At 44.0% G+C, this 54,910-nt stretch overlaps 1 protein-coding gene across 1 annotated transcript; it reads right to left on the minus strand.

Annotated features, from left to right (window-relative positions):
• Positions 1-203: 203 nt before the first annotated feature.
• SORD (sorbitol dehydrogenase) lies at positions 204-35,700 on the minus strand. The gene is made up of 9 exons (XM_036844740.1): positions 35,477-35,700; positions 25,246-25,279; positions 21,059-21,223; positions 13,478-13,637; positions 9,307-9,425; positions 6,297-6,362; positions 5,146-5,321; positions 1,413-1,534; positions 204-492 (listed from the first exon to the last, which is right to left on the minus strand). Exons 1-9 carry the CDS (start codon positions 35,537-35,539, stop codon positions 327-329), a joined length of 1,071 nt encoding a protein of 356 aa, XP_036700635.1. The 5' UTR covers positions 35,540-35,700; the 3' UTR covers positions 204-326.
• Positions 35,701-54,910: the final 19,210 nt, after the last annotated feature.

The raw sequence follows: 54,910 nt of genomic DNA on the forward strand, positions 1-54,910 counted from the left end.
AGTAGTTGTGGCTTGTGGGCTCTAGAGCGCAGGCTCAGTAGTTGTGGCACACAGGCTTTGTTGCTCTGCAGCATGTGGGATCTTCCCGGACCAGGGCTTGAACCCGTGTCCCCTGCATTGGCAGGCAGATTCTTAACTAGTGCGCCACCAGGGAAGTCCCCCTACTTGTGTTTTTAAGGCACACCAACTCCTCTGTGTAAGGCTCTCTTTTAATAATGAATTATTTTAATTATTCTTACTACTCAAAAGAAATTTCCACCACTGCCCAGCCAACCACTCAACCCCAAGATGCTGAGAGTGGGGACAAGGACAGAGCCCAATTCATATCATGGATTCTGGTCCTTGGGGTCGCACTTGATCATGACTTTCAACCCCAGTCCCTTTTTGGATGTTTCAAAGGCTTCCAGAGCTTTCTCCAGAGGAAACCGATGGGTGACCAAGGGCTTTACATTCACAGACTTTGATGCAAGCATTGAAATCGCCATCGGCCATCTGGAAAAGATCACAAGCATCACACTCAACCTTCAGGAGGAAAGAGGGAGGTCCCCAAAACTACCCAGCACAAGATAAGTTTGGCTACATTTGTTTGTAGCTCTGTGGTTCTACAAGGTCACTTCTACAGGCCAACAATGGTGGAAAGGATCTTATGACTTATAATTCAGGAGTACAGAGTCTGTTCCCAAATGTCCCCTGCCCGTCTGCAATGTCTGCCATGAAGCCTAGAATTCCTTTGGCATGAAGGCATAAGGGATATGGAAGCCACTGTGAAAAGGCAGATAAGCCTTCAGTGGGGAAGCCCAGGATGATCCAATCATACCCTTTAGCAGCTTGGCTTGGCAGAGTTTACTGGAAAACTAGCACTCTGCTGAGGGAATGGTTACAGACTCTAAAGATGGGAGAAAGGGCCACTGGTGGGGAAGGTGGTCCTGGACAGAGTGCCCCAGCAGGGGAGAGGATGGACCCACAGAACATGAGGTGGGATTTATTAAGACCCTCTCACTTCCCAGGGTGGAACCTGGGGATCTGGAGTGAGAACCAAGGAACTTGAGTTCTTGCGGTTGTCCTGTTTCTCTCCTTCTTCCCTTTAAAGGGGGAAAATGGAGATCTGGCCACTTAAAGAAATGGAAAAGAGAGGGCCTAGGCAATGAGTGGCAGATATCCAAGAAGAGCATGTTTCAAAAATCCCCCTCCCTCCCTCTTTCCCTACAGCCCTGTCAGCTCTGCCCTCCCATTCTTTAACCACAAGTGAATGCTCTATCTTTGGATCCTTATTGTAACGCACGGCCGTCAGTGTGGCCCGGGAGTGCCCCTCATGAATAAACAGGCAGAGACTCTTGGTCCCAGAGGCCACGTAGGGCCTTCCCTGGACTTGCTGGCCACTCGCCACCCTGGCTCACCCAAAACATACTCACGTGTTGCAGTATCGAAACACACCCTTGATGTCCACCTCCCTGGTAGCTGCGTGCACTAGGGGCACACTGGTCATCTCAGAGCCCAGCCCCACAAGCACCAGTGTCCCACCAGATTGAGTGGCCTGAAGAAGAGGTAAGAACAAGAAAACCAAGAAGATGAGAAAATGCAGACCCCACTCACAGTAGCACTGTTGCCATACAAACAGGTACGTAACCAAAAATTTCAGAGAGTATGACTCTTTCTATACTGCTGGACTCTTCAGCATGTTAACCGAACTCAACAGAGCAGCAGAGTAAACAATGTCTCCTTTAAAGATCCTGAAATAATACACTTACCAGCAGAGGCACAGTGGGAGCATCTTCTGCTGTCCACAACATCCCAGGAAACAGCAAAGGTTCTCCAGAGAGCAATGAGAATCTCCCCTACAACCAACGCTGACCCTTCAGCAGCCACTGAGCATCTTTCAAAGGTTTACTAATTCAGGGGGCATCTCTGGTGGTGCAGTGGTTAAGAATCCGCCTGCCAATGCAGGGGACACGGGTTGGAGCCCTGGTCCGGGAAGATCCCACATGCCGCGGAGCAACTAAGCCCGTGTGCCACAACTACTGAGCCTGTGCTCTAGAGCCTGTGAGCCACAACTACTGAGCCCAAGTGCCACAGCAACTGAAGCCCACGTGCCTAGAGCCCGTGCTCCGCAACAAGAGAAGCCACCACAATGAGAAGCCCGCGCACCGCAACGAAGAGTAGCCCCCGCTCGCCGCAACCAGAGAGAAGCGTGCATGAGGCAACAAAGATGCAACACAGCAAAAATAAAATAAATGAAATTTTAAAAAAATAATAATTAAGAAAAAAAAAAAAGCTTTACTAATTCAGTACCAGATGTTGGTGTCAGCCACTTCCTCCTCCAGAGTGCTCCCCACAAGACAGAGTGTCAAACCTCTAAGGGACCACCTTCTTGGTAAAAAAAAAAAAACTACCAAGTACTATACCAATGGGGAGGGCTATAGGACTTCTGTGGTTTAAAAACTGCCTTATATGTGCAGGCTAGCAATTAGAAATTTTTGTTCCAGAGACATTTACCCAATGGCATCAGTCATAATGGATTCATCAGTTTCCTCTTTGAGTGGGCAGAGAGCAAAATTTTCCCTGACAATCTCCACATAACTTCACATGAGTGCTAGGCCTGCTTCAGAGATTTTGGGGGGTCATTGTGCTCAACGCTGTGAGGGACAGAAAAATGGACAATTCATTCATGCTAAGTTTTCATTACAGTTAATAGCAGAAAGCACTTACTGGGACCATTCTAAGTGCTAAACAATGGAGCAGTAAGACAGCAAACATCACAGCTTCTACCTCCGAGGGGAAGGATACACCCTGGAGAGAGGCCTGTAGTGTGGAGGTGACTCCCAGCATTTGTACTTTTGAGCTCTGGGACCCTAGACGGTGCTCTCTCAGCCATGGGTTCCTCATGTGTGAGAATAGGACGATGCCTCCCCCTCAGCAGGGCTCTTAGGGGTGACAGTCACAGTGGCTGGCACTAGGATGGGCTCAACGTTTGGCACGTTTTCTGTTTTTATTGGCGCGCAGTCACTTACAAATCACCTGTGACATATAAACACTGTCAGTAAGGGGGAGGGTATCTCACAACTGAAAAACATTGCTGTCCTCATTGGAAAAGTGTTGGGGGAGGGGTTCAGAATCGTGAGGGAGCCACAGAATACACTGAGAAAATTTCCAGGAAAACTGTTGCCCATTCAGCACTTCCTCTCCACCTGGTAAGGAGGAAGAGGAACCTCTTCCGAACTGGTCATCCCAGGCTGCCAGGAGGCCAGTAGCTTACTGACCACAGGCAAAGGAAATCTCAGACCACTGTTTTGTTGTTGTGACTTCCACACCAAGGAGATGACATCAATTCTACCCTAAGCATTTGCTATGTCTCCTCACGAACATTATCTAGACATCACATGGCAGAAAGGTGACTCTCAGGTATGTCCATAAGGTGCCTCTGCCTAACCTGCCCCTTGGCAGAGTGACCTGCAGCATTCTACAGCACCTGTCATGCATGATGCTCCACTCCCCACTCTGGACAGGCACCAGCTTCAGGCTTCATAAGGCCCTTGGGTCACATTTATCTCCACGCCCACCTCAGGTAGCCTGGCAACTGGGCCCCCACCATCAACAGTTGGAGATATCAACTTGTTCTCAGATGCCCTCCAGGCAGGGCACAAGAGGAAGGAAGGACTTGCACTAGGAAGCCACGTCTTTTACTGCCTCTCTCTTGAGTGGGGGTCACTGACCTGCCGAAAACTTGAAGACAGTAGACGCACCTTACTGGTCAAGCCCTCAAGGTGTCTGGCACAAAGCCAGGCACGAGGCAGGAACCCAAGACCTGCCATGGGTCGAACATAGCTCCACTGATGACACACAGACCCATCGCCCTCTGGGTTTTGGTTTCTCTTTGCCCCTTCCCACATGGTGACCACTGACTGTCTCGGACAGTGGAGCAGAGAGCTGGCTGATTCCAGCTGGAACAAGGTTAGGGCAAAAGTGGCACCTGCTCCTGGCTTCTCCCGCTGCTTCCTTGGCCCCCAGTGCCATATGCATCTTGGTAGGAGGAGGGGAAGGCAGCTCTGCCTGGGTGTGCCAGGCTTGAGGGCCGTGCCACACAGCTCGAGGGATCAGGTTTTCCCAGAATGTCTTGTATGGTGGACAACGCCCTTGTGTGTGACTGGCTGTGACTCAGAAGGAAGGAAGGAAGAAGCATGTGCTGCTGTGGGAAAGCAGTTTGGGAGACAGGGCAGGAGTGCCCAGCAGTAGCAGCTACCGATGCTCTCCCCAGCCCAGCCCCTCCCACCCTAGCACTGGTTCCTTGTCCCCTCTGTCCCTTCCTCTCCGGAGGAGCCAGATGGAGTAAGGAAAGCCCAGGCACTGGAGCAGTGCGCTCAAGGCGAGTCACTGGGCCGCTCTCCTTGTAAAATGTGGAAAACGAGAACTCATTTTCAGGGCTATTATGCAGATTAGGCATCATGTTTATAAAGCACACAGCAGAGGACACGGCCCACAGTAGAGCTCGGAATCTAGCTCTTATTCTTTTCTTCCTTCTTTTCCTCATACTTTGATTTGTCAATTCTATTCCTCCCTGCCCCTCCCCCTCCAACATGCCATAAATTACTGGTTGGTTGCTGAGGGGTAAATCAGGTATTGGCAGCTTATCTGTTCCTAGTTCTGGGAAAGGACAGTAGTACACAGCTGTGACCCTGAAATATCATGTCACCTTTGTGACTAACCGAATTAACAACTGTTAGTTTGGATCAAAGACTACAGTTTTCCTCAATAAAACAAGATAGGGATTTCCCAAACTCAACTAAGGCATGGTTCCTTGTTCCTCCTGTTGATTTTTTTTTTACCAAGAGCACTATTTTCATGATCACAGATGTGATCATAGCAGCAATCCCATCCTAAAGGTATGGGTCACTTAACATCTTTCAAGGCCCATGTATATCTGTTACCTAGTTTGAACTTCACAGTAACCCAATGAAGATGTTAGGGAAATGTCACTACCTCCACAAGAGAGATAAGAAAGCAGTTAACAAGGAATTACCTGGTGGGGGCAGGGGTGGTCAACACAGCAAATCAGTGGAGAAGCTTGATCCTAGGAATCCTACTTGGTTCACTGCCCTGCACTGATTCCCTGAAGCTGCCTACCAGCTTAGCTACCCTTATTCCACTCACGTATATGCCCGCCTGGATGGAGGTCTCCACCCCTGTGCACTCGATGGTAACTTCTGGCTTGCACCCCAGCAGGCCTTCCACTTTATTGGCAATTTCCTGAGGGCTCTCGTTGGAGATCTGGAGGAGGAAATCAGCTCCAACTTCCTTGGCTTTAGACAACCGAGAGGCTGACAGATCTAAAGTTGAACAAAAGTTTCTTTCAAACTGAGAAACTGGATGGTGGATTAGGGAGAACAAAAGAAGGTGCAGATTCCAATGGCAAGGAAGCTCTGGTGTAGTGATGGTGTCACTGAGCCCAACACACATACTCTCTAAACACACCCTCACACACAATCTCTTAGATAACTTCTCAAACATCCACATCCTTCTACATTCCCATACACCCCCATACATACCACACAGCTCTACACAGCTACACACATACCCTCTCACCTTCTCACACAAAACACGCAATGACACCCTTCTGCATCCCCACTCCCCTCAAATATCCACAACACCCCATACAGCACACAACTCTACACGCTCACCCACACACTATCACATATAACCGTTCCTCACACATACTCTCTCAGATACATTATACACACACACATTCTCTCTCACAGATGCCTTCTCCACACACACACACCCTTCTATACCCCACACGCTTCCATACATACCACGCTGCTCCATACACACACACCCACATGTCCTGTCAGAGAACCCCTCCTCACACACACATGAGTACATGTCTCTCACTCATACCACACACCTCACACATAAACATCCTCTTATACATCACATACCCCACTAACTCCACATCACACACACACACGCACACACACCCTCTGAGCTTGGTCAAACAAACCAAGGGCTGAAACTCTTCTTAGGACCAAGTGGGCAGTATAAGCATCTGAGGTCCACATATAAAGAGCCAGGTCCTCTTCTCTGCAGCAGCCACCCTCTCCCAGGAGCTTCAAAAGAGTCTCCTCCTCAGCCCTGACCTGGTCATCTCCTGGTGGGCTTTTCAACCCTGGAACCCAGAAGAAAAGAGCAGGAGCCTCTTTAGAAACCCACTACTCCAGGAAGGGAACAGGTCTCATGCCCCTGCTCCAAAACTGTAGGCCCAGCTGCATCCATGCCAAGGAGATTTAAAAAGAAGAAAACCTTACCAGTCACCACCACTTGAGATGCACCCATTGCTTTGGCCACGAGCAAACTGACCAGTCCAATTGGCCCTAAATAAAGCAGGAAATAGGAGACATTTGTGAAATATTAAACACCAGCTCTCCCCCTTGTCTAGGCCATGGACAGGAACTGTATCTTTTGAGTACCTCTAGCATCTATCCCAGTGCCTAACATATAGTGAGACCTTAACACCTGTTTGTTGAATGCATGAGTAAATGAGTGCATGAGGGATTGTCCTCTACCTGGAATCTGCTCCCAGTGCTGGGCTCCTGTTCTCTCTTTGACCCCCTACCTTCTTAGAACCCATCATGCCTCCCCAAGGTGAGACGTATCCTTTCAGGTGCGCTCTGAGGACCACCTTGGAGGGTGTCCTAGGTTGACCCAGCTGCTCAGGCAGCTCCAGGATGTTCAGGTGCCTGAGAATCAGCTCAAAGACCACCTGCTTCCCCACTTTATAGGCACACTAGATGGTTTTAACACAAAAACCAGACCACAAATAAGGCTATGCAGAATATCTTTGAGGATTTGCTTTTCGGACACTCCCCTTGAGAATAATTTAGTGAGTTCTCCCAGAAAGCAAAACACTGAGAAATACCTGATATAACCAACAAAGGGGTGATTAGTAAAGTAAACTACAGAAGGATACTACACAGCTATTAAAAATTATGTCATCTAACTCTTTTATCTAATGACATAGAAAAATGTTCACAATATATTAATTTTTTAAAAGAGTAGGTAAAATGAAGCATATTCAGGATGATCTCATGAATTAAACAAACAAAACCAAAAACCAAACTGAAATATTCTACACCAAAATGTTAACAGTGGTTCTCTCAGGCTGATGGGTGATGGGGCTATCAGTGAATTTTTGTGTGTGTGCACGTGCGTGCAGGTGTGGTATGTATGTGGTATGTATGACTTAACTTCATTTTTTATGGCAAAAAAGTATTACTTATGCAGAGTTTTTTAAAAAAAAATCTGTCACGTGAATCCTACAGTCTGCTGGCTCATTGAGGCAAGCCTGTTCTACACCCATCACCCTGCTTAGGAAGCCCTGTAGTCACTTATTTGGTCCTGACAAAGAAAATCAGTCACAAAGTGTATGAGGATTAACTCAAAATGGATTAATGACTTGAATATAAGACCTGAAACCATAAAACTCCTAGAAGAAAACATAGGCAGTAAGCTCCTTGACATCAGTCTTGAGTGTTGGGATTTGACACCAAAAGCAAAGGCAATAAAAGCAAAAATAAACAAGTGGGACTGTATCAAACTAAAAAGCTTCTGCACAGCAAAGGAAACATCAACAAAATGAAAAAGGCAACATGTTGAGTAGGAGAAAAATATTTGTAAATCATATATTTGATATGGGTTAATATCCAAAAATATATATAAGAACTTGCACAACTCAATAGCAAAAAAGCAATCTGATTGAAAAATGAGCAGAGGATATGACTAGACAGTTCTCCAAAGAATACATACAGATGGCCAAAATAAACATGAAAGGATGCTCAACATCACTAATCAAGAGAAATGTAAATCAATACCACAAAGAGATATCACTGTACACCTGTTAGCATGGCTATTATCAAAAAGACAACAAGTAACAAGTATTGGTGAGGATGCAGAGAAAAGGAAACCCCTATGCCCTGTTGGTGGGAATGTAAATTGGTGCAGACACTGCGGAAAACAGTGTGGAGATTCCTCAAAAATGATCCAGCAATTCTACTTCTACTCAGAAATGGAATTTTATCCAAAGAAAACAAAAACTTACTCAAAATGTTATCTCCACCCCCATATTCACTGCAGCATTATTTACAATAGCCCAGACATGGAAGCCACCTAAGTGTTCATCAATGGATGAATAGGCAAAGAAAATGTGGTGTGTGTGTGTGTGTGTGTGTGTGTGTGTGTGTGTGTGTTATATCTGTGTGTGTGTATTATATCTGTGTGTGTGTATGTATGTATGTGTGTGTGTGTGTGTGTATATATATATATAATATTCCATAGATATCAAGAATAGATATGGAGCTGAGCTCATAGATATGGAGAATAGATTGATTGCCAGAGGTGGTGGTGGCAGCAGTGAAATGGATGAAGAGGGTCAAAAGGTACAAACTTCCATTTATAAAATAAATAAGTCCTGGTTATCTAATGTACAGCATGGTGACTGTTATGTTAATGTTACGTTAATACTGTATTGCATATATGAAAGTTGCTAAGAGAATAGATCTTAAAAGTTCTTATCATAAGAAAAAAAATTTTATAACTGTGTGGTGACAGATGTTAACTAGACTTATTGTGGTGATCATTTCGCAATATATACAAACATCAAATCATTATGTTGTACACCTGAAACTAATATAATGTTATACATCAGTTATACCTCAATAAAAAAATAAAAGTGTATGAGGAATACCAGATCACACCCACAAAGAGTGGAGTGTGCTGTTTGGGTCACCAGAAGCAGTTAGAAGCCTAGATGATTCAGTCTGAGGCTACTAGGCTTGTTCAAGCAACTGGAGGCAGGGGAGGAAGAAGGCAGCTAGCTGCAAGCCAATGTGGGCAGAGTGCTGACTCACGGTGGGCTGGACCCCACTCCTTCTGCTGGTCATAAGCATGGGCCGCCTCATTCTGGAAGGACCAGGAGACCAGTTCTCTAGGATGATTTGAAAGTTCCAAAAGTTGCTCTTCCCTTTACTACCAAAAATATTTCCCTTGTTTCCTGTCAAGGGTTGAAAAATAATCCCAAATTGCATTCTTTAAGTGAACAAAAGGGTTATGTTGCCTAGGAAGTAACATTGGTTACTACCATGCCTGCATATATTTATTTAGCAAAGTGCGTGTCATTGAAGGAATGGGACACTGTGATCCTCCCTAACCCGGAAAGATTCTAGGACCAATTTCAGCCCTTGGAGGGGGAATGAAATGGGCAGAGGGATCCCCACATTCCCCTTTAATGAACTCATAACCAGGGTGTCATCTGTTTCTTACCAGCTCCGCACACAAAGACCCTGTGCCCCAGGGTGACTCCAGCTCGCCGGCAGGCATGGATCCCCACAGACAGTGGCTCGATCAGGGCCCCTTCCTCAAAGGTGACATTGTCAGGAAGTCTGAGGAGTCATTCAACACACTTAAGTTAGTCCCTCTGGGTTAACAACAATAACAATAGCTAATATTTATTGAGCTTTAATTTATGTGCTGGGCAAGGTGCTAAGTAATTTACATACACTCACTCATGTAAATCCTCAGAATAGTTCTGTGGTAGATATTATTATTCCCATTTTACAGACGAGGAAACCAAGCCTTGGAGGATTAAATGACTTGCTCCAAAAATTCAAAACCAGTGAGTATTGAGAGGCTTAAAGGGTTTGAACTGGAAGCCAGATATGTCTGATTCCAGAGCCCATATCATACTGCTCCCCTCTGAAAATGCTATCCAAGATAAAGCGTGGTCTGGCTGTCATTCATAACTGAAAAGTTCATTTCACAAGGGTTTAACTTAACACCATTCCAGCATTTCATCTGCTTCTCAGACTTATAACCTTTCTGGTTTCGTTTTAGCAAACAATCCAGACTATCAGCAGCTTTGCAAAACAGTGATTAGAAGCTGACTTCACTCTGTACGTTGTCTCCCATATTACACGCTCCAGAAGAACCACATCTGATAGCAGCAGCTGCCTGGCTGTCCCTGGATTGGTTAAGCAGATTAAATGCTGTGTCACCTTTGCCACTGGGTTCTTGGTTTTCACTTCCCTGTCCACTGGCACCTTGACCCCCTTAACAATCCCACTGATGAAGACAGCAAATATTTGCATAATGCTTTACAGATTTAGAGAGCTTTCTCCTCCATATCTCATTTAATCCTCACCATGACCTTGTCAGGCAGGAAGGGCAGGCTTTGTTGTTGTTGGTTTTTTTTTTTTTGGCCACAAGGCTTGCAGAATCATAGTTCCCAGACCAGGGGTTGAACCCTGGCCCTTGGCAGTGAAAGCCCAGAGTCCTAACCACTGGACCACCAGGGAATTCCCGGGCAGGCTTTGTTTTTACCTTTATTCTACAGAAGCAGAACCGAAGCTGTAGACATTAAGAGACTTGCCCAAGGTTACAAGGCTAGTGAGCAGAAGAGCAAGACTTAAACCCAGATCTCCTGATTCCATACCCTCTGCCTGTCCCGCATCGGCTGCCTCTCGGTACAAGCAGCTCCGTAGTTAATATCTAACTTCTGCTAGCTCCTCACTGCCCAGTATTTATTCAGCGCACCCACAACCTCCACACGCAAGAATGTGAAAACCCTCAAGTTCCAAAAAGAGAAAAAAGCGGCAGCCAAACCATGTGCCCATCCCCATGATCCTTCTGTCCCTGATCCTCCACAGAATAAATAACAAGGCCTGCATTCGGCCTGACTGGTGCCCACCACCCCTTTTTTCTCCCCTCCCCTCTGCTTCTCTCACATCATTTCCCACACGCCAATCCACTCTCTTGCTCTGACTGTTTTCATCATCCCTTCTACCCACCAAACCTATCCCATCAATTCCAAATAAGGGGGAAAAGTTTGAAGTGAAATAATGAAGATTCCCAAACTCTCTCCAGGACCCCCAGTCACACACACTCTCTCCGACAGTCCTGCCTCTTCACATTTGGGCCTCCCCCAAAGCTGGTTCTGGGGCTAAACTGAGGGTGGCCTGTGGTCAGGAACTGTGTACTCCTCTCATCTTCTGCTCTGACTTCCTTTTGGAATAAGAATACCAAGGAGAAATGGGATTGGGGATGGTGATGAGAGAGGATTGTTACGTGGGAGATTATTCCACTGATTAGGCAGATGCTGCTTTATCACACATGCAGCCGTAGCCAGAGTCCTGGGGTCCAGCCCTTTTGCCACTGACCTGGGGAGAGTTCCTGGGTCCTCCTTCCCCAACCTTGTTCAGTGGAGGTTGAGGGAAAGGGGATGAGTTTCTTCCCGGCCCTAACTGTTCATGATTTTATAAACACCAGAAAATGACAAACCAACTTGGTGGTTTTCACAATGGGATTCAGGAAATAGGAAAAAGGGTTAAAGAATGATCGAGAAGCCAAGGGGGAAGCAGGAAGACAGAAAGAAAATAAGGTGGGTCGGAAAATAAAGAAGGTGTGGCAGTGTACAAATCCGCACAAAGAGAAACCAGAGAGAAGGGTGTAGATCCAGGGCTGGGCTGGGGACATAGATACAAAGTACCCCGGGAAGAAGAGGAAAGGTAGGGGTCGCATGTCCCCTAGAGGCCTTCCACAGCCCTCCCCTTGACATTGCCAACCAGAACACTTCCTCCCGCACCATTCCTTGCAGACCACTTGCGCCCCCGCCCCCCCCCACCCCGATTCCCAGTGCAAGGCTCCTTTTCAGGCCTATCCCTGTAACATCCCCCAGATACAAGGTCATAGCTACAACACATCATGGCACTGTTTACTGAGCTCCTCTTATGTGCCAGGCCTCGTGTTGAGTACTTGATATGCTTTTCCCACTGAATCCCATCACTAATTCTATGCATTTCATCATGGCGATGCTATTATTTCCATTGCACAGGAGATTGAGGTTACAAAGTTTAAGTGCCTTGCTCAAGGTCACACAGTTGGCAAATGGGAGAGACCAGTGGTTAGTCTCAAGCTTTACCACCATGCTCTTCAGCCTTCCACGAAACACTTGTTTGGCACTTTGACTTGGAAAGGACCCAGAAGAAGTGGGCAGATTCAGGAACCACTTGCTCAAAGGTGGACTTTGCGCAGGTAACCTGCTCTCTCCTAGAGTGCTGACTTAAACTCATCACGAGGTCCCTGGCCTGTGACTCCTCTCAAGGCTTCCAGTAGGCACTAGAAAACTCAGATCTGTCAGACTGCCCCTGTGACTGGCACCTGGACTTCAAAAGACAAGCCCCATCCTGGCCAAAAGAGTCACTGCCGGGGCCAGGCTGGGGTAGGAGGAAAATGTGCCTGGTCAGTTCAGAAGGAAAGCAGCATCCCAGAGCTCCATGGGCTGGGGCCCTTGCAGAAGTTATAGCACTCTGCTTCTGCCAGACACAACTTCCCCAAATCACTTTGAGAGTTGAGGTAGGGTAATGAGCACAGGGCAGGAGCTTGAGAATCACAGCCACCCCAGCTTGACTCCTGGCTCTGTTCTGTGTTCAAGCCAATTAGCCAGTTAGCCTTCTCCTGCCTCTGCTGACTCTCACACAACACTGCAATACTGGTGCCCACCTCGCCATTACAGTTACGAAAGTTAAATAAGGCATGCAAAGCACTTATTAGCACAAGGCCAGGCACGTAATAACAATAATTGTGGGGACATCCCTGGTGGCACAGTGGTTAGGAATCCATCTGCCAATGCAGGGGACATGGGTTCGAGCCCTGGTCTGGGAAGATCCCACATGCCACAGAACAACTAAGTCCATGAGCCACAACTACTGAGCCTGTGTGCCACAACTACTGAAGCCCACACACCTAGAGCCAGTGCTCCGCAACAAGAGAAGCCACCGCAATGAGAAGCCCATGCACTGCAACGAAGAGTGGCTCCCGCTCGCCGCAACTAGAGAAAGCCCACGCACAGCAACGAAGACCCAACGCAACCAAAAATAAATAAAAAAACAAACAATAATTGTGACTTTATGTGCATTGCCTTATTTAATCTCCAAGTGATTAAAAGAGACTGAAGCAGAAGAAGGTTAAGTCATTTCCTCAAAGTCACTCACTAGGAGGGAGTGGATCCAGGGTCCCAAAGCTCATGTCTTGGCTCCACGCCACAGTAAACCCTAGTTGTTGCCAAGGTCTCTACTGTTACAAGATCTCTTGCTCGTGGCTGCAGTGGAAACCAATAATGGAGGACAACCACAATAAATTATCTCCAAGATGGCTGGAGAGGAGTGAGTGATTTCAGCCATGATTTTCTATTATTGCTCTAGGTGAGGGAAAGTTAGACTGAAAGACTAAAACCAAGCACTGTGAGTCGGTCTTAGCCCTAGTCAGGCTACCCTCCCTCAGTGCCTCCAAGAAGGGCAGGCCTGCCAAGGGATGCCTCATGTCTAGAATTATGAGCTAAAAAGAATGAAGAAACCACTATAGGAAACTAGAAGAAAGAGCACCAAACAAACATTGGAGAAGAGGTCCCAGGTGGCACAGCTGGGCCATGGGCACTAACTTGTAGCAGAAGTTAGCATTGTGCTTGTAGAACCGGCAGAGGTTCCCGTCATCAGGGGGCGTGGCACAGAAGAAGATGGTTGGTGACAGATTGTATCGGCCAATCTTGCAGAATTCATCAGCTTCTCGGGGAGCACCAGGCTCGATGGCAACACGATCACCTGGGGGGGAAAAAAAAAACACAGGCAGGGGCAGAGATGCTGTGAAGAGACACGTGCTCATGGACAGATGCCAGCAGGGGAATCTGGCTGAATGAGCCTCCCTCCCCGCTGGGGACCCAGGGTACTCCAGGCAAGCCCAGCCCATTAGTGCTTCCAAAGGAAATACCAAATGCAGCACATACACTCTGGAAGAAAATGACCAGTCCAACTCTCCACAGGCTGGTTTGGCCTGTCTGCTCTTTTATTGGCTCATGGAACAAGCCAACTTGCCCCTCCAGCTCCACAGAGCCACCTCCCAGCTTGGGAAACACACAACCAGTCCCATCAAGCCAGGTTTAGTTCCCATTTCAAATTGCTGCGAAAGAGGTGGCTAGTGTGTGGAATTTGCAGGCATGTTTTTCTTCACCTGTTTTGATAATATGCTGAAGGGAGTCATAATGATGGCATGTTTTATGTTCAGTCTCCTAGACAATAACTGATTCCTGGTTAGCAGAACCACTAAGGCAAATGACCCACAGAGGCCTCGGACTCTGGTACAGCAGAGTAACATTCAGGCTTGTGAATGGCCAGCTCTATTGTACTTCTATTCTGTGTCTCCCTACGCCCACTTGGAAACCCAGCTTTAGAATGGCTCTTCCATCTTCTTAGTACGAAAATTTTCAAACGTGCAGCAAAGTTGAAAGAACTGTATGGTGAACACCCAGATGTTCTCAACTTGGTTTCTTCAATTAACATTTAGCTACAAATTAATCTGAAACTTAACCTTCAAGGTAGCTGGGACAATATGCTTGTACAAGTGATTGCTCCCCTTTGCTTTTATCATCAGTGAACCTCCTTAATCCCCTTCCAGCCTGATTCACTTATCTTGTTATGAGAATAATGTGCAACTTTGTGGCTGAAGACTTGCAAAGAATGAAGATAACGGGAACTTTTATTCTCAAAATAGTGACATATTACCTGCAGCCACAGATTCAATATCACCCCTGAGAATAAAGATCCTTGGTACGTAAAAAAAAAAAAAAAATTTAGCTACATTCACTTTGTCACATATCCATCCCATCTATCCATCTCTCTTCCATCCGTCAATTCATCTTCTTTTCTAATGCATTTCAAAGTAGGTTGCACACATGGGTACACATCACTCAGCTTCCTATCATTATACTTCAGCTTGCATATCACTAACTAGAGTTCAATACTTGTTTATGGTTCCTTATTAAGGTAAAATTTAGATGCTGACAAAATGCACAAATATTAAGTAGATCATTAGATGAAGCTGATAAAGGCATTCACCTGTGTAATGTAAACTCCCATCAAGACAAAGAACATTAACACTACCTCAGAAATTTCATTCCTTCAAGTCCCTTCCCAGCCAATCCCCACCCCCGCCCCCAGAGGGTGTACTAACAGAGTTAGGGCCCACTTGTGCCTGAGGACTGTGTTAGGAGCCTGAGAAGAACCTGTGAGAGGTCTGCCCTTCACCAAGCAGAGACATGTTAAGCTATTTTTGTAAGTCTTTTGTGTTAAAACGACTTACCGGATAGTGTAGTCCTGGTATGTAGTAAGTACACATTAAAAGTACCAGTAGTGATGGTGATTGTAGTAGTAGTAATATATAGTAGCATTAATAACAATTTTTATTGAATTTATCATTATTATAATTATCTGAGCTGGTACTATCACAGAGGAAATTCAAACAATAAGATAAAAAGGCAGGAGGATGTGACCAAGATGGTAGAGTAAGAAGAACCTGAGCTCACCTTCTCCCATAGGCACACCAAAATTACATTTACAGAGCAACTATCAATGAGAACTAGCAGAACAGATTTTCTACAACTAAAGATATGAAGAAGGAACTACAACAGATGGGTAGGAGTGGCAGAGATACAGTATAGTCAAGACCCACACCTCTGGGTAGGCAACCCACAAACAGGAGAATAATTACAAATGCAGAGGTTCTCCTCCAAGAGAATCGAAGGTCAGAGCCCCACATCGGGCTCCCCAGCCCAGGGGTCCTACACTGGGAAGATGAATCCCCAAAACATCTGCTTTGAAGGCCAACAAGACTTTTGTACAAGAGAGCCAGAGGGGGCTGTAGGAAACAGAGACTTCACTATTAAAGGGTACTCACAAAATCTCACACACTGAGACCCAGCACAGAGTCAGTAATTTGAAAGGCAGCTGGGTCAGAACCACTTGCTAATCTTGGAGAGCTTCCCAGAGAGGCAGGAGGTAACTGGGACTCCTTCTGGGAGCATAGATGGTGGCGGCAGCAATTTGCGGCAGCCTGTTCTACCACAAGAACACTGGTGCTAACAAGTGCCATTTTGGAGTTCTCCGTCTTGCTTATTAGTGCAAAGGGCTTACGTGCCCACCAGTCAGTCAGAACCAGTCCCAGGACCCCACAGGCTGCACAGCCAGCCATGCCAGGACTCAGCCTCAGCTACCAGTGGCCGGCAGCCTCGACACAAAGCAGGGCATGGCCGCCAACTAGGCCAGGGACCAGACCCACCAACCCACAGTAGTCAGCATGCCACAACAGAAGGCCCCATGCAGCCCACATAGGTGACACCCCTCTGGTGACCAGAGGGAGTGTGCTGCTGGCCCCATAGTACATCTCTTTCATCAGTCTAATTCTCTAAGATTGGGAAATGAAACTGATCTAACTGATGTATAGGAATAAAAACAGAATCAGGCAAAATGAGGCGGTAGAAGAGTATGTTCTAAACAAAGGAACAAGATAAAACCTCAGAAGAACTAAGTGAAGTGGAGATAAGCGTCTACCCAATAAAGAGTTAGTTCAAGGTAATGATCATAAAGTTGCTCAGTGAACTTGGGAGATGAATGGATGAACACAGTGAGAAGTTTAACAAAGAGTTAGAAAATATAAAGAAGAACCAAACAGAGCTGAAGAATACAATAACTGAAATTAAAAAAAAATACACTAGAGGGGCTTCCCTGGTGGCGCAGGAATTTATAAATAAATAAATTAAAAAAAAAAAAAAAGGATAGAGCCAAAAAAAAACTTAAAAAAAAAATACACTAGAGACTCTGGTGGGGCTAATGGCGGACTCTGGGAGGGCTCACATCAAGGAGTACTTTCCAGAACTTCTGCTGCCAGTGTCCTTGTCCCCGTGGTGAGCCATAGCCACCCCCTGCCTCTGCAGGAGACTCTCAAACACTAGCAGGGTAATATGGAAAATCAAAAACTGTGCTGTACCCCTACAATCGTCCCTTGAACTCCCTCCCAAATTTCCTTATAATAGTTTTAGAAGATTTGCCTTTCTGAATAAAGTTATTTACTACTCCATCTGACTTTTATTTTCATGTAGGATATGAGGTGGAAGTATACATCATTGAGTTGAGACTTTTCTTATTTTTCATATAAGAATCAAATGCTAGAAACTTCCCCCAGACACTACTTTAGTCACATCCCACAACTGTCATTGTTTTTTTTGTTTTTTTGTTTTTTTAATTAATTTATTTATTTTTGGCTGTGTTGGGTCTTCGTTTCTGTGCGAGGGCTCTCTCCAGTTGCGGCAAGCGGGGGCCACTCTTCATCGCGGTGCGCGGGCCTCTCACTATTGCAGTGTCTCTTGTTGCGGAGCACAGGCTCCAGACGCGCAGGCTCAGTAGTTGTGGCTCACGGGCCTAGTTGCTCCGTGGCATGTGGGATCTTCCCAGACCAGGGCTCGAACCCGTGTACCCTGCATTGGCAGGCAGATTCTCAACCACTGCGCCACCAGGGAAGCCCCATTGTTTTTTTATTACCTTTAATTTCAAAAAAATTTCTTTTAGTTTCCTTAGTGACTTCTTCTTAGACATGTGGTTTACCTAGATGAGTGTCATTTAATTTCCACATATTTGGGAGTTTTCCAGATATCCTTCTGTTATTGATTTCTAGTTTAATTCCATTATGATCAGAAAATGTATTTTGTATGACTTAAATTCTTCTAAATTTGTTGAGGTTTTATTTCCCAAAACGTGTTCTATCATGGTGAATGTTCTATGTGTACTTGAAAAAAAATGTGTATTCTGCTGCTTTTAGGTGGTATGTTCTAAAAATGGCAATTAGGTCAAGTTGACTTTAGTGTTATTCAGGTGTTCCGTATCCTTTCTGATTTTTCCATCTTCCTGTTTTATCAGTTTTTTAGAGAGGAATACTGAAGTATCCAACTATAAATTTAGACGTGTCTACTTCTCCTTTCATTCTGTAAGTCTTTCCTTGGTATATTTTGAAGTTTTACTGTTAGGTACATCAATATAGAATTATCATGTCTTTCTGGTGAATTTTTGTAACACTTCTCTTTATCCCTTGTAATATTCTTTGTTCTGAATTGTATGTTTTATGATATTAATATAGTCACTCTGGCTTTCTCTAGAGTAGTGTGTGCATGCTAACATTTTGTATATTTTTATTTGTAATCTATTTAAATATTTATGTTTTAAAATGGGTTCCTTATAGACAGCATTTTTTAATATGATCTGACAATGTTGAAACAGAGCAGGACCCTACTATGGTCCTTCCCCCCATGTCCTCAGCCTGCCTTTTGTCTGTGGAAAAACTTTAGCCAAAGAATAAGTTTGATCAGAGAAGTGAGAAAATACAGAAACAAAGGAAAACAGTCAAAGGAGAACAAATAATAATAATTTAGTCATTAAGCATACTCAAGGACCTTTAGTTCCTTCTCAAGGGCTATAGATAATATTCTGAGCCATATCCTGTGAGCTGTCTTATAGATCCTGAAACCCCCTTCCAGGTGGAAAAAATTAACTACGTGATGACCAGACTGAAGCCATGACATAAGCTGCCACAACTCCAAGAACTGGCTTCAAGGAAATGGGAACAAACCAACCCTGGAACTGAAGACTAAATGTACTTAAATCAAGATGACCCTGATCAGACCACCTCATGATTAGTTTCAAGAAGACTGTCAGAGCTGACTGTGCTGCTTTTGCATGTAGCCCCCTCCCTCTGTCTATAAAAGCTGTAGCCAACTGATCGTCAGAGGGAGGAGTCGGCCTCCTCCCTCTGACGATCAGGACAGGCGCCTGCCCCTCCCTCCCGCTCCTGTTGCTGGCATCCAAAATAAAGCAAGCTTTCCTTTCCACCAAAAACAAAACAAAACAAAACAAAAAAACACTAGACGTAATCAACAGATTAGATGATACAGAAGAATGGATCAGTGAGCTGGAAGACAGAGTAGTAGAAGAAAAAAAAATTCTTTAAAACAAGGATAGTCTGGGACTTTCCAGGTGGCGCAGTGGTTAAGAATCTGCCTGCCAATGCAGGGGACACAGGTTTGAGCCCTGGTCCGGGAAGATCCCACGTGCCGTGGAGCAACTAAGCCCGTGCGCCACAGCTACTGAGCCTGTGCTCTAGAGTGCACGGGCCACAACTACTGAGCCCACGTGCCTAGAGTCCATGCTCTGCAACAAGAGAAGCCACCGCGATGAGAAGCCCGCGCACTGCAACGAAGAGTAGCCCCCACTCGCCGCAACTAGAGAAAGCCCTTGTGCATCAACGAAGACCCAACTCAGCCAAAAATAAATAAATAAATAAATAAATTTATTTAAAAAAAAAAAACAAGGATAGTTTAAGAGATCTCTGGAACATCAAGCATACTAACATTCACATTATAAAGGTTCTAGAAAAAGGAGAGAGAAAAAGGCAGAGAACTTATTTGAATAAATGATAGCTGAAAACTTCCCTAACCTGGGAAAGGAAACAGATATGCAGGCCCAGAAAGTACAGACTCTCAAACAAGATCAACCCAAAGCAAAAATTAAAGAGAAAAGGAACTAGTGACACACAAGGGAACTCCTATGAAACTATCAGCTAGCTGACTTTTCAGCAGAAACTCTGCAGACCAGAGAGGAGTGGCATGATATATTGAAAGTAATGAAAGGGAAAAATCTACAACCAGGAATAAGAATATTCTACCTGGCAAGACTATCATTCAGATTTGAAGCAGAGATCAAGAGTCTTCCAAACAAGCAAAAGCTAGAAGAGTTCAGCACTACTAAAATGGCTTTACAAGAAATGTTAAAGGGACTTCATTAAGTGGAAAATAAAACCACAACTAGAAATTTGAAAATTATTAAAGGAAAAATGTCATTGTTAAAGGCAAATATACAGTAAAGATAGTAGATCAATCACTCATAAAGATAGGAGGAAGGTTAAAAGACAAAAGTAGTAAAATCATCTATATCCATAATGAGAAGTTAAGGGATACACAAAACAAAAATATGTAAAATATGATGTTGAAAACATTGAACATTGGATTGGAGGAGTAAAAATGCAGGATTATTAAAATGCATTTAAACTTAAGAGATCAGCAACTTAAAATAATCACGTGTATATATATATATAGGTTTTTATGTATATAAGTATCTATGTATATCCTGATATCTGGTCTCCTCAACTAAACTGAAGCATCCAGGGATCATATCTTCTCAATTTTCTATATCCCCCAAAGCACTGGGCACAAGGCTGGACCCATTGTAGATGCTGATTAAGCACTTGTTATAACTTAAATTTAGAGAAGCCCACTTCCTATTATGACTTATATTTAGAGACCTTGTCCCACAGGTAAGAACCAATCAGTGGCTGTTGGAAGCTATGAACCTTCCACTTTGGGATAACCCTGCAAAACTTCAGGGGCTTTCTCGACTTCACTGATGATAAATGGAGGGCCTGACCTGACATTCCCAAATGAGACACATGTCTAGCTTCTTCAGAGCTAGTGGATCCGTCACCATGCAGCCAGGCTCAGAGAGCCTTATAACACAGGATGGAACCTCCTGAGAACTCCCTCCTTCCCCCAAATAATCCATCATCTCCAGGCTATTCAGTGGCCTCATCAGGAAAGGAAGGTTAAAGCCAACAGCTGGCTATTCTAAGACAGCTTGGATTTAATCCATTTAGTTGGGGAACATCACAATCTGCCACAGCTGAGAATTCCTCCCTGAATTAAGCAAATCTAGAAAAATATTGGTGGTTTCCCAGTCATCCAATAAGGTCAATGCTGCACAGAAGGCCCTGGTTCTTAGCGTGTAGAGGCATTCTGTGGTTCCTGTGGCTGGAACGTTTTTCCCCTCCCCTTTACTTGGCTTATTTCTTACTTGCCTTCAGGTGTTGAACTAACTGTCCTTCCTCAGACAAGCCAGGGGTCTGGAGGGTAGTATACACTGATCGCACCCTGTATTCTCCTCTGCTGCCCTCAACACAATTTTGATTAATTTACTGTCTGTCCCAGCTGCCTTCTCCTGCAGAACATAAGATCCATGTGTGTAGGAACTGAGACTGTCTTGTTCATTGCTGTATCCCCAGTGTTTAACAGAGGGCCTGACCCTGAGAAATCATGCACAAATATTTGTGTTGAATGAATAAACAAATCCATTGGCTGAAGAGCTTTGCTGACCTGGTTTTAGGTGTTTGACCAATGATCCCACTTTTACGACTGTTCCTGAGGCTTCATGCCCCAGCACCATTGGCTTTTTCACAACAAAATCTCCAATTCGACCATGCTGCCAGTAGTGGACATCTGAGCCGCAGATTCCAACAGAATGCATCTTCAGCAGCACCTCTGATAAGATAAAGGAGAAGGAAAAAAACAAGTGAGGGAGGGAAGGACCTCTCTGCCCCTCTGAGGCACCCTGGCGTTTTTCCTCTGGATGAAGGAGAGGGCTTGGTTTCAAAGGCCAGGTGCAAAATTTAGATCACAGAGAAAAACAAGCTAAACAGCAACCTTGATTAAGTCTTGTAAGGCAAGAAAGCTTCCACAGAGCAAAATAATTGCATGTGAGGGTTAATTCTATGCATCAACTTGGCTTGGATATGGTGCCCAGTTGTTTGGTCAAATGCTAGATGTTGCTGTGAAGGTATTTTTTAGATGTGATTAACATTTAAGCACATCCATGTTCATTGCAGCTTTACAATAGTCAAGATATGGAAACAATGTAAGTGTCCATTGATGGATGAATGGACAAAGAAAATGTGGCATATATACACAATGGAATATTAGTCATAAGAAAAGGAAATCTTGGGACTTCCCCAGTGGTGCAGTGGTTAAGAATCCACCTGCCAATGCAGGGGACACGGGTTCGAGCGCTGGTCTGAGAAGATCCCACATGCTGTGGAGCAACTAAGCCCATGCGCCACAACTACTGAGCCTGCACTCTACAGCCCGCAAGCCACAACTACTGAGCCCACGTGCCACAACTACTGAAGCCCACGCACGTAGAGCCCGTGCTCCTCAACAAGAGGAGCCACGGCAATGAGAAGCCCGCGCACCACAACGAAGAGTAGCCCCCGCTCGCTGCAACTAGAGAAACCCCGCGCACAGCAACGAAGACCCAATGCAGCTAAAAATAAATAAATAAATTAATTAATTAATTATTTTTAAAAAAGGAAATCTTGCCGTTTGCAACAACATGGATGGAACTTGAGAGCATTATGCTAAGTGAATAAGTCAGAGAAAGACAAATACCTTATGATCTCACTTATATGCGGAATCTAAAACCAAAACCCAAACCAAAACAAAACAAAAATCTACCAAGCTCCATAGATACAGAAAACGGTGGTTGCCAGAGGCAGGGAGCGGAGGGTGGGTTAAATGGGTGAAGGAGGTCAAAGGGAACAAACTTCCAGTTATAAATCAGTCATAGGGAGGTAATATACAGCATAGTGACTATAGTTAATAATACTGTGTTGCGTATTTGAAAGTTGCTAAGAGAATAGATCTTAAAAGTTCTCGTCAGGGGCTTCCCTGGTAGCGCAGTGGTTGAGAGTCTGCCTGCCAGTGCAGGGGACACGGGTTCGAGCCCTGGTCTGGGAAGATCCCACATGCCGCGGAGCAACTGGGCCCGTGAGCCACAACTACTGAGCCTGCGCGTCTGGAGCCTGTGCTCCGCAACAAGAGAGGCCGCGATAGTGAGAGGCCCGCGCACCGCGATGAAGAGTGGCCCCCGCTCGCCGCAACTGGAGAAAGCCCTCGCACAGAAACGAAGACCCAACACAGCCAAAAATAAATAAATAAAATTAAAAAAAAAAAAAAAAAAAAGTTCTCGTCAGGACTTCCCTGGCGGTCCAGTGGTTAAAACTCTGCACTCCCAGTGCAGGGGGCATGGGTTCAACCCTGGTCGGGGAGCTAAGATCCCACATGCTGCACCATGCAGCCAAAAAAAAAAAAAAAGTCCTCATCACAGGAAAAGAAATTTGTAACTATTTGTGATGACAAATGTTAACTAGACATTGTGGTGATCACTTCACAATATATACAGATATCAAATCATTATGTTGTGCACCTGAAGCTAATATAACGTTATATATCAATTATACCTCAATAAAACAAACATTTAAACCAGTAGATTTTGAGTAAAGCAGATTACCCTCCATACTGTGGATAAGCCTCCTCCGATCAGTTGAAGGGCTTAAAAGAAGTCTGAGGTTTCCTGAAGGAGATGGAATTCTCCTCAAGACTTACCTGAAGTTTCAGCCTGCTGGTTATCTCTACAAATTTCAGACTAGGCAGCTTCCCCCACCCTGTCTCTCTCTATATCTAAGTAAATCTATATATAAATAAATATAAATAATAACTTTTCTCTCAGTTCTGTTTCTCTGGAGAACTCTGATTAGTATACCAAATGAAAGACATTAGTAGGAAGAAGTGTGTCAACTACCTAAGAGAAAAAAACTGTTTTCTAGGAGATAACTGTTTCCAGACAATTAATATGCTATGCTTGATTTTTACCTATTCATGAGAGAGGTTGGCACAATCTAGGCTTGCCAATACTTTGTGTACTGTCAGGCTGAGTTCTTCATGCCTGTTATTTTGTTCAAAAGTGCACCTTTAATTTAAACCATCCAAAGATTTCAACTGGCATTTCTCCTTCACAGGTTTGAATATAGTGAGATTTGGTAACATTGTTGTTGTCAGTTTTCCAAGTTTAAAATAATGATGCTACTGAGCCCCTTTGCTGAATTAAATCCCAAAGGATCACTGGCCTAGTCTGACTGAGTTTACCACATTACAAAATATCTCCCTGAGAAAAAGTTCTGCCTTAGAAAGACAAAGAGACCCAAAGCTCTGCTCTGCACTCAGATGTCTTACACACTGCCCTTGCCACAAACCATGGGAGATCCAACAGGTGTGGCTCTGTAGAACTTCCTTCATCCTTGGCTTTGGTGAACAGGGTAAGAAGTGGCAGGGTGGATCCTGAGATCAAAGGTAGGGAAAAGTCATCCGAGTTAGGAGAATTATCTCAGTTTCCTCTTGTGAAGTTACCAATTTATAATAAGAGATTAAATTTGAGTTGCTAGAACTCTAGCTGAAATTTACCATCATTTCCCCTTCCAATTCAAGGGCGGCAAGAAAGAGAGCAGAATGCTGCTCCAGAGAGAGAAACAGTAAAGGATCCTTTGGATCCAAAACAGCCCCCCCCCCTTTTTTTTGCCACCTCTGGAATCCACACCAACTTTTCAGAACACAATGAAGTGTCTCTTTCACTTCTCTGAACATAATATCTCAGTAAAAACACTGAGCCTTAAATATACATTACTTGGTAAACACTGATAGAAACAGCTATTGTCTGTATTCTTATTGCTATAAATCAGTAACCCAACTGGCCTTTGAGTAGCAAAGCTCTAGAGGCTCCAAGAAAGCTGCCTTCAATCTGATGTTCACACAGAAGCCACAGTTCTGGGGTAAGGTGGGGCAAGGTGGGGAAGCACACCCCCAACTCATCAAGGACAGAAAGAGACCCGAGTGGCTGGGTGTGGGATGAGCTATCTATAGACACTTTGCCCCTTGCCACCAGCCTCACTTCCTGCTGTGGGACTCCAGAGATGGAAGGAATTAGAAAACTGTCATCATCAGCTGTGATCTGCCATAGCTAAGAGGGTGGCATGACCTCCAAAGGTACAGACACCACCCCGGGAAACGTGCATGTCAGCTCAGCTCAGCTCAGCAGGTTCGGCCAGAAGGACTGGAGGAAAGGTGAAAGGAACCCTGCCCCAGTGTGCTCACGTGCTTTCTGCTCCTGGTTGATTAGGGTGGTAGGGTAGGGCTGCATGAAGCCCCTCCCATCCCCACTGGACAGAAGGTCCTGGTCTTCCTGGACCTTCCTGGGTGTTCCCTTTTGTAATTAAAAGATTAAGATCTATAGACTCACTCCTTTTCAAAGTTTGGATTAGGGTTAGGACATGATTCAGCCACCCAAATATAAGCCACACAAATATAAGCCACCCTCCAGCTTAAAGAGGACAGAGTAACTCTGTCATTAGTTCAAAACAGGAACAATTCTGCCTTTGGTCCATAAATTGAAGAATTTTATGTCAAAAACTCTTTGGGACAAGTCAGCAGTTTGATGTGGTAGCTCTCTTGGTTCTACCACTGTTTCTTTTATTTAATGTAGCAGCCAGATTGAATCTATCCAGTCACGCTGGGGACAGTGGACTACGTTGAAAGCCTAACAAAAGCATAGTTTTTAATGGAAGCTTTTAAGTAATAAACAGTAGGAAAAGAGGGCTAAATGAGCAATGCACATGTGTCTCCAGGGTAAACAATAAGAAACAATAAAATATGAGGCAAGTATTCCAATGACCTACCATTTGGGCCTGGTTCAGGGATAGGATAGTTCTCCTAAAGGAAACAAAATAGAAAAACCATTTAGTATGCATGATAACTTCACCTTACGAACATTTTCAATCTTTTTTTAAATTAAAGTTTAATTCAAATACTTCTTCTTATAATTAACACTGACTCAGACCATACTGCTGCTGGGTGGATGCCTGAGGGGCTACCCTGAATACTGCTGACTCTCACTTCTGACCTCATCCCACCCACTGGTGCAATTTGCCGTAGACCAAGAAAAAGGAGATACAGATTTGTTTGGTCTGGCAAACTCATACAGGGCAAGGATGAGGTGTTTCTGGCAGTTGCATAGGAGGGTTTTTGTCTCTAGACAGGTTGGAGAAAGTGTGTGTGCTCCGCTCATTCACATCAGTGCACAGACCAATACTTGTTACTTACTCTCTTCCAAAACCTCCCATGTGGTGTTTCAGAGGCCCCTTGGGAACACACAGGACCTGTATTTTGCCCACTCTCACCGAGTTAAAAAGCAATCTGGTGTTCACAGCTATTTATGATGAGGATGATGATAATTTACCAAGCTTTTTTCCCACTGCCAACTGGCTAGGAAATTCCTGGTGACAAGGAGGAAGGGCAGTGAGTGGCCAAATCCAAGTGTTCATTAATTCTTTGAAGGCAGCCAAGCAAGAAGAGGGAGAAGGGATGTAAAAAAAGTGTTCACTGTACTTACTGTGCCAGACAGACTACTGGGCTTTACATACATCATGGCACATGGCCACCATTTGCAGATGAGAAACCTGAGGCTAGGAAGTTAAATAACTTGGTCAAGGTCATGTGGCCAGAGTGGATAAACCAGGTCTAATCCCAGGTGTGTCTGACTCCCAAGCCTGCCTCACTGCATCCCACTGCACCCCCAAGGTGGAATCTGCCTTTTCTCCTTCAGTGGTAATGTAAGGAAAGTCAATCAGGGGATGAGAATTTTGGAACTGGGCCCAATGCACAGTGCTCTGGGAGGAAGCACTGCTCAAACCTTGCCTCCTTCAGAAGGCCTCCCCCAGATACTTTTATGGGTAGCAATAAATAATCCTAGGGCTGGGAAGGGATAGTTAGGGAGTTTGAGATCGACACGTACACTAAAATGGATAACCAACAAGGACCTACTGTATAGCACAGGGAACTCTGCTCAGTGTTATGTGGCAGGCTGGATGGGACGAGAGTTTGGGGGAGAATAGATACATGTATAGGTATGGCTGAGTCGCTCTGCTGTGCACCTGAAACTATCACAACATGTCAATCGGCTATACTCCAATATAAAAAAATAATAATAATCCTAGGGCTATTTTGCTAGCAAGATAAGTACCTAGTTGCCAAAGACTATGCCTTCCATCTCTGGCACCAGATACAGTGCCCTGCTCCAAACCTGGGGGGCTTGTACTTGTTAAATAATCACTCTCCATGACAGTATTTCCACAGGAAGTCTGAGGTTCTTGCTCACTGGAGATTACCAGCCCTTTCTGTTGTAACAGCTCATGCTTATTTGAACTCCCTGTCTCCAGTGAAACAAAGGTCAAAGGGATAACGCTAATGCTGATTAGCTAACACTGACCAACTTCCTTTTGTCAGGTCCTGTGCTAAGCGCTGTGTATGCATCACCTCAGCTCATCCCCAGGACAATCCTATGTAGTACCTTTATTATTGTCCCATTTTTTGTATGATGAGGCTGAGGAATGGGGAGATTTAGCAATCTGTCTACAGTAACACTAAGGTAGTAAATGATGGAGCTGCATCCAAAGCAGCATGATGTGGGGGCAAGAGGCAGCTTTTTCATCTCTTAATAGATTTGGAAGGCAGAGAGGAAAGAAGGAAGGAAGGAAAGGAGGGAGGGAAGGAGGGAATCCATCTAGGACAGGCAACTCCGGATAGCTGGCTGTCACCAAAACCTTTCTCAAAATTGCTGGTTCCACATCTGGCATTACACAGTATCAGGGACTGCTGTGTAAAGTTCTGCTTCTGTTACACAGAGTAAAATTTTAAATTGCAGGTTAAATTGAAACTAAAGAGTAAGTAAGGCCTTTTGTTTCAAACATGGAACTGTACTCTCCCCCACCCTCATAGCCCCCTAAAGGCACTAGTAGGCAGCTTCCCAGGCACTGGGAATTCCACAGCATACTCTTCATATCCTTGGCTCCAACCAGGCCAGGCCCAAACACCCCATTTGGGGTGGAAAGGTGGTAAGAGCCAAACTCAAAGCAACAGCTGGGGACACCAAGTTGCCCTTGGGTCACTAGAGATTACTACTGTAAATGTCTGCTGGAATTAACAGAGCTGACCAACTTTGCCCTTACCACCTGGGCAAAGCTGCAGCGTCTCTCCTGGACACCAGAGGGTGCTGTGCCGCTGACCTGGTTTTTCCTTACTAGCAGAACACACATTATGGAGAACTTAAATACCTCTCCCTGAAAACCAGCTTTCTTTTTTTCTCTTTCTTGTTGATTCTAATCACCCTTACAGCTCAGCTTGGCTCCTGTCTCCCTTCTCTGCAGGAGACATGCCACCTAAGCACAAGACCATGTTAAGATCAGTCTTTAAGTTTGTAAATATTATCCTAAGCGTGGCTGCAGGGCTCACAATGTCTTCAAAAGTTATTACAGCATGGTTACTAAAAAAACCTTGCTTTTCATTTATGGTTCCTTGGTATGATGTTGGCTAAATCCTGTTTACTTAATCTCCTTTTCTGTCTCAGATTACCGTGGTGATATTCTTTCATTTATCCTATTTCTCATGTATCAAAATTTCTTAGCTCCTCTGAGATCTCGAACTTTCACTTTTAACCCCCTGTCCCCTTTCTTCATTCCCAAAGGTTTTGTAATCAGGCATATTCATAGTTTCCTAAACAGGATTTCTTATCTTTCTGTGAGTGATAGTGACAAGGGGATAAAGAGGAGTTGAGTAACCGTTCTTTACTGAGTTATGTAAGTTTTACAGCATTTTTCACTGAAATACTTAACTTACATATTCTCCTTTCTATGACCTTCAGGTCTCCCCACCACCGGCACCACCACTACAAATAAATCACGGAAATACTTCAGGAAGAACTTTCTGTGGGAACACAGAATCATCTCAAGTGCCTCTCACATCCTAAACGTTATCTTGCCTTTCCTAAATATATTTTCTCAAATTAGCTTAAATATATATTTCCTGAATATACACTATTGGCCCCCTTTCCTCAACTTCCAGGTGCACACCTGAGTTCACACCCTCAGTACATCTTGCCTGGATTGCAGGAATGGCCTCAACATGAGGAGAAATTAGAAGATGCCCTTTCCCTCCTCCAGCCAACATAGCTGGTACAGTGGTGAAGAACTCAGACTCTGGAATTGCTGTCTGTGCTGAAACCCAGGCTCCCCTCCAGGAGCTGTGTGACCTCGGGGCAGTTACATAACCTCTTTGTGCCTTCAATTTCCTCCCCTGTATAATGAAGATAATCATAAAATAGAGTGCCCTTGGGAATTCCCCACCAGTCCACTGGTTAGGATTCCTTGCTCTCACTGCCAAGGGCCAGGGTTCAATACCTGGTCGGGGAACTAAGATTCCACAAGCCATGCAGCACAGCCAAAACAAAACAAAAACAGTGCCCGACTCACAGTAAATAAATTAGCTCTTATTATAAAGAAATAAAATCAAAATCCTTTCTGTATAATCAGCTCACAATACAGTTGAACCAGCTCTGGACAACCTTGTCCTTTTCCTTTTGAAAAGGGTAGTTTTTAAAAATTGTTTTGGGGAAAAGCTGTATTTCTCTTGTTTTCACGTCAATATTAAGAGAACTTGACTGCTCCTTAAAAGGCTGGAATTCAGAAGAAAGTCAAGTAGGATTCCAGCAGTGTTTTTAGGCTTGATTCTATCAGTTGAGTGTAAAAGCCGTGCTCCCTGCCTTAGAGTAAGGGACAACAGGCAGGGCTAGGAGAAAGCGGCCAGTTTTGCCCTAGGTCCTTGCAGCCCACCTTTGCCACCTGCTCTGCCTGCCAGGTCTCCTGTCAACCTGTTGGCTGGCTGCCCTACACCCTTAAGGAGAGCAGAGCAGACAATCTTACTTTTGCTTCCCTCCCTCCTCAACTTTCCCCCTCCCTTCAGGGCTTGAAGGGTGTTTTGAGGGTGGGAGGAAAATCCAAAGGTTTCCCATTTGGCCACTTTATCCTAAAAGGCTTTGTTCTAGCTGCATTGGTCCTGTCCTGGCAAACTCGGGGTCAAAGTAGAAGGGTCAGACACTCTCCCAAAGTTCACTGAGCCAGTCTCCAGCCTCCAGCCCAGGCTCTCTGGGCTCCAACCAGCCTCCTGCTGATAATAATCTTTCTAAAATGCAAATTCGTTTAAAGTGCCCAGTGGCCCCGCAAAATCCTAAACCCCTCATTTTGCGGGCTACCTGCCTCCTTGCAAACCTCCTGCAATTCCCAAACCACCACACACTCACTCCCTCACCTCAAGGGGGCCATTTTTCCACTGGTCAATTCCCCTCCTTCTTCACTGAGATCCCACAGGAGGTGGGAAGTGAGGGGAAGGGAGACATCTAGAATGACTTTCTAATTCCTGTGGGAACTCAGGGAGATTTTAGGTTTGGGTGTGTTGGGATTGTGGTGTCGGGGGACATCCAGGTGGGGTTGTCCAATAGGTGGTTGTACTCCTGGGACTGGGGATCAGGCATGGGTCAGGGACAGAGACTCATGAACATGAATCATGAACATGGAGAGAAACAATGACTTCCTGCAAAAAGCCTTCCCTATCCTCACCATCCTTTCTCTCCTGAGCTTCCCCAGCACCTACAATTGAATCCATATGGGATGGTTAAAGGATTATTTCTCAGCTGTGATAAATAAACTATAAAAAAATTCCTCCTAATTCAAAATGTATGAACGTAACTATACATGAACCTATTAGATGCTTCTTTATTTAAAGCGAAAATATGAAGACTCTGAGCTTGGTTAGATGCTCTAGCCTACTAGTATCACTGATTAAGTGCTCATTGTGTTCAGGTCTATGTAACTGAACATTTACATTTCTAAAACATTATTGAGCTGAATATCACTTCACAAAATCCAACCATATTTTCTCCAATAATTAAAGTTCTTCTTGTAAGTCTGGTTTGGGGAAAACTGCCAGCTTTAACAGCCACACTAAAAGACTTAACAAGTGGACGCCAATACTGTATATATGAGTACGTATTTTTCCTCCGTAATTTCTCTATCATGCAATTTTAAAAGAAATTTTCCCCACATCCATCCATAATTCTAGTTTTCCCCACAGAACAGGGTTACTTTTACCAGGTCTCCTAGTAGTGCTAGGACTTATTACATAAAATGTTAAAATCCTATTTGTGGTATTGTTTACTGTTCCTCCTGCTTTTAGGGGAAAACGTTAGCTTTCTACTTCTTGGCCTTTTGCAGACAAAGGCACTGCCCTTCCATAGGAGTTGGCAGAGATGACAGTATTTGCTGGATTTAACTGCCTATTGTTTATCTGGTTGAGTTTTGTTTTATTGTTGAAACATAATTAAGATGAAAGTGAAAGGAGGCATTTCTTTAGGCTATTTGCTACTACCTAGTTTTCTCTTTTTCTGAAGGAGTTTTAGATTCTGTTTTCAGCCTCAACTGCCTCTGACTGATAAGTCTAGCTCAGGTATTAAAGGGCTAAGTGGCCTGCATTTCCTCACTCACAGTAATCTCCCACTTTAACCCAGCTTTTCCTTGAAGCCTTTCAGGGCCCTTTAATTTGATTCTATACAAGCAAGCAGCTCTGTCTACCGGTAGCAAAACCAGGGAGAGACCTGACATTTAGGACCATTCCAGCTGCTGTATGTTCACGCCCCCCTCTTTCTACAACCCCCTCCTCCTCACCCAAAATCTTAACAGCAATGTGTATACGCAAGGAGGGGATGCCTTGAATGTGCTGTATTACAGATACAGAATTATCTTTTTAAAATGTTACAGATTCAAAGCAATTCTTTTGACATCTGGCATAATACATTTCCTCACAGAGCAAAAGCTCTAAGAAATATCTTCATGGTACTCTGATTAATGTTTAAACTTGATGCTGACACACTATTTTCTCTGCCCTTTGTAATTAAAGAACATTAACCCATCACTCTGAAATGATTCTTTTCCCTTTAACTTGTTCTCTTCTCATGCAGCTAATCGTAAAACAAAAATGTGACTAAATCCCCTGCATGGTGTCCACCTCGCTGCTCCTGTTCTCCCTGTGCAGATGCCTGGAATCTGATAGAGCTGGCTACCAAGAATAAGGGAGATAATGTGTACCCAGTATGCTCCATGGACTGGCCCTGATAGGTGATGCAATATGCATAGAAATTGATTGGAGCATTTAGAAATGTTTACAGCACTCTGACATTGCTGCAACATCCAAATGTTGGTACAATCATATTGGTCCATGGCCAATTGGAAATAAAAATAAAATAGGTCCTTCATCTCTGATACTTTGTGAAGCACAAACTATCCCATCAAACAGCTTCTTCAAAGAAAAACTAATTTGACTATTTGATATCCCAACTCCATGAACTAGTAATTCAGAGAGAGAATTCTGTAGGGGAGCAGAATTTGCCATCCCAAAATATGTCTCTAGGACATATTAATTATTTTAAGCTGGTTAATTTTTTTAAGAAACAGCAGATTTGGGAAAAGCTCTGAAAACCCAAGTGACACATTTGTAAGGGAAATCTCCACTGATAAGGGTGTCTCTCTCAAAGTACCAAAAAGAGGAGGATGACCAAATCTGTAGAAACTCATCAGTGGAGAAGGCAATGACTTAAAACTGTATAACAACCTTACCCTTGTTTTCTGTGCTTTTCCTGGCAACCTCCCATAAGTGACTCTCCCCGCCCTCAACATCCTCTTTTCTCTTTAGTTGAGGATGGTATTTAGGGTGAGGGCTTTGGCCATTTTGGCAACTTTCTCAGTTTTCCTGGGCCTCTCCCATGTATACATGTTAATAAAATTTTGTTTTTCCCGTCTCATGTCAATTTAATTCTTAGACCTGCCAGAAGAACCTAGAAGGGTAGAGGAAAATTTCTTACTCCCCAATATTATCTAATCCTCACACAACCCAGAGGTGAGTACTACTATCATCCCCATTATACAGACAGAAAATTGAAGCAGAAAGTAATTTGCCAAGTCATACAACCAGAAGCAGTAGAGCTGGGGCTAAACTCCACTCTGGCCCCAACCTGGCTTGTGACCTCGTTACTGTTTCCATTTGAAGAGATCTCAGCCAGCTGACACTGTTTGCTGATAGGCTGTTCGCCTCTATGCATCAGCTTGGTCACCTCTTCCATTGCTCCTTAAAAGTCCACACGTTCTCTATTTAAAATGGTGTGTGTGGGGGGAGGAGGGGATATAGGAGTCCTAAGTCCTCATCATAAGGAATGATATAAAGAAACAGTCTCTCAGTATATACATGTGTATACACACTCCCACCCTCTCTGATTTACCACCCAACTTATAAATGCCCCAAAGCCCAAACCACTGTGCAGGCCCAAGTCCCCAGGCCAAGGAGCACTGCCTCCGCCCTTGCTGGGACTGTGGTGATCACTAGCTACCTAGTAGTGAAGGAGTTTAGTTTTTCCTTCCCTGCAGCCACAGCTTGGAGAAAGAAAAGGGAATCCTGCCTTTTCCACAGGCAGGTAGGAGGAAGGCTGGAGGTCAGGTTTCCTTCCTGGTAGGTAGGGGACAAGTTTCAAGTGGCCCAGGTCTAACCCCATTTCAACCCCAAACCACTTAGCCTATTTGCTTTAAGGAAGGGGGTGCAAGGGCAGAGATACCCTACCAGGGGGTTCCCTATGGAGGCGCTGGGGGACGACCATGCTCAGGAAGGAGTGGTGAGGGCCAGAAGGGTCTGTGTTGGGTTGCAAGTGTCTCCAGATCCCTAGAACCAAGGTAATTTCTCAGAGGCCCCAAAATGTCTTGTCCCAGAGACATCTTAAATTCAAGCCTGATCTCATTTTAATCTACTCTCCATTGTCTAGTAAATGAACCCCATCACCTCCAACAGAGCTGGGGTCCTCCTGAATCCACCCTGAATGAACCCTTTCACCCAGTTAGTGTACAAATCCCACAACCATAAGCTACATTCTCCAGCCTATCATATTCTCATCTCTTTAGGATACACTCACCCCAACCCAGCCCCTAATTCGGTCAGGGAGTGGATTCTAAGCACAGCTGATAAGACCAATTTTAGGTGAGCCTCCCCAGCCTCCCTCTTCTTTATTCAAGGCTTTGTTCTACAGAGCCACATAAACAGTCTGGCTTAGCAGTGGGAGAGCCTGAGTTTAGGAATTAAGGTAAAGCAGATCCTGGGGTTGTAATTACAGTTCTGCTTATTATTAGGTACATGACTTTAAGGCAGGCCCTGAGCAGATGGAGAGGCAGGGCCTGTCTACCTCTCCAGCTTCACCACCGGTGCACTCAGTGCATCACACTATTTACAGGACCGGTAAACAAGACCTGCAATTTTGTACTTCACTTAGTTTGCACTTGCTCTTCCACTTACGTGAATGACCCCCAGTTTCCGTCCAAGAAACAGCTAAGTAGCATCCATCTCTTCTAGGGCCTCTACCCTGGGCCAAGGGTACCCTGTGAGGCCTTTACTCTCTATGCTCCATCAAAGCCCTCACACAGTTTTATTGTTTACAGCATCTGTCTGACTCCCTAGAGCAGCTTGGGGGTAGGGGCTGTGTCCTCCTCTTCCTCTCTGGACCCCCAGCCCAGTGCTTGGCACATGGCAGGCACCCTCTTATCTAGTAAATGTTTGTAGAATGCAGGACTGAGTTTGAAATCACTCTGTAAGCTGTGTAGAGCTGTACCACTTTCCCTTCTTCATAATACCATCTGGCATTCACAGCAATAAAAATAGTGTCACTTTAATTCAGGACCTTGGGTGGAGGCTCCAAGGGGAGTAGAAAGAGCACTGGAATGGGAGTCTGAACCTCTGGGTTCTTTTCTGGGCTCTGTTAACTAATGAAGCCTGTCACCTTGGGGATGGCACTTTCCTCAGCTGAGGAAATGATGAGTTGGCTCTGGGCAGGAGTTCTTAGTCTGGGATCCACAGACCTCTAGAGGGTCTATGAAGGAGAGGCTTAAAGGAAGTCCATGAACTCTCTGAAATTGCTGCCAAACTCTATCTGTTTGCATTCTGTGGGGAGAGAGACCACAGATTCTCAAACAGTCAAGAACTGCTAATCTGGATACTTTTCTGAGTCTCTCCAATCTAGACCCTGGCACATGTTCTCTGTGAGGGGGAAGGAAGTGCTAGGGAAACAGCAGAGATGGCCGGCACTGGTCCCACATACCCACTGCCCAGGCCCCCCTGTGAACGGCTCTGTCAAGGGAGCCCTGGCACAACCACAGGGCTGACTCTGCAGCTCCCAGAACTTTGGCCCCATGAGCCACTCACTGAGCAGAGGCAGGATCTCGAGTGGAGGAGACACACAAATAATGCTCTTAAAGCGACAGGGGAGCAGCATCAGGAAGGAAAATGGCTGGAACATGAACCAGATGTGGACTTCGTGAGGTAAGGAGGAAAGGAGCTTTAGAGACATGAAGACTATCAAGATCCAGAAATCTGGCACAGGCATGGCGAACACCAAGAGTCTTGGAGATGGAGGCCTGTGCTGGCAGGAAAGTGGAAGGAGCTCGCACTTTCTGAGTGTCTATTAAGTGCTAGGTACTCCGCTGATCATAATAATCCTGCAAAGGAGGTTTTATCAGCCCCAAGCATGAAAGATTAAATACGAGTTCCACAGCTTTTAAATGTCCCTATGGCCCCCCTTTCTGCCCTGCACTGTCTACCCAGAGAAGAAGTTCAGCACGTGTCGTAAATCAGGCAGCCTCTCTGGTATCTCTTCTGCAAAGTGCAATGACAAGAGGCTGGACTATGAATCTGCAGCTGGCAAAGGAGGGAGAAGGCTTCAATCATTTTGCAACCTTCCTGGGTTCTGGCCACGTGCCGGCCACGGGGCTTGGTTCCGGGAGGCACGCGACAAGAACCCTGCTCTTAGCGACTTAGAACTAACCGCCTACCATGCCCCTCCCCCCAACATGGTAACCAGCTCCTATCTGGAAGGCCTGGGCGCGCCATGTGGGGCCCGCACCGCGCTGGAATTGGCGAGCTGAGACCGCGGCTGCGCTTGGAGGTGAATAGAGCAGGAACGGGCTAGACTTCCCACTCCCATTCCAGTTTTACCAAGCGCAGGTCTCCGGGTCCGTGTACCACCAGGGAGAGGTTCTCGGGCTTGGCCGCCGCCATGTCGCGCTCTACCTCTCGGGTCCGCCGAGGCTGCAATCCGCAGCTCTTGAGGTGGTTCGGTTGGCGGTCCCGTGCAGAGCTGGGGATAAGGGGCGGTAGGCTGGGCTTTGCCTGGGAGCGCGCGCCCGGCCCGGGCGGGGCTTGCTAATCCCTGAAAGCCGGGGCGGGGCTAGCGTGGAGGGGCGGGGTGGGGCGGGGCGGGGAGGGGCGGGGCGGGGCGGGGCAGGGCTGCCCTGCTCCCTCCCCAGGGCAAGCCGGAGGAGGGGGTGGGGTGGGGGATTGGGGGAGGGGGGCCGGGGGCTGGGGAGGAGGGGGTAAGGAGGGGTAGAGAGTGTAGGGAGGGAGTAGGGAGGGGGTGGGGAGGGGTAGGGAGGGGTGGCGAAGCCCAACCCAGATCCACCTGCACTGTTTGTCTGTCTCACATTTAAGGGGACCAATCTGTCCTGAAAGTAGTCTGCAGAGGCAACCTCCCGCCCCCCAGACCAGAGTTCTGAAACTTTAGCTGCAGAATAATGGGGATGGGCAATGTGGGGCAGTTTCTCAGGACCAGCACTGAGATTTTGATACAGTAAAGTCTAGTCCTAGCTGAGGCCTGAGGGTCTGTATTATTAGCATTGATAACGCTGAGGCTGCAGGTGGGGCACAGTCTACAAGTGGGGAACAGGCCCTGCACTGATGCAGTGTCCATGTTGGCCCCATGTCCCCAGCATCCACAAAGTGCCTGGCACCAGAAGTGAATGAACGAATTGGTGCAACATCCCACGGGCCTGACACACCAGTGTAAAGGAGCTGTGAAATGAAATCTGTGAGCCCCTTTCTCTTAACCAGCTCTGCTTCTTATATTAGAAGCAGGATTTCTGCCCAAATTCTTTCTTGAAGCCTCTCTCCCCTTCAAGAAATAGTGAAGTTTTACTCTAAGGGGAGTGAGCTGCCCTCTGGAAAGGCCTAAGTCTGTAAAGACCCCACCCTCCTTTTCAGACTTTGAAGACAGTGTAGGGATTTCATTCCCTACAGCCTTTCCTCCTCCTCCAGACACTCTACCAGATCCTCTGACCTCCTCCTGGACACTTTCTCCAGCACCTCATTCCTTGAAGATGTCTCAGTGTGGCACCTACTGCAGGCCTCACATATGGGACACAGCCTGTATTTTCACGGGTAATCATCCCTTCCCCAGATGCACTGGAAGACCACTGAGGCTAAGGCCTCATTTCCTTCTTTCTTTCTTTTTTTTTAAATATTTTATTTATTTATTTATTTATTTATTTGGCTGCCCCGGGTCTTAGTTTCGGCATGTGGGATCTTTAGTCGCGGTACGTGAACTCTTAGTTGCAGCATGTGGGATCTAGTTTCCTGACCACGTATGGAAACAAGGACCCCTGCACTGGGAGCACAGAGTCTTAGCCACTGGATCACCAGGGAAGTCCCAGGCCTCATTTCTTAAACAGAACCTGGTAAAGTGTTCTGTACAGTGTAGGATCTCAAAAACAAAAAGTTTTTTTTGGATGATGAACATGGATCAAGCTCTGGAATGCCAATAACGACAAAAAGGGAAGTGTGTGGGGGGAGGGCGGGGAGCGGGGGGTGTATTACAAGGTATAACAGGCAATGGGGTGGATTTTGCAGGGGACTTGCAGAGTCAGTCCTGTTTTTGCTTTGAGACACCTCCCACAAGGTTTGGCTGTGCTTGGCTTGTTCCCCAGGTTGCTCCTGCACTCAGCTCCTGAGCAGGCCTTGGAGAGATGACTGACTAGGAGTTGCCTGCCTTCACTCATGCACCTGAATTTAAAATTCAGCCTCCCCTCCTTGTCTTGAGGAGTTTCATCACAGTCTCCCAGAATGTGTTTCCAATGAAAGCTGAAGATGGAGAAAGCCCCAGGAATGGCTTAAGAGCTGAGGGCTACTTGAAGTAGACACTTCTTGAGTTTTAAATTAAGAAAACAGAACACCAGAACCAAAGCAAAAGTCACTAAAATAATGACACAACTGCCACACTTGGACTGGTATTTGTTTTCTCCTGAGCAATAGGGCTTTGAAACTCTCTTGAAGGTTGTTGGCTGAGGACCAAGAGATTTGGAAGGGCAGGAGATACCTTTAAAAATATATTCTATGACTAGGGCCCTTTATAGAAAAGTTAACATGGTGAGTTGATAAGGATTCTTAAGAAAGGGACATTTTTAAAACAAAAAAGCAAGTTATTATAGTATTTAAACTTGTGATATTTCTACATAATTTCCTAACAGAGGCCAGCATCCACAGTGGTGAGGAACAGGTTTTTTAGGCATTTTACTGAATAAGGGATAAAATGCTGGCTTTGCCTTTGCTGGTGGCCTGCTTAGCACAGCTTCTCTGGGCCTCTGTCTAACTTTCCCAAACAGTACGGCACTTTTAGGCACTCTCTCCACTGAATATAACTTCAACAACTTGTCAGTAAAATTCTGCTGTGAAAACTTATTTGGAATTTAAAAATTAAATCACAGGATGCATATCTTATGGGGGCACATATCCAGAAAAAGGGACACATTAGCCCAGGGAACATCCTATCACTGGTACAGGGTTACTTCAGATCTGGAATTTTACACAGTATACTAACAAGAAAAATCAGTGTGCTGAGGCGCCTTAGTGTTCCAAAGATCAGAAAAGTTATAAAATTCTGATTTCCAGATTTCTCCATTTGGTCATCAACTATTCAATTACTCAAACCTGGCTACTTATAACAAAAGAAAGAAAGAAACAACAACAAAAACAAAAAACCAAAAAGAAACCATGAGGTTTCCTGCAGACCTTGGAAATAAGGTTACCAATGAGAGTTAAATTAGTAAAATCCATATGTAATGGATGAGATTAATGGGCTTCCCCAAGGAACTAGTAATATACCTGCCATTAGCAGATCTCAAGAAAGGATTAAGAAGGGTCAGAAAAAGGAACTAAGAGGGCAGGAGTTTTAATCTAGAACTATCCAGGGGAGAGAGGCGCTTGGTGGTAGTCGTGGCCGTGCTGCTGGCACAGAAGAGTGGAAGCAAGCAGACATGGAGTTAAAGGTTACTCCCACATGTCAGCTGAGGATGATAACTTGGACTTAGACAAATGGTAGAAGTAGAGATGGAGTGAAGAGGATAGATTTATTTTTGAGGTAGGTTCCATGGGACTTGGTAGGGGATTCGCTCATAGAAGTTGAGGAGAATGTAGTGGAAAGGTCTACTCTCAGATTTCTGACATGATTAACTGGAGGGATGAGATATAATTATCTGATACAGACAGCACTGAGGGAGGAGAAGATTTGGGAGAAAGATCAGGCAGGTAATTTTGGACAGGCCAAGTCTGAGATGCCTATGAGACATCCAGGTGAAATGACCACATGATGTAAGGGCATGTTTAATATAAGGGTCTGGGAAAGTCTAGGCTTGAAAAGTCTAGACTAAATTTGGAATCACTGATATATAGACTATATTTAAAGCAATAAGAGAAACGAGGTAACCTAGGGCGAGGGTGTAGGATGAAAAAAGAGACAGCTCAGGTCTAAGCTCTGAGCATCCAACACTGAGGGATGAGGAAAAGAAAGAGGGACCAGCAAAGTATCCTGAGAATTAGTGAAGCCCTAATAGGAAAAGGCAGTGTTTTAAGAAGGAAGTGGCCAACTGTTGAATACTTACGAGAAGTCAAGGTAGAAACCAAAAAGTATCTCGTGGATTTAGCAACAAGGAAGTTATTGGTGATCATGGAAAATGGTTTTAGTGCAAAGATGGGAATAGGAGCCATAATAGGTTGGGATCATTCATCCATTCATTCAGCAAATATGTAATAAATATCTACGACATGCCAGGTACAAAGTGTTCGGAAGACAATGAACAAGACAAACACAATCCCCACTTGAGGGAGGCGAAGCTATTAAATAGATAAACACAAAAGTAATGACTCATCCATAATAATGGTAAAGGCTATGAAGAAAAAGGTAAGGATACCACAAAAGTGTGTAACAGAGAAACTCAGTCTAGCTTGAAAGCAAGGAAAGTTTGCCCCAAGACAGTGATGTATAAGCTGTACTTGAAAGAATTAGGTAGTCACAGCAGTGAGACAAAGGAGAGAGTGTATATTCAATGCTGAAGGAACCACACACATGGAATCCTCAAGGGGGAGGAGACCGTCATTAAAAGTCAGCAGTCGGGGAGGGCCACATTGAGCAAGGGGACCCAACCCAGGGGTATATATAGGTCTTCCAGTGTTTCACATTGTTAAAAATGCAGGAGTGCAAGAAGAAATGTGAGAATGTCTGTGGCTGAAGACCTCAGGGAAAAAGCTGGAAAATTATACTTCTCTAAGGTGAGTTCACTCTAAGGTACAAAGTCCATTTTGCAGCAAGAACAGGGAGCATAGCTTAGTGGTGGAAGCTCCAGAACTGGTTTGGTTCTGAGAATCAGAGAAGATGGGTTGAATAAGGAATCCTGTTGACAAGGAGGCAATGGGAAAGAACTGGTAGGTTCTGTTATAAACATCTCAACAGTTGCCTATCTTTGTGGCTGGGAGAAGTAGGAGCTAAAAGAGCTCTTATAGACAATCTGGGTCATAGGGGAAATTCCTGTTAGCCTAGAACTTAACCTTGTCCTCTTCCTTCATGTCATGTCTACAAATAGCTGGTCAGGAATAACTTACTTCATTCAGAAATTAGTTATCCATAAAGCATTATAATAGGAACTATACAAACATCATACAGGAAAAAAGGAAAGGGAAGAAATGAAAAGAACATTCACCAGAAAAATATTGTTGGGGGGGGCAAATGAAACTTGTGATAGAAGAGTTTGTCATAAAACTGAAGAGGGCATCTAATGTGGACATACTACACACTGGAGGTAAGGAGGGGGGTCAATGAGGGGGTGGCAGCTTGAGTGGGATGAGAAGGGCATCCTCACAGGGGAGTGGTAGTAACATGGAGTGTCAAAGCCCTAGAAAGGTGAGGAGGATTCCATCTGAGGGGAGCACAGCTCAGTGTGAGGTGAGGGAGACTGAGTATGATGAAGATGACGACCATGAGGAGGAGCCAGTGTGGGGTGTGGGAGCCTGGGTAAGTTGGGGACAGCATTTGCTTTGGTGAGGGGGCAAATAAGTAAATATATCAAGGATGATGGGAGCAAGGTTTCACTGTTAGAGAAGGAAGTTACAAATATGGAAAGAGAGGGAATTCCCTGGAGGTCCAGTGGTTAGGACTCTGGGCTTTCACTGCCGAGGGCACAGGTTCAGTCCCTGGTTGGGGAGCTAAGATCCCGCAAGCCGCGTGGCGTGGCCAAAAAAACAACAACAAAAACAAATACAGAAAGAGAGAAAAACAGAATGAACCCTGTGTGGTATTGGATAAAATTGAAGAGATCAGTGTGAACTTATGGTTTTCAATATAGACAGACAAATAAATATAAATATCTGTATGTGTACACACACACTCCATAGTTCTGTCTACTGAAAGAGCTTGGGAACAGTGATACTCAACAGCAAAAAGCACATGTAACACCAAATCTTAGCTTCTAAATACCATTCTCCACTAACAGAAACTAGGTCTCCTTGAAGAAATGACTTAATCTAGGGCTGAGAAAGGAAAAGTATGCTGAGAAAGGAACATACAGGATGAACCTGTGAACTTGTTGTGGCAGAAAGTAAGGCAGTATTCCAAGAATGATGGTATATATTAAAGGTCACAGAAGCCAGCTTGAAGACACTGCTACTGGTCAAATTAGAGAAAAATTGAGCATAAAAATAAATAATAATAGTAACAGATCATAACCCATTGAATAAAATAGGAAACCACAATTCCATAATGATAAAAATTAATTAACACTTTGAAAGTTTGACAAAGAATGGGTAGTTACATAATCCAAAGCACTTACCCACAAAGTGTTAATTAATTATACAGGGAAAACAGTAACTTTATCATGGAGAAGACTGGCATATATCACCTTAATCAAGTGATCAAAGCTGGTACCATAAGGAATGGGGCAAATTGCAATTCTGTACCACTTGATAGGATACAATGAGAAGAAAACATTAGTAGTAGCATTACTACTGAGATATTCATGCCCAAAATGCATAAAATGAATCTAATAATGAGAAAGCATTAGATAAGACCAAACTGAGCAACATCCTACAATAACTGGTGTTTAATCTTTAAACATGTCAATGTCATGGAAGTCAAAGAAAGCCTGAGGAAATGTTTCAGACTGAAGGAAACTAAAAAGATATGACACTTAAATGCAACACAGGATTCTGAATTGGATCCTTTTGCTATAAAGGACATTATTGGGACAGTTGGTAAAATCTGAATGAGGTCTGAGGGTTAGCTGATAGTAATACTATATATCAATGTTAATATCCTAATTTTGAGGGGGCATCATGTTGGCAATTTATACTCCATGGGTTAGGAAATAAAGTACTTTGTATTGTACTTGTAACTTTTCTAGAAATAAAAATTTAAAAATAAAGATGCAGGGAAATTCAATAATGCACTTGCCTTTATAAGAAAACAGCATAAAGCAGAGATGAAAAGCTCAGGGAAGCAATCCTGAAATATTAGAAAGACATGAAATGTGAGCTGGAGGACCTCAGGAAGGAAAGTAGAATAAACAAAAAAAAAAAAAAAAAAAAAAAGAAAGAAAGCAAAACTGGAAGTATCACAAAGGAGAAAGACCCTGCCAAAAACACAGCAAAGGACATAGAGGACAGGATTGAGGACAGTAAGCAAAATGAAATGGAAATGAGAAGTTTAAAGGGATTAAAGCTTAAATGATAGATATGAAAGATAGGCAAAAGAGATCCAATAGTTGCATAATGGATTCCCTGATAAAGAAAACCAAAATAACAGAATAGAAAATCATTTCAATGTATAATTCAAGAATATGTTCCAAAAATAAAAGAACATTTGAATCTACAAAGATCACACCATATCCAAGTTAAAGTTAACATGGAAAGGTCAACACTGAGAAGCAGTTACTTGGTCTCACAGATAAATAAAGAATCCTTTTGCACCTAGGCAAATAATCAAGTCATTTAAAAGGGGGGAAAAATTCAGGCTTAGCTTAGACATTTCCATAGCAATATTCATTGCTAGAAGCAATGCCTAGGAAGTCCTCAAGGAAAGTAAGTGTCGCCCATACATTTTATACCCAGCCAACTGTGGTTTACCCAAAAGGGCACAGTGAGACACTTTTGAACATGCAAGAACTCAAGAAATATTGTTTCCATGAGTCTTTCTTGAAGTAACTACTAGAAGATGAACTTAAGCCAACCAAGTGATGAATGAGAAAACTATGGCAAAAAGAAAAGGGCTACAGAGGGCAGGAGAAGGAGAAGAAAAGAAAATATACTAATTTCAGGGACTTCCCTCGTGGTCCAGTGGTTAAGAATCCGCCTTCCAATGCAGGGGACATGGGTTCGATCCCTGGTCAGGGAACTGAGATCGCACATGCCACGGGGCAACTAAGCCCACACTCCACAAATAGAGAGTCTGCGTGCCACAACTACTGAGCCTGTGCTCTCTGGACCCCACATGCCACAACAAGAGAGAAGCCCACGTGCCACAACAAAGAGGCCACACGCCACAACAAAAAAAGATCCTGCATGCTGCATTGAAGATCCCATGTGCTACAACTAAGACCTGATGCAGCCAAATAAATAATAAAAATAATTAATTAAAAAAAAAGAAAATATACTAATTTTATTATTTGTTCAAATTAGGGGATTGATAAAATAATGACTAAGAAATGAAGATTAGGTGTATAAGTTATAAAGACACCCACTAAAACAAAAATACAAGCCTTCCAAATTTTCAGAAAAAATAAAAACACATACCACATTTTCAAAGAGTTTTTAAAGAATCTATGAATAGAAGGCGTCATATCAAATAGTATGACAGAACTAAGACTATATGTCAATTTGATAAATATAAACGGACCAAAATAATTTATTAAAATAAAAGAAATTTACTGAATCAAAGCAAAATCCAATTTTATTCTGTATACAAGGGATCCAAAACAAAATAATTCAGAAATCTTTGCAACTGCAAACAAGAAGAAAGCAGAGGTTGTAATTTTAACATCAGGCAAGGTTAACATCCGGACAAACAGGTGTTAAAGGTGACAAATAATAGTCATTTATAATGATAAAGAATGCAATTCACATTAAGTTTACAAAGTTATGAATATATGTACCAAACAATATAGCATCAACATGAATATTAATTAAATCATAAAACCACAGGATATACAAGGAAAAATAGAAACACAGTAGTAGGAGCCTTAAAGACTTTGGTCTAAAGTGCATAATTAATAACATAGATAAAATTTTCTAAAAAAAAAATACACTTTCCTTTAAGTATCTATGAATAATTCACAAAAACTGACCATATATTAGACCAAAAAGAAAATCTCTGTAAAGTACAAATGGTACAAATAGTATAGATAACATTTTCTAAACACAGACAATAAAAAAAGAGGGAACCCTTTCTAACTTGTTTTATGAGGCCAGCATAACCTTAATACCCAAATCAGACAAGGACATTACAAGAAAGGAAAATTACAGGCCAATCTCTCTCATAAATATAGATGCAAAAATACTGAACAAAATATTAGCAAATTTAATTGCAATAATATATTAAAAGCATGTGTGGTTCTTAAAAGCTCAACATGAGTTGATACGCAGTCAGATTTGAACCACTGTTTACATGGTATAAGATGTTGTCACTAGGCAACATAATAGTAAATTCCCAATTGAAATGTCAGTTTGGAAGCTTGACTTTTCACAGTCATTTTTCATAGTCACTTCAGTATTATGTAGGAAGAGGCTGAACTTTGAAATCAGACTTATCTGGAATGGAGTCACAATTCTATAATTTACCAGTTATGTTATTTTGGACAAGTTTGGACAAGTCTTAGAGTCAGTTTTTTCAGCTTTAAAATGAGAATAACACTAACTACTCCATAATGATCATTTGTGGAATCAATGAGACAGTATTTATATGGACAATATGTTGGGTTGACACCCCAATGTATCCTCGAACTTAGGATAAAATCAGTAAGATCCAGATAAAAGGGATGAGATCAGACACCAGGAGAAACGACACAGCCAAAGGGATTATTTGTGAATGTGTAATAGATGAGTCTCACCCAGATCAAATTAAAGTGACATGGGTATATTGTCATTTCAGGAAAATAGGATGGGACTGGATTAGGTTAAATTTAAACCTAAATCAGTTGCGTAGTAATGTGAGAAGAAAAAAAAATGTGCTAGCAGAAGGGGTACTTTGTTTCCAAAAACACCCTAGAAAGATAGTTTCCTGACCTGAGAGTATGAGGAGCCAGTCTCTATAGATGGAACATCCCCATGACAGATGTAGAGGCATCAGGCCACAAAGCAGGCTGGCATCAGCCATTGGAACCATCCCCTCCCCCACTCCCTGGTTTCATGCTTCTGAAACAATCTTCTGGTGACGTTTTGACTTCCACACAGATTTGCCCACAGGAAGGGGAGATACTGGTGAGCCAACAGTGTATCCAATCAATTCCCTTAGAGCTGTATGGGTGGAAATCTAAACATCCTAGACCAGGACCTTGTCCACCTCACTTCCCCTAGTGCCTTGGAGTTGCTGGTGAGGATACTTGGTTACTGTTTGTAGTTTCCATCTTTTCCTCCCACCCCAATCTACTCAAGTTACGTGAAAATAAGGAGGGAAGAGGAGGCTTTGGTGATTCAGGTTTCTGGGGTGGCTGCTACATGATTCATCAAAGACAAGGTTGTGATGATGATTTTTCAGAGTTACCAAATACTAACTAGCCCTTTCCCCTTCTGAAGGAAAACAGGATTATTAATTTTTATATGGTCACTTCTGGTTCCTTCTCTCATGTTTTAGAAAAAAATCTTGTATTAACCAAGCTCTTTCTCCTTCTCATTGCCTAGCTCTAAGCCTCTCTTTTCTTCTCTTTCTTCATGTTTCATTATCTCCCGGGAACGCAGTTCCAACATCACATACTTCCATTACCTTTCTTCTCCTTCACACAGTGCTTTTCCCCACCGTCACTCAGAATACTTATCATGTTGACCTTGTGGATACCTCTTTCTTCATAGTTCATTCCCTGGTTTGACCATCTTCTGTTGAATGACGTCCATCTCCTACCCATCCCCATGCTATACTGAGTTTAACCACAGTCCCAACATGCCAGAGAGACCAGAACATGCTGCATTAACAAAACACTATGTAGGACTTCCCTGGTGGTGCAGTGGTTAAGAATTCGCCTGCCAATGAAGGGGACATGGGTTTGGGCCCTGGTCCGGGAAGATCGCACATGCCACGGAACAACTAAGCCCATGCGCCACAACTCCTGAAGCCCACGCGCCTAGAGCCCATGCTCTGCAACGAGAAGCCACTGCAATGAGAAGCCCGCACACCACAATGAAGAGTAGCCCCTGCTCGCCGCAAGTACAGAAAGCCTGCCGTAACAATGAAGACCCAACGCAGCCAAAAATAAATAAATAAATTTACTTTTTAAACAACCACTATGTATTCTTCATAGAACAAAATGAGAAGATGTTTTCCTGAAGAGTGGTTGTTCTAATTTCTACATGTCCCAGACACCAATATACCTGCTGACCTTTAGAAGATGAAACTAAACTTCTCAATTTCAACCCCCCCCCCCACTATGTCAGCTTCTAAGGGTGGCACAATAAGGATGTAGATTTTGTTCTGTTTGATCAGTATTGTTTGCACTTGTCCTGAAAAAGATGACAGTCCATGGGGAAGGAAGGATCTCCCTTCCCCAAGAAAATATGCATCAACTCAAATGACTCAAATAGAAAAGTAGGCTGGAGCTTCACTGTTATTGCAAGGGGAGTAATAGATATGCTCCTCAAAGCCAGCCTGTGATAGAAGCCAAGAGCATGGGCTCTGGAGTTAGTCTCTTACATTGGAATTCCACTTACCATTTGATTTTAGGAACTATATAAGCTCTCAAACCTCTTCTCTGTAAGATAGGGATAAATATAGTCTCTACCTCATAGGGTTGTACTGAGGATTAAATGAGATAATACATTATGACGTGCTTAGCACAGTAATAATAATAGCTAATGTTTCGTAAGCATTTACTTTATGCCGATGTGGCAGGCTGAATAATGGCCCCCGAATATATCCAGGTGCTAATCCCTGGAACCTGTGGATGTTACTTCATATGGCAAACAGACTTTGCAGATGTGATTAAACTGAGGATTTTGAGATGGGGGAAATTATCCTGGATTAAATTGGTAGACAGTAAATGTAATTGTAGGTGTCCTTAAGAGAGGGAAGTCGAGGGAGATTTTACCATCAGTGTGAGGACTGAAGCAATATGCTACACTGCTGGCTTTCAGAATGGAGGAAGGTGCCACCAAAGATACAGCTCTAGATCCTGGAAAAGATGAGGACATAGATTCTTCCATAGAGCCTCGGGAGGAAGTGTGGCATTGCAGACACCTTGATTTTGGCCCAGAGAAACTGATTTCAGACTACTGACCTTCAGAACTGTAAGAGAATAAATGTGTGTTGGTGTTGGTGTTTTTTTTCCAGATTTATTGAGATGTAATTGACATATAACACTGTGTAAGTTTAAGGTGTACAATGTGATGATTTGATACATGTTTATATTATGAGATGTTTACCACAATAGGGCTAATTTAGCTTTAGCTCATCCTTTAGCTCATATAATTACCATTTTGTTGTTGTTATAGTGAGAACATTAAAGCTCTACTCTCATAGCAACTTTCAAGTATACTTCAAGTTACTTGCTGTAGTCACCAACCTGTATATTAAGATCTTCAAAACTTATTCATTTTGATTTGCATTATGTTTAATACACTGTTGAATTTGGTTTGCTAGTATCTTGTTGAGAATTTTTGCATCTATATTCATCTGGTCTGTAGGGATATTGGTCTATAGGTTTCATATCCTGTAATGTCTTTTCTTTTAATTTTTAATTTGTCCGTGCCGCTTGCGGGATCTTAGTTCCCCAACCAGGGATCGAACCTGGGCCCCGGGAGTGAAAGCCCAGAGTCCTAACCACTGGACCGCCAGGGAACTCCCTCCTGTAATGTCTTTATCTGGCTTTGACATCATAGTACTGTAAGCCTTGTAAAATGAGTTTGGAAGTGTTCCCCCTTCTTCAAGTTTTTGGAAGATTTTGAGAAGATTATTAATTCTTTTTTGAATGTTTGGAAGAATTCACCTGTGAAGCCATCGGGTCCTAGGCTTTTCTTTGTTGTGAGGTTTCGACTACTGATTCAGTTTCCTTACTTGTTATTGGTCTATTCAGATTTTCTATTTCTTCATGATTCAGACTCGGTAGATTGCATGTTTCTAGGAATTTATCCATTTCTTCTAAGTTATCCAATTTGTTGGTGTATAATTTTTCATAGTAGTCTCTTATGATCCTTTGTATTTCTGTGGTATCAGTTGTAGTGTCTCATTTTTTTTTTTATAATTCAATTTATTTGAGTCCTCTCTCTTTTTTTTCTTGGTAAATCTAGCTAAAGGTTTGTCAGTTTTGTTTATCCTTTTTTTTTTTTTTTTTTTTTTTGCTGCACTGCACAGCTTGTGGGATCTTAATTCCCCGACCAGGGGTTAAACCTGTGCCCTCAGCAGTGAAAGTGCATAGTCCTAACCAGTTGACCACCAGAGAATTCCCAGTTATGTTTATCTTTTTTTAAAAAAACAACGCATTTTTGTTGATCTTTTCTATTGTTTTTCTATTCTCTATTTCACTTATTTCTGCTCTGATCTTTGTTATCTCCTTCCTTTTGCTAACTGTGGGTTTAGTTTGTTTTTCTTTTTCTAGTTCCTTGAGGTATAAAGTTAGATTGTTTATTTGAGATCTTTCTTTTTTCTTAATGTAGGCATTTATGCCTATAAACTTTCCTCTTTGCACTGCTTTTGCTGTATCTCATAAGTTTTGGCATGCTGTGTTTGTTTCAATTTATTTTTTGATTTCCCTTTTGATTTTATCTTTGACCCACTGGTTGTTCAGGACTATGTTATTTAATTTCCATGTATTTGTGAATTTTCCAGTTTCCTCCTATTATTTCTAGTTTCATACCATTGCGGTCGGAAAAGATAGTTGGTATAGTTTTAGTCTTTTTTAGTTTGATGAGACTTGTTCTGTGACCTAATGTATGATCTTGGAGAATGTTCCAAGTGTGCTTCAAATGAATGTGCATTCTGTTGCTATTGGATGTTCTATACATGTCCTCTATGTTCACTTGGTCTAAAATATAGTTCAAGTCCAATGTTTCCTTATTGATTTTCTGTCTGAATGATCTATTTAAAAAAAATTTTTTTAATGTATTTTTGGCTGTGTTGGGTCTTCGTTGCTGTGCGCGGGCTTTCTCTAGTTGCGGCAAGTGGCGTCTACTCTTTGTTGCGGTGCACAGGCTTCTCATTGCGGTGGCTTCTCTTGTTGTGGGGCACAGGCTCTAGGTGCATGGGCTTCAGTAGTTGCAGCACACAGGCTCAGGAGTTGCGGCACGCAGGCCCCAGCATGCACGGGCTTCGGTAGTTGCGGCACGTGGGCTCAGTATTTGTGGCTCACGGGCTCTAGACCGCAGGCTCAGTAGTTGTGGCGTACAGGCTTAGTTGCTCTGCGGCATGTGGGATCTTCCTGGATCAGGGATCAAACCCGTGTCCCCTGCATTGGCAGGCGGATTCTTAACCACTGTGCCACCAGGGAAGCCCATGAATGATCTATTCATTGTTGAAAGTGAGGTATTTAAGTCCTTTACTATTACTGTATTGTTGTCCATTCTTCCCTTCAGATGTGTTAGTATTTGCTTAATATATTTAGGTGCTCCAATATTGGGCATGTGTATATTTACAACTGTTATATCCTCTTGATGAACTGACTTCTTTATCATTATATAATGACCTTCTTTGTCACTTGTTATAGTTTTTGACTTAAATTCTCTTTTGTCTGATATAAGTATAGCTACCCCTGTTCTCCTCATTTCCACTTGCATGGAATATCTTTTTCCATCCCTTCACTTTGAGCCTATGTGTGTCCTTGAAGCTGAAGCGAGTCTCTTATAGGCAGCATATAGGTGGATCTTGTTTTTTCATCCATTCACTCTATGCCTTTTTATTGCAGCACTTAATCCATTTAAAGTAATTATTGATAAGAAAGGACTTACTATTGCCATCTTATTCATTGTTTTCTGGCTGTTATGAAGTTCCTTTCTTCCTCTCTTGCTGTCTTCCTTCGTGAATTGATGATTTTCCATAGTGGTATACTTGGTTCCCTTCTCCTTATCTTGTGTGTATCTATTATAGGTTTTTGTTTTGTGGTTACCCTGAGGCTTACTTGAAACATAGATATTACAGTCCATTTTAAGCTGATGATAACTAAACTTCAATCATATGCAAAAACTATACCCTTTTATTCCCATTTTATGTTTTACGGTTTTTGATGTCACACTATACATCTTTTATATCATGTATCCACTAACAAATTATTGTACTTATAGCTATTTTTAATACTTTTGTCCTTCAACCTTTATATTAGAGTTAAGTGGTCAACATACCACCATATTATAGTATTAGAGTATTCTGAATCTGACTATATGCTTGCCTTTACCAGTATGATGTTTATTTTCATACATTTTCCTGATACTAGTTAGCATCCTTTCATTTCAGCTTGAAGAACTTCTTCCAGCATTTCTTATAAGGCAGGTCTAGTGGCACCAGGTCTGGGGGTCATGGTGACTCATTGGCTCAGGCCATTGGGGTCCACATCATCTACAACTGCATGGCCCTTGACAAGGGCTGTTGGGAGTCCACAGAGACTGCAAGGGCTGTTGGGGTCCTCAGCAGTGCCTCCAGATCCAGCAGCTATGGACCAGGGCAAGCAGCAGTGATGGCTGGAGCTGATAGTATGCACACAGTCAGCTGTGGGGGCCAGCTGTTGGTGCCTGTAGTGGCAGGGGGTAATTGAACACACATGTAGTGGTTGGGATCAGGGCAGGCAGCAAGGGCCAGGGCCAACTGTGTACACACTGGCACCTGCAGGGGCTCTGGCTGTCTGTGTGCACTACCATGGCTGCTGGGTCTCACCATGGGCACATGGCACTGGAGCCCACCTGGGATTGGACCAAGGGTACACAGGTACGCAGCTGGAGGGGCTAGCTGCAGGTGAGTGTTGTGGTGAAGGTCAGTGACAGAAGACAGGGCCTGATCCAGGCCCACAAGCAGCTGCATGGTCCCAAGTCATTGGTGTGCTGTCCGTTGGCTGCATAGTCTCCTCATGGACATCCATACAATAGTGGAGTCTGGTGACAGGCGTCAGGCCAGTGGCATGCAAATACACAGATGGAGGGGCTATCCCCAAGTGCATGCACAGTGACAGGGGTCAGCTGCAGAGGTCTAGCTTGGCATCTTGCATTCATGTGCTGCAGAGGCCTGGGCTGGCTGCCAGGGCACTTCCCGAGCTCCACTGGGCAAGGGAAGGGACTCAGGAAGCTGGCATTAGCAAATGCAACTACCTGTGGATAAAAGCCAGTGAAATCTGCAGGGGATTCCCAACAGATGTTGGGGCTGTTGGTTTCTTCAGTGTTGAAAGCTGTTGGGGTCACCTGTGGAGCAGGGGTGACCTGGGAACTGTGGTTGCTCTGACTGCATGACTGCTACTGGAACCCCCACTTTTCTTCCCTATTCCTAGCCATCTTTATACATCTCAGCTTTGCCAGTCTCTGAGTGGGGTGAAACTGAAGCAGGTCCTTCATGTGATGCCCCAAAAGGCTGCAGAAACTGGTTGCTCACCCTGTTCTTCCTTTCCTGGTGAGTCCTAGCTGGAGAGTTCTGTCTTGGTGCTGAGCAATGCTAGCTTGGGAGATGGGTTCATGCAGACAAATGAAGCTGTCTTCCTTCCCTTTTCGTGTGGTTATTCTCAAGTGTTTTGTTCAATAGTCTTAAGCAGACTCCAGAGCTCTCCAGAGCTGTGTTTATTCATGGATAGCTGTCTAATTGCTGATCTTTGTCAGGGAATGGAGGCAGAATCTCCTACTCCATCTTGGTGATGTCACTCCCAAATCTGTGTTGTTTTAAGTGAGTAAGTTTGTGGTAATTTATTACAGCAGCCATAGAAAACTAATACAGCCAGGCATTATTCTAAAGGCTTCCCTTATATTATTTCACCCAACTCTCACCTTTTCCCATCTCCTCATCTGTCAGGGAGAAGTGTATTAGTAAGTAGATACTTACTGATTTATCACCCTCAGTTTGTCCCACCACACTCACCCTGTACCCACATGTGCAGAATCTTCCTGACTTTTATTCTGGGACAGGGAGAAATCTGAAGGGCCTTAAGCCTGGGGCTTCCCTCAAACCACTCCTACACCAATCCCATAACCCAGGGTCCAGAATAAGGTGGAAAGAAGTTGCAACAGGAAAAAAAAATTATATTTTCATTGACTTGTTTTATAAATCTGGATTTTTACATTAAGATGATACATCTGTATTTACCATTTACCTTAAGGTGGATTATGGTATAAGACGGATTTGTCTTAGACTTTATCCATCAGGCTTTATTCTAAGTAATATCCCGGGTTTGAATGCACAGGATGTCCCCCCCCTACACACACACACTAACCATGGGTTAGTTCTCCTAGGAAAACCTGTCCTTTATGCAGTTGTGGGAGGAACAGAGGGCAGCAGCAGTGCTGTCCAACCTCTGACATCTCTCTGCCTTGTAATTTTGTTTCAAGAGAATTCACTTAACATGCTTCCTTGAGGCTTCTGCATGGTGATTTCTGATGGCAGATTTGAGATTGCATGCTGACTTTGCCTTAGTTAATCCCTCTGTTCCCTAGATTCTTCATCTATAGAAAATAGGATGGTATCTATTGTCAGGATTATTATAAGGATTAAAATGAGATGACATAAGTGAAAGTATCTTGGACACGGCAATCATGGTGACTGGTATTCTCACAGCCCTTGTTGAGAAAGAACTTGGGCAGCCTAGTTGGTCCACAGTTGATTGGACCATGTGTGGGCACCCAATTCCCCAAAGTCAGCTAGATCACAGGCTGATCAGATACTAATGATGTAGCTTATTGGAGAAAGTTCTGCCTAAAAAGTAAGGTAGCAGCAGGTTGCTCTCTACAATCTGAAATGGGAAGTAAGAAGAGAATCAAGAAATTAGGGGCAGGAACTGAAGCTAAAAAGACATAAGGAGGGAGGAAGTTGTGGGGCCAGAAGCAAGTTGTAGTTCTTCAGTAGGGCTAAGTTATGAGGAAACAGAAACTATGAGTATACAAAAGTAGTGAGGTCAAGAGGAGATATCGAATGGATGCTGATGAAGTCAGGAGAGGTGGTAACTCCCCTAATAAGCAAAGTCTTAGTAGATAAGTCACAAACAGAAGAACAGTACAATGAAGATCTATTAACTCCTGTCACTGAGATTCCTAGAGCCATCTTGCACCCAGAAGATTCCCTGTTCTTGGATTTCCATGGTTTGCCTATCTTCCTTATTGCTACATGCCATCTTAAAATAAACTCCTATTACTTGAGCTGGACTATTAATCCTTATCTCTTACAAAAGAGCTTAATTAAAACAAAAAGAGGGCTTCCCTGGTGGCGCAGTGGTTGAGAATCTGCCTGCCAATGCAGGGGACACGGGTTCGAGCCCTAGTCTGGGAAGATCCCACATGCCACGGAGCAACTGGGCCCGTGAGCCACAACTACTGAGCCTGCGCGTCTGGAGCTTGTGCTCCACAACAAGAGAGGCCGCGATAGTGAGAGGCCCGCGCACCGCGATGAAGAGTGGCCCCCACTTGCCACAACTAGAGAAAGCCCACGTACAGAAACGAAGACCCAACGCGGCCAAAAATAAATAAATAAATAAATAATTTTTTAAAAAATTAAAAAAAAACAAAAAGAATCCATGTGGTAGTTTCATCTCATTTTTAAAAATGGATCATGAAACAGTGGGGCCTAAGGGAAACAGGAGACTATTCCTGGCACAGGGAATACCTTGGAGAGAATATTAAGGGTGGTGGGCAGAATCTGAAAGCATTAGTCAGAGGGCTGTGGGAGATCAGAACCAAAGGGTAAAAGCAGTAGGGTAGGGTAGGGCACTTGGGAACCTAGATGCCCATGATGGGCAGCTTTACTGTGTTATCAAGGGCTGAAGCTCCTCCACTAAGACTTTGTTGTTCTCACACCCTCAGGGTTTTATTTTAGTAATGCAGATCATCTTAAAGATCTTTAAAGATCAGTCAGCAATTTGATATAAGTCCCACCCCCACCTTGGGCAAGCAGTATACCAACCTAACTGATTAATGATCAAAGGCCTAGTTGTTATTATGGAAGACTCCACCAGACCAGCCCCTTATCTTTGCCTCTCAGAAACTTCAAGGAAGCTGCTTGAAAGAAACACAGAAGACAAACCAACTCCCTGTCATGTTTGTCCCTGTGACCTTAGTCACAGGGAAATGCAGTAGGGAGAGAACCAACTTTCCCATCTGTGGCCAAACTCTCTGCCCCAGCCCAGACCCAAGTGATGACTGAAGTCCCTGAAGGTTTGGATCCAGGTCAGGAATGGTAAATACCACTGGGCCTGGGTCCTGGTTCAGTATCAAAATCTGTCTGTGTTTTCCAAATTTTCTAGGTTCCCTGAACCTGGGGAACAGACTTCAGAACAGTGCTGCCCAACAGAAGTATAATGCAAACCCTGTATCTATTTTTTAAAATTAATTAATTAATTAATTTATTTTATTTTTGGCTGCGTTGGGTCTTCGTTGCTGTGCGCGGGCTTTCTCTAGTTGCGGCAAGCAGGGGCTACTCTTCGTTGTGGTGCACGGGCTTCTCAATGCGGTGGCTTCTCTTCGTTGCGGAGCACCGGCTCTAGGCGCACGGGCTTCAATAGTTGTAGCTCACAGGATCTAGAGAGCAGGCTCAGTAGCTGTGGCCCACGGGCTTAGTTGTGTGGCATGTGGGATCTTCCCAGACCAGGGCTCAAACTTGTGTCCCCTGCATTGGCAGGCGGATTCTTTTTTTTTTTTTTTTTTAATAAATTTACTTATTTATTTATTTTTGGCTGTGTCGGGTCTTCGTTTCTGTGCGAGGGCTTTCTCTAGTTGCGGCAAGCAGGGGCCACTCTTCATCGCGGTGCGCGGGCCTCTCACTATCATGGCCTCTCTTGTTGCGGAGCACAGGCTCCAGACGCGCAGGCTCAGTAGTTGTGGCTCACGGGCCTAGTTGCTCCGCGGCATGTGGGATCTTCCCAGACCAGGGCTCAAACCTGTGTCCCCTGCATTGGCAGGCAGATTCTCAACCACTGCGCCACCAGGGAAGCCCGGCAGGCGGATTCTTAACCACTGCGCCACCAG

The sequence above is a fragment of the Balaenoptera musculus genome, chromosome 2 (assembly GCF_009873245.2).
Source record: "Balaenoptera musculus isolate JJ_BM4_2016_0621 chromosome 2, mBalMus1.pri.v3, whole genome shotgun sequence".
In the NCBI taxonomy this organism is placed as follows: domain Eukaryota; kingdom Metazoa; phylum Chordata; class Mammalia; order Artiodactyla; family Balaenopteridae; genus Balaenoptera; species Balaenoptera musculus.

What these genes read in the sequence shown, in the direction of transcription:
- SORD (XM_036844740.1), bottom strand. Translation starts at nt 35,539, where the DNA reads ATGGCGGCGGCCAAGCCCGAGAACCTCTCCCTGGTGGTACACGGACCC. An exon ending in ATCTCAAGTGGTGGTGACTG is followed by an intron (nt 5,322 to 6,296) that starts GTAAGGTTTTCT and finishes GTTCAACTTTAG; the next exon opens with ATCTGTCAGCCTCTCGGTTG. An exon ending in CCATCCAGGCGGGCATATAC is followed by an intron (nt 1,535 to 5,145) that starts GTGAGTGGAATA and finishes CCTCTTCTTCAG; the next exon opens with GCCACTCAATCTGGTGGGAC.